Source organism: Orcinus orca, chromosome 15, assembly GCF_937001465.1.
Source record: "Orcinus orca chromosome 15, mOrcOrc1.1, whole genome shotgun sequence".
In the NCBI taxonomy this organism is placed as follows: Eukaryota; Metazoa; Chordata; class Mammalia; order Artiodactyla; family Delphinidae; genus Orcinus; species Orcinus orca.
Genome location: NC_064573.1, coordinates 40681852 through 40753940, shown reverse-complemented (window position 1 = coordinate 40753940; position 72089 = coordinate 40681852).

Below are 72089 nucleotides of genomic sequence, written 5' to 3'. Positions count from 1 at the left end.
TAGGCTGAGAAGTCTGAGATCAAGGTGCCAGCAAGGTCACACACTCCTTCGGGTCCATAGCCAGCACCTTCTCACTGTGTCCTCACATGACGGAAGAGGCTGAGGATCTTTCTGAGGCAACTTTTATAAAACAGTAATTTCACTCACGAAGGTTTCACTCACAAGACAAACACTTCCCAAAGGTCCCAGCTACTAATCTCATTACATTGGCCATTAGGATTTCAAGGTTGCCATGAACTAGTTTGTAGTTTTGTAATATTTATGTTCTAGATTAATGACTGGGTTAAAATGTAGTTAAAACAAGCCTTTTAATTGGTCTTCATATTTATATACACTAGAAACAATGGAAACATAGATACACTAATCCTACAATTTCAGATTATTTTCTAGACCAGTGTTTGTTGTGATCCCAGGGATAGCAGGGTCAGCCTCACCTGGAAACTTGTTAGAAATACAGATCCTTAAACCCCACCCCAGACCTACTGAATCAGAAACTCAAGAGGCTGGAGCCAGACTCTTCATTTTAACAAGCCCTCCAGGTGCTTCTCATGCTATCTCAGGTTTGAAAATCACTGATCAACACCAAATTATATTTGCACTTGTAAGTGGAATATAGTTATAATTTTCTAATTGAATTGTCTGTTAGCTTTGTACCTGTTGTAAAAAAAAAAGTTACTCAATTAGTCACTATTAATGATTCTATTACTCTGGAGATTATCTCAAGCAGTTGCAAAATGAGTTCCTAGAATCATACAAGGTTTGAATGTGTGGAAATAGACTGTCAAATTTACAAATTTTATGTCTTCTTGTGATTGGAAGGGAAGATTCCATTTTATAAGAAAAAAAAAAAAATATATATATATATATTTTTTATTTTTTATTTTTTTTTTGCAATACGCGGGCCTCTTACCGCTGTGGCCTCTCCCGTTGCGGAGCACAGGATCTGGACGTGCAGGCCCAGTGGCCATGGCTCATGGGGCCCAGCCGCTCCGTGGCATGTGGGATCCTCCCGGACCAGGGCACGAACCCGTGTCCCCTGCATCGGCAGGCGGACTCTCAACCACTGTGCCACCAGGGAAGCCCAAGAAAAAATATTTTTGATTAAAATATTTTAATTTTAAGCTTTTCATTTCAAAATAATTTTATACTTGTAAAAATAATACAAAGAGTTTCAATATACCCTTCATCCAACTACTGCAACAGTTAACACTTTACATAACCATAGTGCAAAGATTCATATCTGAGAAATTGAAAATATTATTAAATAATCTGCAAACCTTAGTCAGATTTCACCAGTTGTCCCATTAATATCCTTTTACAAATCCAAGCTCTAACTAGGATTGTACATTGCATTTAGTTGTCATGTCTCCTTAATCTCCTCTAATGTTGGACAGTTTTTTGTTTCTTTGTTTTTCAGGACCTTGAAACTTTTGAAGCATGTAGGTCAGCCAGTTATTTTGTCTATAACCTTCAATTTAGGCTTGTCTGATATTTTCTTGTGACTAAATTCAAGGTATTCATTTCTGACAAGAATACCATTAAAATGATACTATGCCCTTCTCAGTGCTTTGTAACAAGATGTTGTTACTGGTGTATTATCTTTGATCGTTTGGTTAAGGTGACGTCTACCAGGTTTATTCATGTAGTTACTACTTTTTCCCTTTATAATTAATAAGTATCGTATGGAGAGGACTTCCCTGGTGGTACAGTGGTTAAGAATCCGCCTGATAATGCAGGGGACATCGTTTCGAGCCCTGGTCCAGGAAGATGCCGCAGAGCAACTAAGCCCGTGCGCCACAACTACTGAGCCTGTGCTCTAGAGCCCGCAAGCCACAACTACTGAAGCCCACGTGCCTAGAGCCTGTGCTCTGCAACAAGAGAAGCCATCTCAATGAGAAGCCCACGCACCGCAACGAAGAGTAGCCCCCGCTCACCGCAACTAGAGAAAGCCCATGCACAGCAGTGAAGACCCAATGCAGCCATAAATAAATAAATAAATAATAAGTATTGTATTGGGGGGAAATACTTTGAAATTATGAAAATATTCTGTTTCTCATAATTTTCCCATTAATTTTAGGACTCACTGACGATTCTTTTTTTTTTTTTTTTTTTTGCGGTATGCGGGCCTCTCACTGTTGTGGCCCCTCCCGTTGCACAGCACAGGCTCCGGATGTGCAGGCCCAGCGTCCATGCCTCACGGGCCCAGCCGCTCCGCGGCACGTGGGATCCTCCCAGACCGGGGCACAAACCCATGTCCCCTGCATCGGCAGGCGGACTCTCAACCACTGCGCCACCAGGGAAGCCCACAATGACAATTCTTGCCTACAGTAATTATTACTGTGTTATTCACCAAATGGGAAATTTTTTAAAAACTCCATCATTTCTTCTTTATTTGTTAATTGGAGTTCTACTGTAATGAAGTGCTATCCCTTACCTCCTTTCCTTTTTGTATTCAATTATATATTTATATCAGTATAGCTCATAAAAATTTACTTTATTCTGTGGATTATTCTCCATTGCTATCTCTATTTCATTTGTTGCTCAAGTTGACCCAGATGCAGCCACTGGGAACTACCAGTTGGCTGTAGTATCCTTTCAACATGCTGTCATTGTCTTTTGAGCACTTGAATACTCTCTGACATCACACATTATTTCACGCTCATTTTGTACTTCCCCCAGCCCAGCCCTGGATTCAGTATTTCTCTAAAAGCACTAGTTCATTAAAGGATTGACATTTAGAAATGAAGATCTGAATATAAGTTGTGCTCATTCCTACTAAGTTATCTTTGCTTCTAGGTACTCTCAATGGAGGGAGTATATACACTTAAATGCATCTATGTCTATTTCTCTATCTACATATCAAATCATATTTAATACTGATTCCCACACTTCCAAATCTAATACCACATGCTTCATTCTAACTATACTGCCTTCCTAATTTATAACTACTTTCCATGAAAAAAAAAAAAGAAATTTGGCTTTCATTATTCAAAATATACTTATTTTCTTAGTCCCAGAATACACATAAAATAATTTCAGTATTGCTAACACATACCTCTGTGGAAAATAATTTATAGTCTAGAGTATTTGTGTTCAGTACATTTTAGAAGAACATATTGTAAAGACCTTAACGTTTCACACCTAGGAAGTTCTATACTTCCAAAATTTTGTACTGCTATTTAACATAGTTGAACATCTTCAGCCCAATAAGGATCAAACCAGGTCTAAAATTTTTGACTTTTTATAAACAACAAGTTCCTACTGTATAGCAAAGGGAACTATATTCAATATCCTGGGATAAACCATAATGGAAAAGAATATAAAAGAGAATGTATATATGTGTATAACTGAGTTACTTTGCTGTACAGCAGAAATTAACACAACATTGTAAATGAACTGTAATTCAATGAATAAATAAAAATTTCCACTTTTAGCACCTAATGAGTTTCAATTATATAAAATATGTATCCTACACTTCTCATATTATTAAAGATTTTTAAATTTTTCTATTTTTTCCCTCATTTTTATTTAGAAAAGAGAACAAATTTTAATAGCATATAAGCTCCACAAGGACAATGATTTTATTTTGGGGTTTTTTTAATTTTCTTTTTCTACTGTAGTTCTAATGCCTGGAAAATAATTAGACATCTACTAGCCATTCAACAAAAATTGGTTGACTAGAGTGTTCAAATAATTATACAAGCAGGTGTATAACAATGGCAGTTCTGCCAAAACTAAGCTATTGGTGAGCAAGCAATCACCACTAGGTGACAGTATAAAACATTCATACCTTAACTAATGCACCAATTTTCTAAATGGGCCCATGAAAGGAAAGTTAGGGACATCACTATGTGATGCGTATAGCTTGCCTTAGAAAAATCTAGTGGTACCTGTATAAGGAAAGCAGTAATTCAAAGGTACAAGCCTACTAAGTGCTCATCTGTGATAATAGGATGAACATTTTAGGAATAGCAGTGCTGTTAGAAAAAAGTAAATTTGGCCTCAGAGAGCTTTGACTTTATTGGAGGACATGAAATGTATAATAAGAAAAGCAGAGAATGAAGTGGAAGCTGCTTAAGCCACAGGGACAGTATGAAGATATGCATTAACCAAGGATAACTCAAGGACTCTGATATTCAGTGGAGTGGTAAGTCATTGCCAAGTTGAACAGTGAAGTAATATGTAGGGAATATTGGTACTATTTTGTCTGTTTTTAAGAAATAAGGATATTTAAATGAGTGCTTATCTAATGTCACACAGCTATTCTGATTCCAGAATTGCTGATTTCTCTCACTACTTAAACAACCTGTTGCTCCTAATTCTTTTTTTTTTTAACATCTTTATTGGAGCATAATTGCTTTACAATGTTATGTTAGTTTCTGCTGTATAACTAAGTGAATCAACTATATGTATACATATATCCACATATCCCCTCCCTCTTGCACCTCCCTCCCACCCTCCCTATCCCACCCCTCTAGGTGGTCACAAAGCACCGAGTTCATCTCCCTGTGCTATGCAGCTGCTTCCCACTAGCCATCTATTTTACATTTGGTAGTGTATATATGTCAATGCTACTCTCTCACTTCATCCCAACTTACCCTTCCCCCTCGAACCTAATGAAACTTAAAAGCTATGGCGCAGCAAAGGAAACCATAAACAAGATGAAAGGACAGCCCTCAGAATGGGAGAAAATATTTGTAAATGAAGCAACTGACAAAGGATTAACCTCCAAAATTTACAAGCAGCTCATGCAGCTCAATATCAAAAAAGCAAACAACCTAATCCAAAAATGAGTGGAAGACCTAAATAGACATTTCTCTAAAGAGACATATAGATTGCCAACAAACACATGAAAGGATGCTCAACATCACTAATCATTAGAGAAATGAAAATCAAAACCACAATGAGGTATCACCTCACACAGGTCAGAAAGGCCATCATCAAAAAAACTACATCCAAAGAGACCTTCAAGATGACAGAGGAGTAAGAAGTGGAGATCACCTTCCTCCCCACAAATACATCAGAAATACACCTACATGTGGAACACCTCCTACAGAACACCTACTGAATGCTGGCAGAAGACCTCAGACTTCCCAAAAGGCAAGAAACTCCCCACGTACCTGTGTAGGGCAAAAGAAAAAAGAAAAAACAGAGACAAAACAATAGGGAAAGGACCTACACCTCTGGGAGGGATCTGTGAAGAAGGAAAAGCTTCCACACACTAGGAAGCCCCTTCACTGGTGGAGACGGGGGTGGAGGGGGGGGAAGCTTCGGAGCCACGGAGGAGAGCACAGCAACAGGGGTGCAGAGGGCAAAGCAGAGAGATTCTGGCACAGAGGATTGGTGCCGACCAGCACTCACCAGCCCGAGAGGCTTGTCTGCTCACCTGCCAGGACGTGTGGGGGCTGGGAGCTGAGGCTCGAGCCTCGGAGGTCAGATCCCAGGGAGAGGACTGGGGTCGGCTGTGCAGCCTGAACGGGGCTAGTGTGCCACAGCTAGCTGGGAAGGAGTCCAGGAAAAAGTCTGGAACTGCCTAAGACACAAGAGACCATTGTTTCGGGCTGCGCAAGGAGAGGGGATTCAGAGCACCGCCTAAACAAGCTCCAGAGATGGGCGCAAGCCGCGGCTATCAGCGCGGACCCCAGAGATGGGCATGAGATGCTAAGGCTGCTGCTGCCGCCACCAAGAAGCCTGTGTGCGAGCACAGGTCACTCTCCACACCTCCCCTCCCGGGAGCCTGTGCAGCCCGCCACTGCCAGGGTCCTGTGATCCAGGGGCAACTTCCCTGGGAGAACAAGCGGCACGCCTCAGGCTATTGCAATGTCGTGCTGACCTCTGCTGCTGCAGGCTAACCCCGCATCCGTACCCCTCCCTCCCCATGGCCTGAGTGAGCCACAACCCCCAAATCAGCTGCTACTTTTTAACCCCGTCTTGTCTGAGCGAAGAACAGACACCCTCAGGCGACCTACACACAATAGCGGGGCCAAACCAAAACCTGAACCCCGAGAGCTGTGCGAACAAAGAAGAGAAAGGGAAATCTCTCCCAGCAGCCTCAGGAGCAGTGGATTAAATGTCCACAATCAACTTGATGTACCCTATATCAGTGGAATACCTGAATAGAAAATGAATCATCCCAAAATAAGGTGGTGGACTTTGGGAGCAACTGTAGACTTGGGGTTTGCTTTCTGCATCAAATTTGTTGCTGGTTTTATGATTATCTTAGTTTAGTATTTACAGTATATTATCATTGTTAGATTTGTTTATTGATTTGGTTGCTCTCTTCCTTTTTTTCTTTTATATATAGATATATATATTTATTTCCTTTTTCTCTTTTTGTGAGTGTATGTGAATGCTTCTTTGTGTGATTTTGTCTGTATATCTTTGCTTTTCCCATCTGTCCTAGGGTTCAGTCCATTTTTTTTGCGTGTATTTTTGGTATAGTTTTTAGCACATGTTGTCATTGGTGGATTTGTTTATTGGTCAGTTGCTGTCTTCTTTGTTATTTCTATGACTTTTTACTTTTCCATTTTTAATATTTTTCTCCCTTCCTTCCTTCCTTCCTTCCTTCCTTCCTTCCTTTCTTTCTTTCTTTCTTTCTTTCTTTCTTTCTTTCTTTCTTTCTTTCTTTCTTTCTTTTCTTTCTTTCTTTCTTTCTTTCTTTTCCCTTTTCTTCTGAGCCATGTGGCTGACAGGGTCTTGGTGCTCCAGGCGGGTGTTAGGCCTGTGCCTCTGCCTCTGAAGTGGGAGAACTGACTTCAGGACATTGGTCCACCAGAGATCTCCCAGCTCCATGTAATATCAAACAGCTAAAGCTCTCCCAGAGATCTCAATCTCAACGCTTAGACCCAGCTCCACTGAAGGACGAGCAAGCTACACTACTGGACACCCTATGCCAAACAACTAGGAAGACAGGAACACAGCCCCACTCATTAGCAAAGAAGCTGTCTAAAATAATAACAAGGTCACAGACCCCCCAAAACACACCACCAGATGTGGTTCTGCCCACCAGAAAGAAAAGATCGAGCCTCATCTACCAGAACACAGGCACAAGTCACCTCCACCAGGAAGCCTACACAACCCACTGAACCAACCTTACCCACTGGAGGCAGACACCAAAAACAATGGGAACTGCGAACCTGCATCCTCTGAAAAGGAGACACCAAACACAGTAAGTTAAGCAAAATGAGAAGACAGAGAAACACACATCAGATGAAGGAGCAAGGTTAAAATGCACCAGACCAAACAAATGAGGAAATAGTCAGTCTATCTGAAAAATAATTCAGAGTAATGATAGTAAAGATGATCCAAAATTTTGGAAAAACAATGGAGAATATACAAGAAGCATTTAACAAGGACCTAGAAGAACTAAAGAGCAAACAAACAGTGATGAACAACACAATAAATGAAATTGAAAATTCTCTAGAAGGAATCAAGAGCAGAATAATGGAGGCAGAAGAACGGATAAGTGACCTGGAAGATAAAATAGTGGAAATAACTACTGCAGAGCAGAATAAAGAAAAAAGAATGAAAAGAACTGAGGACAGTCTCAGACATCTGGGACAACATTAAATGCACCAACATTTTAATTATAGGGGTCCCAGAAGAAGAAGAGAAAAAGAAAGTGACTGAGAAAATATTTGAAGAGATTATAGTTGAAAACTTCCCTAATATGCGAAAGAAAATAGTCAATCAAGTCCAGGAAGTGCAGAGAGTCCCATACAGGATAAATCCAAGGAGAAACACGCCAAGACACAGATTAATCAAACTATCAAAAATTAAATACAGAGAAAAAATATTACAAACAGCTAGGGAAACACAACAAATAACATACAAGGGAATCCCCATGAGGATAACACCTGATCTTTCGGCAGAAACTGCAAGCCAGAATGGAGAGGCAGGACATATTTACAGTGATGAAGGGGAAGAACCTACAACCAAGATTACTCTACCCAGCAAGGATCTCATTCCAATTCGACAGAGAAAGTAAAAGCTTTAAAGACAAGCAAAAGCTAAGAGAGTTCAGCACCACCAAACCAGGTTTACAATAAATGCTAAAGGAATGTCTCTAGGCAGGAAACACAAGAGAAGGAAAAGACTTACAATAACAAACCCAAAACAATTAAGAAAATGGTAATAGGAACCTACATATCGATAACTACCTTAAATATAAATGGATTAAATGCTCCAACCAAAAGACATAGACTGGCTGAATGGATACAAAAACAAGACTGTATATATGCTGTCTACAAGAGACCCACTTCAGACCTAGGGACACATACAGACTGAAAGTGAGGGGGATGGAAAAACATATTCCATGCAAATGGAAATCAAAAGAAAGCTGGAGTAGCAATTCTCATATCAGACAAAATAGACTTTAAAATAAAGACTATTACAAGAGACAAAGAAGGACACTACATTATGATCAAGGGATCAATCCAAGAAGAAGATATAACAATTGTAAATATTTATGCACCCCACATAGAAGTACCTCAATACATAAGGCAAATGCTAACAGCCATAAAAGGGGAAATCAACAGTAACACAATCATAGTAGGGGACTTTAACACCCCACTTTCACCAATGGACAGCTCATCCAAAATGAAAATAAATAAGGAAACACAAGCTTTAAATGATACATTAAACAAGATGGACTTAATTGATATTTATAGGACACTCCATCCAAAAACAACAAAAAACATTTTCATCTCAAATGCTCATGGAACATTCTCCAGGATAGATCATACCTTGAGTCACAAATCTAGCCTTGATAAATTTAATAAAATTGAAATCATATCAAGTACCTTTTCCAACCACAACGCTATGAGACTAGATATCAATTACAGGAAAAAAAAACAGTAAAAAATACAAACAAATGGAGGCTAAACAATACACTACTGAACAACCAAGAGATCAGTGAAGAAATCAAAGAGGAAATCAAAAAACACCTAGAAACAAACAACAATGAAAACACGACAACACAAAACCTATGGGATACAGCAAAAGCAGTTCTAAGAGGGAAGTTTACAGCAATACAAGAAACAAGAAACATCTCAAATAAACAACCTAAACTTACAGCTAAATCAATTAGAGAAAGAAGAACAAAAAACCCCAAAAATTAGCATAAGTAAAGAAATCAGAAAGATGAGATCAGAAATAAATGACAAAGAAATGAAGGAAACAATAGCTAAGATCAATAAAACTAAAAGCTGGTTCTTTGAGAAGATAAATAAAATTGATAAACCATTAGCCAGACTCATCAAGAAAAGAAGGGAGAGGACTCAGATCAATAGAATTAGAAATGAAAAAGGAGAAGAAATATTCACATTGCAGAAATAGAAAGTATTATGAGAGATTACTGCAAGCAACTCTATGCCAATAAAATGGACAACCTGGAAGAAATGGACAAATTCTTAGAAATGTAAACCTTCCCAGACTAACCAGGACGAAATAGAAAATATAAACTGACCAATCACAAGCACTGAAATTGAAACTGTGATTAAAAATCTTCCAACAAACAAAAGCCCAGGACCAGATGGCTTCACAGGCAAATTCTATCAGACATTTAGAGAAGAGCTAACACCTATCCTTCTCAAACTCTTCCAAAATATAGCAGAGGGAGGAACACTCCAAAACTCATTCTACAAGGCCACCATAACCCTGATACCAAAAACAAAGATGTCACAAAGAAAGAAAACTACAGGCCAATAACACTGATGAACATAGATGCAAAAATCCTCAACAAAATACTAGCAAACAGAATCCAACAGCACATTAAAAGGATCACACACCATGATCAAGTGGGGTTTATTCCAGGAATGCAAGGATTCTTCAATATACACAAATCACTCAAAGTGATACACCATATTAACAAATTGAAGGAGAAAAACCACATGATCATCTCAATAGATGCAGAAAAAGTTTTCGACAAAATTCAACACCCATTTATGATAAAACAACCGTCCAGAAATTAGGCATAGAGGGAACTTACCTCAACATAACAAAGGCCATATATGACAAACCCACAGCCAACATCGTCTCAGTGGTAAAAAACTGAAAACATTTCCTCTACGATCAGGAAGAAGACAAGGTTGTCCACTCTCACCACTATTATTCAACTTAGTTTTGGAAGTTTTAGCCACAGAAAACAGAGAAGTAAAAAAATAAAAGGAATGCAAATCAGAAAAGAGGAAGTAGAGCTGTCACTGTTTGCAGATGACATGAAAATATACCTAGAGAATCCTAAAGATGCTATCAGAAAACTACTAATCAATGAACTTGGTAAAGTAGCAGGATACAAAATTAATGCACAGAAGTCTCTTACATTCCTGTATCGTAATGATGAAAAATCTGACAGAGAAATTAAGGAAACACTCCCATTTACCACTGCAACAAAAATAATAGAATACCTAGGAATAAACCTACCTAAGGAGACAAAAGACCTGTATACAGAAAACTATAAGACACTGATGAAAGAAACTAAAGATGACACAAACAGATGGGAGATATTCCATGTTCTTGGATTGGAAGAATCAACATTGTGAAAATGACTCTACTACCCAAAACAATCTACAGATTTATTGCAATGCCTATCAAACTGCCAATGGTATCTTTCACAGACTACAACAAAAAATTTCTCAATTTGTATGGAAACACAAAAGTTCCCAAATAACAAAAACAATCTTGAGAAAGAAAAACGGAGCTGGAGGAATCAGGCTCCCGGACTTCAGACTACACTACAAATCTACAGTAATCAAGGCAGTATGGTACTGCCATGATAACAGATATATAGATCAATGGCACAGGATAGAAAGCCCAGAGATAAACCCACACACATATGGTCACTTTTTTTTTTTTTTTTGCGGTACTCAGGCCTCTTAGAGTTATGGCCTCCCCCGTTGTGGAGCACAGGCTCCAGACGCACAGGCTCAGTGGCCATGGCTCACAGGCCCAGCTGCTCTGCGGCATGTGGGATCTTCCCAGACCGAGGCACAAACCCGTGTCCCCTGCATCGGCAGGCGGACTCTCAACCACTGTGCCACCAGGGAAGCCCTGGTCACCTTATTCTTGATAAAGGAGGCAAGAATATACAATGGAGAAGAGACAGCCTCTTCAATAAATGGTGCTGGGAAAACTTGACAGGTACATGTAGAAGAATTAAATTAGAACACTCCCTAACACCATACACAAAAATAAACTCAAAATGGCTTAAAGACCTAAAACTAAGGCCAGACACTATAAAACTCTTAGAGGAAAACAGAGGCAGAACACTCTATGACATAAATCACAGCAAAATCCTTTTTGACCCACCTCCTACAAAACGGAAATAAAAACAAAAATAAACAAATAGGACCTAATGAAACATAAAAGCTTTTGGGCAACAAAGGAAACCATAAACAAGAAAAAAAGACAACCCTCCAAATGGGAGAAAATATTTGCAAATGAAGCAACTGACAAAGGATTAATCTCCAAAATATACAAGCAGCTCATGCAGCTCAATATTGAAAAAACAAACAACCCAATCCATAAATGGGAAGAAGACCTAAATAGACATTTCTCCAAGGAAGATATACAGATTGCCAACAAACACATGAAAGGATGCTCAACATCACTAATCATTAGACAAATGCAAATCAAAACTATAATGAGGTATCAGCTCATACCTGTCAGAATGGCCGTCATTAAAAAGTCTAAAAGCGGGCTTCCCTGGTGGCGCAGTGGTTGAGAGTCTGCCTGCCGATGAAGGGGACATGGGTTCGTGCCCCGGTCCAGGAAGATCCCACGTGCTGCGGAGCGGCTGGGCCCGTGAGCCATGGCCGCTGAGCCTGCGCGTCCGGAGCCTGTGCTCCACAACGGGAGAGGCCACAACACTGAGAGGCCCGCGTACTGCAAAAGAAAAAAAAAAAAAAAAAAAAAAAGTCTACAAGCAATAAATACTGGAGAGGTGTGGAGGAAAGGGAACCCTCTTGCATTGTTGGTGGGAATGTAAATTGATACAGCTATTATGGAGAACAGTACGGAGGTTCCTTAGAAAACTAAAAATAGAACTACCATATGACCCAGCAATCCCATTACCGGGCATATACCCTGAGAAAACCATAATTCAAAAGGAGTCATGTTCCACAATATTCATTACAGCTCTATTTACGATAGCCAGGACATGGAATCAACCTAAATGTCCATTGACAGATGAATGGATACAGAAGATGTGGCACATATATACAATGGAATATTACTCAGCCATTAAAAGAAACAAAATTGAGTTATTTGTAGTGAGGTGGATGGACCTAGACTCTGCCATACAAAGCAAAGTAAGTCAGAAAGAGAAAAACAAATATCATATGCTAACTCATATATATGGAATCTAAAAAAAATGGTTCTGAAGAACCTAGGGGCATGACAGGAATAAAGATGCAGATGTAGAGAATGGACTCGAGGACACGGGGAGGGGACAAATTGAGAGAGTGGCATTGACATATATACACTACCAAATGTATAATAGATGGCTAGTGGGAAGCAGCTGCATAGCACAGGGAGATAAGCTCGGTGCTTTGTGACCATCTAGAGGGGTGGGATAGGGAGGGTGGGAGGGAGAAACAAGAGGGAGTGTATACGGGGATATATTTATACATATAGCTTATTCTCTTTGTTATACAGCAGAAACTAACACAGCAATGTAAAGCAATTATACTCCAATAAGGATGTTTAAAAAAAAAAGGAAATAAACCTCAGCAAAGCCACCCCTGGAATATTAGTATTAGAGAATGGTAAGGTCTAGGTATCAAAGTAAGAAATCAGAGCAAGTCAAAATTTCTAAAGCTGGAAATTCGAATTCTTATATATGAAATTATTCAATCACTTGTCACGGTTTCATTTTATTACACCAACATTTTTCCAAAAGTGCCTATTAAAAACAAAAAACTAAACAAAAGCAAAATATTACCTCATGAAAGAGTCCATAGGCTTTACCAGAGTACCAGAGGGGTTCATGGTACAAAAAAGTTACAAATTCTGGTGTAATTTAAATATTAAGTTAAAGAGTTTTAGGGCTGTTATCTTCTTCTTTACCTGGAAGGCTAAGACATTTGAGCATTTTTTATTGTTCATTTTAAGACTTGCTAGATAGATGGAAAGCAGGATAGATAAAGTAATAGAAACAAATGGACAAATGAATGAATAGACAATTGGATAATGCATATCTACAAAATGTTGATCTATTGACTTGCAAACACATTGACTGTATATATTAGATCTATAATTACCAATACATCTTAAGTTTATCTACTTTAATAATTCTAAATTTTTCATTCCAATGTCTCTACTGTCTCAGATATTTTCACTATGGCTTTCCCTTAGCAGTATCTTTCCCTGTTTTAGGCAATAAACTTACTGAATCTGGTCATTGATATAGTAGAATTTTCCAATATCTATATAAACTTTCCTTTTAATTAATGGAAATCTATCATATGCTCATCAGGACTTTCAGTGGAAGATGTCAGATTTAATGCAAACAACTCTGTCCACTTTTTCTTCATGTGTGTGTGTGTATATATATATATATATATATATATATAAATGAAAATCACAATGTTTAGAAATTAAAAAAGAAATTGAGCCTTCAGTATACTAGAAAGCTTGAGGGAATCCTAGCTAATAAACAGAATCAGACTGAAGGGTAAAACAAGATGGAGAAACCTCAGCCCTAAACACTAAATGAAATTTCTGTCCCCAAGATAACCAAGGATTATCTCCAAATTCCAACTCAACAAAGATAAAAAGCAGGAATGGATCACTTAATTAAAATGCTTTATAATGTTTTAATTAAATAAGTCAACTCAGAGCAAAATAACTTTATAAAAGAGGGAGTTGATCTGCCTAGGATAGAAACCTACTATTCCTATGGGAGCCCAAGAGAGAGGCTAAGAGAAAGGATTTCAATAGACACTGAAGATGCTGAGGAAAGAAAGAGAAGGGGAAAAGCAGCTCTAAAGAGAGATATGCACTGAAGAGTTTTAATCTGGAATAAGGCCCTCTTTTTTTTTTTGTTTGGTTTTTTGGGGTTTTTTTTTTGCGGTACGCGGGCCTCTCACTGTTGTGGCCTCTCCCGCTGCGGAGCACGGGCTCCGGACGCGCAGGCTCAGCGGCCATGGCTCACGGGCCCAGCCGCTCCGCGGCATGTGGGATCCTCCCGGACCGGGGCACGAACCCGTGTCCCCTGCATCGGCAGGCGGACTCTCAACCACTGCACCACCAGGGAAGCCCAAAGCCCTGTTTACTTTGCCTAATTATGCAAGTCCCCAGTCAGCTATACAAGTCCATGCTTAGCAACCTACAGAGCAGTAGTAACTGACACTTCTTCTCTATGTAAATGGATCATTAATCATCCTAATCCTTTATTCCATAAATACAGATTTTTATCTAAGAATCACCACATACTGGAGGAAAACCAGTGACATCCATGGTAAAAATCGCAGTGAATAAACTAAAAAATTAACCCTATAGGAAACAAAAATAAGTTAGGAACCAAAAGGAAAGTTTAAAATATTCCAATTAGTTTCCTCAGAGAAGTTTAAGAGGATATTGCGTCCAGCAAACAAAGATAGACTCTTATTTAAAAAGGGAACCACTAGAGAATAAGAGTTAGTGGAATTAAAAAATTCGTGATCATGAAACAAATTAGTCAAGGCACTGAATAAAAGAATAATCAAGTAAGACCAAGGTTAATATTGGAAAAATTATGTTTAAGAAATTTCTCACACTGTAGAATATATATATATATATATATACACACATATATAATTATGTTATATATAAATAAACATTTTATTTATATATAATATAAATATATGTAAATATTGTTTCTTTATAACATGGAGGTTCAATTCCAGGATGCCAATGTTCATCTAATAGGCATTCCAGGAGGAGTTAATGATTAATGAAGGTAGGGAAATAATCAAACAAATAATGGAAATATTTTCAACTGAAGGACCTATCATGTATTGAGTTGGGTATACAGAGGAAACCCACATATCAATACATTTCTGTGAAATTTCAGGGCTTCAAGGATAAAGAGGAAATCAAGAAAACTTCCAGGGAAAAGATAATAATACAAAAGATATGTACAACAAATGAAATCAAGTTGATTTTACCAAAATTATAGGCTCAAAGACAGTGGAAAATGCTATCAAATTTGAGTGGGAAAATGATTTAAAATAATAATTCTACATATAGTTAGTCTATCAATCAAACTTGAGAAAAGAAATACATTTTTAAGATGAAAGGACTGAGAAGGTTTACAGATCATCCCTACTTACTATGAGTAAATAATGTTTTCAAAATAAAGAAATGCAAGAGAAAGAAAGGCATGAGCAAAGAAGGCATCAGCCTGAGTTTGAGCCAGAAGAATTGTCCTCAACCCTATGCAGACATTAGAATTTCATCTGGAGCTTTTAAAAATACTACTTTTCAAAGAGAAGGGCATCTGAAATGCTGGTAATGTTCTATGTTTTGGATTACTGGTATACAGATGTGTTCACTTTGTAATACTTAGTCACAAAAAATTCACACTCCTAATTCCTACCCCAGACTTATTAAATCAGAAAATCTAGGGGTTGGGTACAAGTGTGGGCATTTTTTAAAAGTACCTCGGGATATTATAATTTGCATCCTAACTTGAACCACTGCCCCCCAAAGAGGCTAAAGTGCAAACAAATTAATATTTTTGAATCCCTGGTGCAGGTTAAATTAATCATGCTCCTTAATTCATGGCACATTAAATACTCCCTTGTTTTATTCATTTATTAATTTATGTATTCCTTTATTGTCTTCCCATAGTCCCATTTTCCATTCTTCCCCAGATAACCATTCTACTGTTTTAATGTATATCCTTTTGTGTTTTTTATAAAATATGAATTATTTTATAAAATATGAATATGAATTATTGTGTATGCTTGTGTAACTTATTTAAAATATATTTGTCTTTGATAACTTATTCTTTTACTTTAGATAGGTACTGTCTAATATGATAAATCAAAAACTGGAACAATCATTTGAAATCTAGCAATATAAGGTTTAGCATCAAAATGAACTATACAAACTTAGAATATTTAATTTTAGAGAACAGAACTAGGCAAGGCAATAGAGATCTTTCATCTTATTAAACAATGATTATCAAGATGACTTCTTTCTCAGAAAGATTAAATCCTTTTACTTTTGAGGGCATATAGCACCATTATGGCACACTGTATGTAATTTAGCTATTCTTCTTCTTCTGAAGTTTTAATTTGAGTATTATAGGACTTTTAGGTTTATTAGTGTCATGTTTTGGACGAATTCTCATGTTTGTGCTTAGCACAGCATAGCATGCTTTCAAAATCCATGGAATGGTTGTAGGCTCCTATATTGAATGTGAAGACATTTTTCACAAGTGACAGTTTTCTCTGATTGCATTGCTTTGCTGAAAAACTTCAACTTGCAACCAAGAAATTTGTGATCTCTTGAAAATAGCATACTAAAAATGTGGATCTGTCACTGGACAAGTATCATAATTTGATTTTAAATAACAGCACCTATACTTGTGTGTACATATGCCAGTATAAACACACAGGAATGCATTCAATTTAACACATCTAAACAGTAAAGCATATGTAAAACCAGGCAAAAATAATAAAAGATGTAGAAAGACACAAACTCTTCAGGTATCTATAATATTCTGATCTCCCATGAACATATGTGGAATGATAAGATAAATTCTTCCATTCTGCAGATGCCAAAATATTAAGAAGATCTTCCAGCTGCCATTAGGAGAGACAGCTGCTACTTAGCCAAGGATGCCTTAGGAGTTGGCCAAGATGGTCAGGCAATGAACACCAAGAAGAACCCCCAACAAAAGGAAAAAGCAATTTTATATTGTCATTCCATTAGTGAGTTTCTTCTTGAAAAACCTATGTAACTGAAAAGTTAGAATGTCAAGACCATGCTGTGATATGATACGGAAGATTAAATAGAAGAAAAAATTTACAATATAGAACAGAAATGCACACAGGCATATACATATCTGAAAACATTGAACATTACATCAATGGAAATTGGTTTCTTAATTTTACCCATTTATTACTGAATATTTTTTTAAAGTTCTCATTGGTGAAGAAATGAAGATGGTGTGCATCTTTGGAAGCTGAATTACTCTTTCACTGGAAAAGAGAATTAGCTGAATCTGTATTCATAAGATAGTTATAAGCTCACAAATGTACATACATAGACACAGAAGGCATGGTCCATTTAACTTGCGGCAAGATTGAATCTGATGACCCTATTACCAACCTATTGTGTATATATTATTACAGAGGAAAAAGAAGAAGTCTTACACTAATTTGAAAAGGTATATGCACCCGAATGTTCATAGAAGCATTATTTACAATTGCCAAGATATGGAAGCAACCTAGGCATTCATCAAGAGATGAATGGATAAAGAAAATGTGATATATATATATACACAAACAATGGAATAGTACTCAGCCATAAAAAACACAAATTTTGCCATTTACAGTAACATGGATAGACTTGGAGAGCGTTAAGCTAAGTGAAATAAGTCAGAGAGAGAAAGACAAATACTGTATGATCTCACTTATATGTAGAATCCAAAAAATACAATCAAATAGTGAATACAAAAAAAAGAAGCAGACTCACAGATATAGAGGACAACCTAGTAGTTACCAGTGGGGAGAGGGAAGGGGGGAGGGGCAACATTGGGGTAGGGGAGTAACAGGTACAAACTATTAGGTTTAAAATAAGCTACAAGGATATATTAGACAATATAGCCAATATTTTATAATAACTATAAATGGAATATAACCTTTAAAAATTGTGAATTACTACATTGAACACCTGTAATTTATATAATGTTGTATAACATCTATACTTCAATTTAAAAATTAGCCACCAAGATACAGAAACAACCTTAGTGTCCATCAGCTAGTTAACAAGTACAGAAAATGTAGTATAGACACACACACACACACACACACACACACACACACACACACATAAAATGGTATATTATTCAGCCATAATAATAAAAAAGAAAAGAATGAAGATATATATATATATATATATATATCTCCATATATTGGGTGGGCCAAAAAGTGCCTTTGGTTTTTTAAGTAAAAATAAAAGACACATTTTTCATTTTCACTAAGAACTTTATTGAAAAATGTATTCACCCTTTTGTTCCACTACCTTCTGCCATTTTTCAGGCAACTTCATAATTCCATCTTCCCAAAACTTTTTATCTTCTTGAGCAAGGAACTGTTCCAGGTGCCTTTTACAGTCTTCCTGGGAATTGAAATTTTTTCCATTAAGAGAATTTTGTAAAGACCAAAATAAATGGAAATGGGAAGGTGCAATGTCTGGTAAACATGGCGGATGAATCAGAACTTCCCAGCCAACCTGTAACAGTTTTTGCCTGGTCATCAAAGAAACATGCAGTCTTGCTTTATACTGATGGAAGATTATAAGTTTTCTGTTGACCAATTCTGGACGCTTTTCACTGAGTGCTGCTTTCAGTTGGTCTAATTGGGAGCAGTACTTGCTGGAATTAATCGTTTGGTTTTCCGGAAGGAGCTCATAATAGAGGACTCCCTTCCAATCCCACCATATACACAACATCGCCTTCTTTGGATGAAGACCAGCCTTCATTGTGGTTGGTGGTGGTTCATTTCGCTTGTCCCATGATCTCTTCCATTCCACGTTATTGTACAATATCCACTTTACATTGCCCGTCACAATTTGTTTTAAAAATGGAATGTTTTCTTTACGTTTAAGTAGAGAATCACATGCGGAAATATGGTCAAGAAGGTTTTTTTCGCTTAACTTATGTGGAACCCAAACATCAAAACAATTCACATAACCAAGCTGGTGCAAATGATTTTCAGCGCTTGACTTGGATATTTGGGGTATGTCGGCTATCTCCCACGTGGTGTAACATTTATTGTTCTCAATTAATGTCTCGATTTGATCACAATCAACTTCAACTGGTCCATCCGACTGTGGAGCATCATGCAGCGAGAACTGTCCAGCATGAAACTTCGCAAACCACTTTTGACATGTTTGATCAGTCACAGCACCTTCTTCGTATACTGCACAAATCTTTTTTTTGCATTTCAGTTGTGTTTTTACCTTTCTTGAAATAATAAAGCATAATATGCCAAGAATGTTGCTTTTTTCTTCCACCTTCAATATTAAAATGGCTACACAAAAATTCACCAATTTTGATAGGTCTTTTTTTAAATGCACGCTGATATGACAGCTGTCACAAAAAATCTAACAAAATTGTTTCAAATGAAGTTAAACACAACTAAGTGCTACTAGAGCCATCTTATGGAAACCAAAGGAACATTTTGGCCCACTATATCTATCTATCTATCTATCTATCTATCTATCTATCTATCTATCTATATATATATATATATCTCCTTACACTACATTATTTTATTAGATCCATTCAATAACCCTGAAAGGTATATGCACCAATATTGAGTATTTCCACGTTATAGGTGAAGAAACTGAGTGAAGTAAATGACTTGCCCAAGGTCCCACAGCTAGAGACAGTGTAAGACACAGAGCCAGGTCATCAGAGTCAATGTGACTCTGCTATATGTTTTATCTTATGACTTCAAACAACCACAGGAAGCCACTGTTTTATGTACATTTACAAAGTAGTTGCTAGGTCTCTGGTTTTTTAGCAACATCATCCTCGATTACAACCTCATACTGCAGAATAATTGCCCCCAAAGATGTCCATGTCTTAATCATTAGAACTTGTGAATATGTTACGGTTACAGGACAAAGGGAATTTAAGGTTGCTATTCAGCTGACCTTAAAGTTCAGAGATCATCCTTAATCACTGAATGAGCCCAGTGAAATCACAAGAGTTCTTAAAAGTGAAAGAGGCAGGCAGAAAAAGACAATCATAGGGAGATGTAACTGTGGGAAAATGGTCAGAGAGATACAGTGTCATTGGTTTGAAGAGGGTGGGAGGGAACCACCAGCCAGGGAATGTGGGCAGCCTCTAGAATCTGGAAAAGGCAAGGAAACAGATTCTCCCCTAAAACCTCCAGAAATGGACACAGCTCTGCCAACACCTTGATTTTAGCCCAGTGAGACACATGTTGGACTTTACCTATAGAACTGTAAGATAAATTTGTGTTGTTTAGGCTGCTAAGTTTGTGGTAATTTGTTACAGCAGCAGCAGCAATCAAATACATATACCTTATTAGTTTACAATGGCACTTACTTCTTGTTCAAATACCTGAGGTCAGCAAGTCAGCTGTGGCTCTGATTGGTTCTGTTCAGTTCTTCTCCGTTAGCTTTCTCATTTTGGAACCAAGTTCAAAGAATTAACTACTGTCTGGGTCATGCTCTTTTCAAGTAAAGGGTGGGCATAAAAGATACAAAACCGACACTAAATAAGCATAGTTAAAGATGTGCTCAGATGTGGAATTCAGTCAGCCCTCGTATGGTGGATGCAGGTACTTGAGCATCCTTGGATTTTGATATCCAAGGGAGTCCTGGAACCAAACCCTGATGGATAGCAAGGAATGACTGTATATCATATCTGCTCACATTCTACTGGCCAAGGCACATCAAGCGACCAAACCGAAAGTAATAGAATGAGAAGGATATGGTTTACTCCACAGAAATGAAAGGGAAATGTAATTGGTGAATATATAATACAATGTGTCACAGATATAAAGAACAATGTATCTAGGGAATGAGATCTAAGCTAAATTTTCCTACTTACCTTTTCCTAAGCTAAAGAGGGTTAAAGTAATATGTGCTGGTGACTCTTTTCCATGATTCCTCAGAGACAGAGTGTGACTGTTCTTAAAGGAAAAATAGTACAGAAAGATTGCTAGCTACACATGCTTTTATAACTCTGGCTTCAGGATTAAAGTAAACCTACATGAAGATATTGTTTTACACTTAAACTTCCTTCCCCTCTACATAATTTTCACTCAACACATATTCACGTGCCAGGTACTGTTGTAAGCACAGGATAGAGTATTTTGCTGCAGAGAAGAATATAACAAGTTTTATATAGGGTGGGGTGGGGGGAACTTATGAGGTTGATCCAAGGCAATGTTGCAAAGTGAATTAAATGTGGTTTTGTCTTTGATACCAGCTTCATGGTTTGTATATTCATTTTCACGGCAGTGCCTCTTTCCCTACACTAACGTCAATGTCAGGAACTCATGCTACACCACGTCTGTCTGTTCAGGACCAGGACACTGCCCCGCCCTGCCCCGTCCTCTCTCGAGGACATCCTGTGCTCTTTTATATCTCATTCCTCTTTTGTGCTATCAAACTAACTTGTCCTTTGTCCAGGTTAGTAGGGAATTTTGAAAAATTGTGAATAATTCTTAGTTGGTCCTTTCTCCAGTCTCCTCTTCGCCACACTACACATTCATCAGGACCCATTACTGACATCATGGACTCCTACAGGTCCAGAACTATCTAATTGAAGATGCAAATGTGTTTCCTGGAAAGGATACTACTTCATTTCCACTAACAAGTTCACCCATAGGTGTTTATTAAGCTTGCATTTTATTTAAGGTTGTGTGAAATGAGCAGGGGATGCAAAGCCGAAGAAATGCAGGTCCTGATTCTGGGCAGCTCACATTCTTAGAGGAGAGACACCTATGTAAACAAGCATGAATGTGCTGTGTAGTGGTCCAGGGCTGGTTTGCCTTCTGATGCCTCAACCCTGCCCTGTTCTATTCACAAGTGGCCAAGACCTGCAGGTTGTGGTTCTCCGGATGCTCTGTCAGCTGGCTTTCTGCTAGATTCAGCCAAAGGTAGGTGCTGACTAGAGATTGGAGGGCATTAAAAAAGGATGAAATATTAAGTAATGAAAATGGAGGCGTGGAGAAATTAATAACTTGCTAAGAGAACTAATCAATAAAGAGACCTCTTTCCTGCTATCCTATATTTAACACAGTAATCTAATACTACCAATTGCCACTTTGCAGAGCTGTGAGGAAGTGAAACAGGGACAGATTGACAAATAAGTTCTAAAGAGATGTCCAGACATAGAGAAGATCTCAGAACATGAGAGAAGGAAGAGAGAAGTTACCTACATGAGATTTTCTGTGCAGTGTCTTAAAGTAGTCAAAGAATGAGATAGGGGAAGGGGATTCAGGTAGAGGCAGTGATGGAAAAGATGGGGTAAGTTAGAAGGAAGTGGAAAATAGAAGGTTCTTAGGGCTTATCCTAGGTGGAGGTAAGGAAGACTTAAGGAAGAGAAAAGAACAGAAGAGGAGCAGTGCACAAATACTCTCAAGGGTCCTCCTATGAGATGGGAGACTATCAGCTCCAGGTCCCAGGCAGAGGGCCTAGGAGCTCTTCCTTTCATGCCTGTATGCTCACCACCAACTCAGTCATGGGAATTGACTGCAGGACAGGCACTTTTCTCTGAGTTTATATATATTAACAGCCCTCGCTGCAAATGATGAGCCTACAAAAGAAAGCAAAGGCACCATGTGGGGTTACATAGAAACCAAAAAGAGACAACTAAGACTTTGTCTTTTTAGAGTTTAGGTATTAGTTGAAGAAGAAGAACAAACTAAACGTGGGTAGAATAATGAGTGCTTGTCTGTTTTAAAAATACTGACATTACTGTAGTACCCTTGTCTCTTCTCATAGCCTTGCTTCTATTTCCCTGGGCATTTACTCTCCACTCCACCTTTCTCCCTGACCAGATGTTAGAAATGGATATGACTATAGAAAATAAGTAGTATCTGAATGAATGGGACCTAATTAAACTTAAAACCTTTTGCACAGCAAAGAAAGCCATCGACAAAATGAAGACAACCTGCTGCATGGGAGAAAATGTTTGCAAATGATATGACTTTTAAGGGGTTAATATCCAAAATACATAAATACCACATATAACTCAATAACAACATCAAAAAATGATTAAAAAATGGGCAAAGAGCTAAGTAGATATTTCTCCAAAGAAGACATACAGAAGGCAAACGGGCACGTGAAAAGATGTTGAACATCACTAAACATCAAGGAAATGCAAATCAAAACCACACTGAGATATCACCTCATACCTATCAGAATGGCTATCATCAAAAAGACCACAAATAAAAAATGTTGGCAAGGATGTGGAGAAAGGGGACCTTAGTACACTGTTAGTGGGAATGTAAGTTGGTACAGCCACTATGGAAAACAGTATGGAGATTTCTCAAAAAACTAAAAATAGAACTACCATATGATCCAGCAGTTCCACTCCTGAGTATACATCTGAAGAAAATTAAAACACTAATTCAAAAAGAAACATGTACCCCAGTGTTCATAGCAGCATTATTTACAATAGCCAAGATATGGAAGCGACCTAAGTGTCCATCAACAGATGACTGGCTTAAGAAGATGTGGTACATATGCACCATGAATATTACTCAGACATAAAAAAGAATGAAATTCTGCCACTTGCAACAATGTGGATGGATCTAGCGAGTATTATGCTTAGTGAAATAAGTCAGATGGAGAAAGACTTACTTATGGATGTTATCACTTATATGTGGAATCTGAAAAATAAAACAAACAAAGGTATTGGGTTGGCCAAAAAGTTCGTTCGGGTTTTTCCATTATATCTTACGAACTTTTTGGCCAACCCAATATATAACAAAACAGAAACAGACTCACAAATATTGAGAACAAACTTGTGGGAACCAGTGGAGAGAGGAAATGGGGAGGGGCAAAGTAGGGGTACAGGATTGAGAGATACAAACTACTAGGTATAAAATAGATAAGCAACAAGGATATATCGTACAGCGCAAGGAAACGTAGCCAATATTTTGTAATAATTTTAAATGGATTCTAATCTATGAAAATAGTGAATCACAATGCTGTACACCTGAACTAATATTGTAAATCAACTATACTTCAATTAAAAAAGAAAACAGGTATCTGGATCAAGATAGTTCTGACTGATTAACGTGTAATGAAAACAGGAAAGAAAGGAAAACTGTACATACTTATGTGCCTACATCAAATACAGCCATTCGAGCTACTAGGCCCACATTTATTTGAAAACCATGTTCTCAAGCTAAGAGGAAGCCATCGGAGATACTACAAAATTCTACATATATACAATTCCATAAATATATGAATAAGTGAAACGTATCAAAAGATGCAGCTCTGGCCCTACACTGTACCTTCTTTGGGGGAGGAGGTTTGATGTGCACGAAACAAGCTAAAGCATTATGCTTAACCTCCTGGCTGGGCGCTCAGGCAAAGAAAGCCAAACGCTAAAGAACCTGTTTCCTCCCTCTCCTAGACATTGTTCCCATAGAGACTACAGGGAAAGCACAGGGGTGACTTGATACAGAGGGCTGTGCACCACCCATGCCTCTCCTGGCTGTTCAATCAGTAGCTGTAACAAGCAGTAAAAAACGACTCCAGAAAAACGTTCAATCATCCATGGATTTTCAGCACCTACTGTGTGCTACCTTACGTGCCAGGCTTCGGGGATATGATGGCAAGTTGTTAGGTACGCTCCTGGCTTTAGAGGCCAATGAGGAAACTGAAGTTTACAGAGATTACAGTTTGGAACTTGCCGGAAAACACACAGCTCATAAAAGTGGAGCCAAGATTCACACCAGCATCTGACCTTTGAAGCTCATTCCCTCCACCACTAGCCTAGACTATTTCTTTCCCTTTTTCACTCTGAAATTTTCTCTCCTGTCAATTTCAGGGCAACAGTCGATATGGGGCAGGTCATCCAGTACCTGATGAATGTTTCTTTAAATATGAATTTGAGAGCCCCTGGTATTGTATCCAGTTGCAGTTTTGTCTTAACTGATGAACAGTGCAGGGTCGAGTCTGCCAAGCCCTGGCTTGATGGAATGAATCAGCCCGAGGCTGTCTCAGGGAAGCCCGCAATTCTGCAGTAACTTTCCCCATACAGATGGCCCCTTAGCTCTCAGAATGCTGAGGGAGGTCTGGCTCGGCGTTTCAGCAGCAGCCTGAGTGGACCCAGAAGCCCAAGCAATTGTATTGAGTCTGTTTCCTGTCATTTCAACCCAGTGTCATTTATTATTCATCTCAGAGTGTATTTCGGAGATTCAATTTGTAGGGTATATGACACCTATAGTAAATTGGTACGTATTATCTCAGTTCATTTGCTGGAGGACAGGTGTTCACATCATAAGAACCAACAGCTCCATCGACAGTAATTGGTGCCTTGGCTGCCAGTCTGAGCCTAGAGGGCAAAGATTAAAAGTGCATGAAGAATGAACTAATAATAATTTCCACATGCGATATCGTGTGTTTTACTTGAGGCTCCCAGAGAACATTCTGGGCATTCATTCACCCTCACTACCACACTGCCTGGACTTGCTATTACTCCCCTGCCAAAGCTAGGAAAACAAAAGCAAAGAAGGGCAGACTCAAGTTCACAGAGGAAAACAATGGCAGGACGGGGATTACAAACTCAGGAGGCGTGAATCCTCGTTCTCTCTCCTTGGAATCTCACCACTTCCACTCTCCTCTCATTTATTATTGAATATCTTAGCCAGTGTATTAGTAGGAAGCCAGACTGGTAAATTCAACTGCTTTCAGGTTAATTAATTTCAAAACGTTTACTAGTCTTCAAGGTGCACTACATCACACTTAACACAAATGAAAACAAACAGCAACAATATACATATAGATCTCATAGTAGTTACCATATGTTTCAAATTTGTGTAGCATACAAACAATAATCACAACAAACCCACTGAATACACTTTCAGTAACAGGCAGGTTGTGTGGTTCCATATTCCTGTGTGAACAGAGGGCAGTGAGTCTGGGTAAAATGTAAAGATTTGTGCGAAGCAAAGAAACTCCAGAGCCTAGGTAAAATCTTAACTACATATCTCATGTCATTTCAGAGCACTTTGCATGCTAAATTCACTTAAAAATGTGAAATTAGAAAACCTTGTCCTTGTGGGTTTTGCTAATAATGAGCAGGCAGAAAAATGGAACTTTTGCCCTGGAGCTCCGGTGAAAAGACATAATTAAAAATACTGCACTGGAAAAAGTGATTTTTACTTCCCAGGTGGCGTTTGGTTTCTGCATACTTACAAATAGCCATCTATAACAAAACCAACACACTCAAGCTCCTTCCACTTATACCAAATGAAGTTTTCTTTATCACCAGTTGAGAAGTTCCAAAGGATAAACTGAATAAATGGAAAAACAGATGACTGCCATCTTCTCTATTCAAGGGTAAGGTATGCAAATAATCTGAGTTTTCTGACCTTTGGGAAATTAAATTTGACCAATAACATGAGGAAGACGTACAAAGTCAGTACCCACGATCAGTACCTGGTACAACTCCAGGGCACCTCAACATACCCAAGGCTCAGATTGGAGACCCTCGGTTTGAGCACGTAGTACATCCTGACTATCTTGAGAGGACAAAATGTCTTTTATATTAAATCCAATTTATCTAGTTAACTGATCCAGCATAAGTAGAGTATAAAATTCTCTAAAACTCTTCATAGAGGACGAGCAGTTGTTAGCTTTTGTTTGACACAGTTATTGATTTATAGTGAATGATCTCTACCATCACAATGCTTTCAATATGATTCTCAGTTTAATCCAAAATGAAAGTCAAAAGAAAGGAAAAGGGGGTCCTCAGAATAGCAACATAGTGTGGGGAGAAAAATGGCTCAACAAGAGAAGATCATTAGCGCAAATTGGTCATCAGAAAAAGCTAGAAAAGTATGACTCTAAGGACCATGATTTTCCAATTCCCTACAAGTTCTTGGATTTCATACCACTGAGAAGTGTGACCACCCTATTTAATGAGCTTCCCCCAAAGCTAGGTTCCATAGCTGAGTAGAGTGAAACTCTATTTGCCGAGTAAGCCACATCTGTAGCTCTGGGACCAAATTGTCGAGGGGAACAAAAACGGAGTCAAGCCAGGAACTCAGTGTCTCCCTAGCCTCATACTCTGCTCTAGTAACTAAGCCATCACTTTATTCTGGAGACATAGTTCGCATGTTGTATCCCATCTACAGTGACCACCTGCTGTATATTTTGATGTCTCAGTCCCTCCCTTGAAATTCAGCATGCCTACTTTTCTCATTGCCTTGCCCCAGTCCCCTGCCAGGACCTGCCTGGTTCCTGGACCACTGCCTCTCTTTTGTCACCATGATCTCTGGCTCCTTCCAGCCTATCAACAGCTGCAGTTGTCATCAGGGAAGCCAACTCCCCAACCCAAGAAAGTGGAGCAATCAAGAATATCAAAGCAAATAGCAGAAAGAATCTGTTTATAGTTACCATATTATCATTGATATTAATTTCTGACTTTTCTTCCATTTGGTCTTGCCTGCGTCCCACTTTTTGGCACCTGGAACAAAGGTGATCACTGAATTCATTTCCTGGCTACATGTGTCTTTTTGTTGGTCCCCTTCTCTTCCATCAATGAACACATTTATCTTCTACTCATTAAGTCAGCTGGCGTGAGTTTGCTAGCATATGTTCACTGGAAGAAATTTAAATGATTGTGACCTTAAACTCAAGAGAACAAAAACATTAGTCATTTAAAAAATTTTTTTTTAATTTTAACATAGTGTACTAAATGCCTATTATGTTATCTGAAGACCAGACATGCCTTTATTCATTTTAACACTAAGACATGTCAAATGGATTTTGATGATTTCTATTTTTCATTAAGAACAAAAGATTACCTCGTCCGTGCCTGTCACATCTAGAACAGTGCCTAGCACATAAAAGGCCCTCAATAAATACTTGCTGAATGAATAAATTAGGTAAATAAAATGTATTTGGATGGCAGATTTCTTCTCTCAATATTTTTTTTCCTCTTGCATTCACCACAATATGAACCAGAGCTTCCCATACAAAGGTGATGACTATCAAATGAATAAACTGATGAATGAGACCCAATAACATCAGTTATAAAATATCTGTATATGATCTCAAATATATCCAAACAATCATATGTAAGCATAAAAAATTTGTAGCGGGAAATGCAGCCCAATATGAAGAGTAGTTATATACCTGTGTTCTGTAATTATGTATCTTTTGTTTCAGTTTTTCTAAAATTAATAGGGATAACCTTAATTTATACTACAAAAGTGATTGTAGTCATAATAAAAATAATTTAACAAATATCAAATTTGTTTAAATATAAATTTTGTCTTCATCCCAAACCCTAATCTCCAAAGATAAATGTCATTAACACTTTGGTATGAAGTCACACGCACAAAAAATACATAAATATAAAATGGCTTGGTCATACTATACATACCATAGTGTAACTTGCTTTTTCATTCAATTATATGGTGTGTGTATATGTATATTTTTGAAACTTGTTGACTGTAATAAATGTACCATTTCATACTTGTTCAATTATTTTCTTATACAGCATTCCTATGAACACACTTGTAATTCAAGATCATATCTTTTTCCCCGAGCTTTACTGAGATATAATTCACATACAACACTGTATAAGTTTAAAGTGTACACTGTGTTTATTTGATACACCTATATATTGCAAAACAATTACCACTGTAGCAATAGCTAATACTTCCATCATTACAATCATGTCTTTATCATATGTCTGTGTGGAACCAGCCCAGTTCTTCTTTGGTGATAATGTTACTGCTAGTTGCTTTTCTCCCAAGAATATGCAATAATGGATGATCAAAACCATGCAAGAGGGCTTCCCTGCTGGTGCAGTGGTTGAGAGTCCGCCTGCCGATGCAGGGGACACGGGTTCGTGCCCCGGTCCGGGAAGATCCCACATGCCGCAGAGCGGCTGGGCCCGTGAGCCATGGCCGCTGAGCCTGCGCTTCCGGAGCCTGTGCTCCACAACGGTAGAGGCCACAGCAGTGAGAGGCCCGCATACCGAAAGAAAAAAAAAAAAAAACATGCAAGAACCAGACCTTCACTTCCACTTATAACTTACCGACAGGTAGTTTCTAGGTAGTGTTAATATGACATGGTTATGTTTGTTTTGCTTTTACTCAAATGTTTTTTGAACATTTGAGTATTCTTTTTTGGAAGGGTGGCATGATGCAAATCGGTTTTCCTTACTTATATGTGCTTACTTTTACAGGAACATTAGCCTATTTTTATTATTTTTAGTTGGAAGCTAGCAGGTGGCGATAGGAGCACACCCGAGCACTGTGAAGGCTGCAGGTAGGGCGCTGAGACCACACAGAGCCCCCGTGGGGGGAATGAGAGAGCCAGAAATTGCACCAGTGATAGGAGCAAGGTGAGTTGCGCACCAGGCAAGTCAGAGATCGCATAGTAGGCAAAGGTTCAGACAAACAGGTTGGTAAGAAGACAAAGGTCGTAGAAACCCAGACCCCAGGGATGGCAGTTCAGAGCCAGAGTTCATTCTTTGGAATTTGGAGTAAGTATCTAGACAACAAAATAAGGACTTGTGTACTAGAGTATAGTATATGAACCAGGAGAACCCAAATCAGTAACCTCCTCAATCAAACACAGTGAAACTCATTACACTAAGCTGTTCTCTAAGCAGAGCTTTAAGTACCTACTTGACAGTGATGAGCTCTAAAAGAGAAAGGTATTTGTGATCTTACTTCAGAGTAAAAGGTCATTAGCCTCAAAAGTTATTTTACGCTTGTTTTATGATTTATGCCTAGTTTTTGCCTCAGAAAATCAGAAAGTGAGAGCAAGAGCGTTTGAAATCTTCACTCTTACTGATCTATTTTCCTTCAGTATTATTTAATGGCAGTTTTGCTCATGAAGTCCTTTTACTTCTACAATTACTGCTTGGTTTTCAGTGGTATTTGCAGCATCTCCTAATTTAGAATCATCTACAAGTTTAATTAACACACTGGCCACTCCTATAATTAACATGGATGTTAAGTAAGACAGGCCATAATACCCATGTCATTAGCCATCACACCTTAACTTGACATTGCCATTTATTATTAACTTTGTTTTTTATCCTTCATCCAGATTTCAGTCCTTGAGATGGTGCTTGAATCTTATCCAATCTCAATAAATTTAGCAAATAGATTTAATAAAACATGATCCTGAATGTTACTCATATCATGGTTTAGTATATGTCTATTATTTCCGCTTCTGATAGAATCAGAATGACAGCTGCATTTTATAAATATGGTTTGTCCTTTAAAACAGTGGTGTTTGTAATTTTTAAACATTATTGCCAAGATTAATCATTAGGATCTGGTTATGTATATTGTTTTACTGTTTTTGTTTGTTTCGCGTTTTTAAGTTTCACCTACTGCACAAAAAGCTGTGTACTTATGGACTCTTTTATGAATTTATTTATTAAGATGCATTAAATATCTACCACATTGAGACCATGTCTCCTTTCCTTTTCAGTTATAAATATTTGATTTAAAAATATTACCAAAGTTCAAATCATGTCAAAATCCTTTATGAACATTTGCTAAAATACATGAGGAATTACAAAAGGCATACCATTTTCTTTAGAGAGATTTCTTCCTCATTTTTATTACCACTTTAAATACTTTAAATTGCCATGTTGAACTAGTTTTATTTTTTAATAGCAGTAATTCTTTTTATTATCAAATAACTTTAAACATTTTATACACACACACATTTCTCATGGCAATGAAATTCTGACATGAAGTACTAGTTCCAATGGAAAAAAAAAACAGTATGTTTAAGGAAACCAGAGAAGATGCATTAGGAACATTAAGATGAATTCTTATATTAAAAAGACAGGACCATAAAATGGAAAATGTCACAAAAAAGCTAAAGTAAAATCAAATATTTTTAAGAGCCTGTGAGAAGAGTTTCAAAAAGATAAAAGCTCAAGATGGCATGAAGCTTAGGGGGAAAGGGGTAAGAAAAATATACATGGCTTAAAAAAACCTTGAGATATACTTACATATGGTAAAGTGTAGGCAGATTAAGCACATGTTGATAGTTTTAGGGTGAAGAAAAAAAGGCAGAAGTAAATTTTGGTGGTTCAAGCTATTCTCTGAAAGTGACGCATGGCACTTGTGTTTGTATTTCATTGGCCAAAGCAAGTTCCATTGTCAAGCTTGATGTCCGTTGGGAGGAAGGAAATATTCCTTCCATGGAGAGGGACAATGAATGTTTTAACAAAAAGTACGATCAACTATAATAAGGTATAACTTTCTAGCAATTAGAGCTGAATAGCTGTGTACTGATCAATGAAAATATCTCAACAGAATCTGAAAAATCGGTACCATCATGATAAATACACCTACCATGTATAAAGTACATTATAAGACCCTAGACCCCTGCTGCCATTTAATCTTCATAAAACCTAAGCAATGGTGGAAACTGTGGCTCAGAGAGGCACTTTACCCAAGATTATACAGCAATTAGTGACAAAGCTGGGATTCCTATCCAGGTCTGCCTGAGTTCAAAGTCCAGGGTTTCCCAATGCAAAACACAATGAGAGCTATAAAATGTTTCACACAGCAAGCAAGAGAAATTGGATTGATACCCTCCTACACTGGCTTCACCAAGATTCTTTCCCTGATTGTGGACATTTTAAATTAGAGACTTTAAGGAACTCTTTATTAGGGCTAGGATTCAGTGGATGCAAATTGGAAAAATTATATCAATTGTTAAATATTTTAAAACATTTGTTCTGGTTGGTAAATAGCATTGTCTAAAGCCCCCCAAGGACCCCTTTTAGACATGGCCGAGGACCCCCAGGACTGCATTTTGATTCAGCAATGAATGTGTTAATTCTACCCCATTAGGGTTAATCTAGAGCCAGGACCATATCCTTGGCCATTGGTCAGTGCTTGTACTTTACTGGTTGTTAAATATTCTGAATATCACTCTCATTAGTAACTGTTGAGTCATAAATGGGCTAAGTAAAGATTAAAACATATTCTGAAAGGAATAATTAGTCAATTGGAAAGAAACTGTTCATCAAAAAATTAAGAGAAATTAACTATTAGTTGAGAAATATGAAAGGGTCATATGTTTCAAAAGGCTTAACCATGAAAATGCATAATTTAAGTTATTCAGTTGCAACGAATCAGATTGATAACTTAATAGACACATGGTTTCATTTGTTGAAGATAAAATGGGAGCTCTGTACAACTAGTCCGTGTTGTCTTTCTTACAGCCTATTTTGTGTGACTGTTTGTATCAAATACAGTGAAATTTAAATATTCTTCTATCAGTAATTGGTGTTATATAGAAATCAGTTTCATGAACTCAAAATATAGCCACACTGAAGGTTGAACATAGCACATGGGGAGACCATTTCAATGTCTCCCTATGTCAGTGCTTCTCAATCTTGGCTACACATTGGACTCACCTGGGGAACTTGTCCAGGCCACACCCCAGAACAATTAAATTAAAGTTCGCGGTGGTGGGACACAGGTAGTTTTTAAAGCTCCCCAGGTTATTCTAACGCACAGCCAAGGTTGAGAACCACCACCCTATATCCAAATGCTACCCATTTCTTCCTTTTTGAGATTATGCTCCTTAGCTAGGATCAACTGCATTTCCCTACTTCTCAGGTTTCTGATGTACATCTGCAAATAGCCCCTGGAAAAGGGGGGCAAATAAACCAGGAACTACTGTGATTAAGATCCTGGCTTGCCAGGGACTACTGGCTTCCCAGGGTGCAGGACTTCCAATATTAAAACACTACCCAGAAAAATTTCCTTTGCCCTTTCTCTGAAGGGGTAGCTTACTTAGGTCCGCTCTCTGGAGTCTGGGATCAAGAAATAAAAGTGACAAAATTGTAAAGGGAATTGTTATGTCCTTTTATGAGTTTACAGTCCATAAACAGTATAGAAAGGGTGACACCTGTGAAAACTCTAGAACAGCAGAATTTTTCCATCATCAGGGGTTTTATTTTGTTGAAGCCTAAAATATTAGCATATATAATAGCAGTCAGACTTTCATTTTTTTTCTTAAGCCCTCAGGCACTCGATTCACTGGCCTCTGCTAGGCTAGAATTTGGCAGGCTTTGCCAAAATAGGCCAATTTCATCAGCATTAAAAAAAAACTATTTAAGGGGCTAGGCTGGTTTGGGTGGGGAGGGGAGGAAGCGGCAAAATTGTTCTGTAACTTCATGGCTTTCTGTTTCTGTTTGTTTTGAACAAGTTACATCTAGCATTCTAATGTTTAGTCTCACACAACTTAGTAACATTTGCATGTAAAATCCTTTGCTTTTCCAGTTTGCATGGAGTGCAGAGAGAGGTGTTTGCCGGCAGTTGGGGGAAGTCTGGGATCGTGGTGTAGGACAGTTTATATGTAACACTTGATTACAGCTCTACTAACATCAGCACTTTACCCTATTAAGGTTATCTTTTCTCTGATAGTGAGAACGATAGTGAATGGGCCACAGACAGCTGTTGGGTTGCCTTAAGCATGACAGTGAATGTTGATGTGCTTTGAGACAATCAAAATAAAAGGAGTTTAGCTTGCCTTCTCTCTAAATGTTTTCTTTTGAGATATATGAAGCCATGTGCATACCTTCAGTGTTTCCTCAATCCTACTCTTTACTGTGGCACAATGATGCCCTGTGGAATCATAGAGGTAAGCACTGGGATGCCATTTGAACTTGACTCCCACTTTTTCCTTTCTTTCACTGCCACTATCTCGGTGCTATTCCTTCTACTCTATGGAAATTCGTTCCCCTCCTTTATCTTGACTTCTCTCTTCTTCCTATTTCTTCCATTCCTTGTATCTCCTGTATCTGCACACCAGCAACTTGGCTTTAAAATGAACCGTGTTTCCTTCCGGTCAGTGAACTGACCAGTTGCCTGATGTCAGACACAATCTTGGGAGCATCTTCATACTCTTCAACAGTGTTTTCCCAGGAGCTGTTCATTCCTGTCAGTGTCTGTTTTTCTGGTTTAGGCTTTCCACATGCTTTCAAGTTCCACAAAGATTTCTTTCTAGAATCATGAGGCATTTTTATGTTTTTGTATTTTTAAGCATTATGGAATCATGTTGTTCAATGAAGTGCTTACCTGAGTCAAGGACAAAGTTCTATATTTTGGGAGAAGATTCCAAAATTAAGTAATTATCCTCAAGTAAAAAAAATGATGGATGTAGTAAGGATAATTTGTAGATTATTACACTTAGGCTTTCTTTTATTCCATATGTATTCATTAAACACTGCTCTGTCAGGTACTGGGTTGGGTGTCGGCAACATAAAGCTGAACAGGTTATGGTTCAAATTCTCTGTGAAACCTCACATTCAACTGGGAGATAGACTTTAAGAACAACTAATATTTCATTTTCTTTTAAAGTTTCTATTTATTCATTTATGAAATTCATTTTTAAAGCTTTGATTTTAATATGTTTTCTAGAATATCTTTTCTAACAGTAAAAGTATGAGACTTCAAAAATACTCTACCAAAATTGACACTACACCTTTCATATATGGACATTAATTAGAGGATTACTTTTGAGGATTGCTTGGTATTTAAATAATTTAAATATAGGCTATTTGAAATTAATATTATTCATAAAATGAAATAAATAGACATTTGAGATCACTGAGAACATTGTAATCTTTTGATAGTGTTACTAAGTGGTAGGAAATGTATTACATTTGGGTAAAAAATTTGAATTTATTTTCATTGATGATTTTATACTGATTATAAAACAATCTGACTATGTCTAAAGGTACAAGGCATGGGAAATAAGTAATCTAATACCTGAGTGAATAGAAACTTTGTTATTCACAAAATATTGTGTACATATGTGCTTCTGTGTGTGTGTCTCTCTGTCTGGGAGAGAGAGGAGAAAAAACAGATATTTCAAAAATCTGACCTAAAGTTAAACTTAACAAACAAGTAAAAACATAGAGTATAAATCTTAGGTCTAAGCTACATTATCATTCTCTTTGGAACATAGATTAATATTTAGCAGATACCCTGAAAGGGCATAGCTTTTGATGTCTCATTATAAACATGTTAGAGGATTAAAATGTTTTAATAAATAGCTTTTGATATTTTGTTCTAAAACTGACATACTGGCATGAAGAAAGTGCTGAATCTTCCTCAAGTTTTCCATAAGATGACATATCTTTTTAAAAAAATTTTATTCAGGTATAGTTGATTTACAGTGTTGTGTTAATTTCTGCTGTACAGCAGTCACTCACTTATACACATATATACTCTTTTTCATATTCTTTTCCATTATGGTTTATCACAGGCTATTAAATTTAGTTCCCTGTGCTATAAAGCAGGACCTTGTTTTTATCCATCCTATGCATAATAGTTCACATCTGGTAATCCCAAACTCCCAATCCTTCCCTCCCTGACCCCCTTCCCCCTTGGCAACCACAAGTCTGTTCTCTATATCTGTGAGTCTGTTTTTGTTTTGTAGATATGTTCATTTGTGCTGTATTTTATTTTATTTTATTTATTTTTAAACATCTTTACTGGAGTATAATTGCTTTACAATGGTGTGTTAGTTTCTGCTTTATAACAAAGTGAATCAGTTATACATATATTCCCATATCTCTTCCCTCTTGTGTCTCCCTCCCTCCCACCCTCCCCATCCAACCCCTCTAGGTGGTAACAAAGCACCGAGCTGATCTCCCTATGCTATGCAGCTGCTTCCCACTAGCTATCAATTTTACGTTTGGTAGTGTATATATGTCTATTCCACTCTCTCATTTTGTCACAGCTTACCCTTCCCCCTCCCCATATCCTCAAGTCCATTCTCTAGTAGGTCTGCATCTTTATTCCCATCTTGCCCCTAGGTTCTTCAGGACCATTTTTTTTTTTTTTTTTTTTAGATTCCATATATATGTGTTAGCATACGGTATTTGTTTTTCTCTTTCTGACTTACTTCACTCTGTATGACAGTCTCTAGGTCCATCCACCTCACTACAAATAATTCAGTTTTGTTCCTTTTATGGCTGAGTAATATTCCATTGTATATATGTGCCACATCTTCTTTATCCATTCATCTGTTGATGGACACTTCGGTTGCTTCCATGTCCTGGCTATTGTAAATAGAGCTGCAGTGAACATTTTGGTACATGACTCTTTTTAAATTATGCTTTTCTCAGGGTACATGCCCAGTAGTGGGATTGCTGGTTCCACATATAAGTGATATCCTATGGTAGCTGTAGATGACATATCTTGAAGTCCACTGATACTGGATTCATCTGTGATTCTGCTAGCTTAATACATATCTGAGATAGGATCTTTCCACTCACCTTCCTTTTGGAGCTGTCTCTGTGGGGCTCATTTTGTGATATATTTTTTTACAATTGTATACTTTCAATCGGATCTTGAGTTATTCCATTTGACTTAAATTCTTGTAGAAGTTTTTCAGCATTCATTTTATCAACCATTTATAACACACTCTGGTATTCATCAGCTGAAAGATACTATTGAGGGGGAGCTTAATTGGATGAGATTGATTCCACCACACACATCATTACACAGGCTACAGATATGTGTACACAGCTAAAGGATAAACGGGGATATGCTTTTCTCTCTCTGACATACTATTTAAATAACACTATTAACTGATTAATCAGTACAGGAGCTACATGGAATGTATGGCTTTGGTTTTCTGAATTCTGATTGATACTGGAAATCAAGTGGTAGCTCTTTTGAATTGTTACTGACTGGTTTAGAACAGATGCAAATCCATCTAGAATGAAATAAAATCTTCCCGAATAATCAATTCAGCACAGTTATTTGTAGAGAATCAGGCTGTGTCTCTAAAACCAAGTAATCATATTGCAGCATGGGTAAACTGGTTATTTAAATTAGGATGGCTATACCATCTATATGATTATCAAATACCATACATTAATAAATTCTAAAACAGTCTGAATAGACTAAATAATTTTTCCTTTTCAAATGGATACACAGTTTCCAGTTACTACTAGGGATGGAAAATGAAGGGAAAGCAAAAGAATTTCATCTCACATATGCCTTCATAAAAGGTTCTACTTTATACACAGATGTCAGAGCCCAGCATTTGGGGAAGTGATAAGGGGACACAGTAAAGCCTTCCTGGGAGGAAAAGAAATCTAGGACAGAGGAGAAAAATAGAGCACACAGGGCAAAGCAAAACCCAGAGGAGTAGAATAAAATGCACAGCCAGAGCAGGAGTGTCTGAACACAGCTAACGATAAGCATAGATATACACATGAAAATACACGTCCACTCCCATGATCCAGAAAGGGGACACAAACAGAAAAAAAAGTTAAATTAGAGGACCTCTATTGTCTTAGCTCAAGACACTCCACGATGCTGAGCCTGAGATAAAACTTGCGTTCAGGTAGTTTATTTTGGAAACTGATCTCAAGGATCAAGACAGAAGGCAGACAAGGTTGATTTGGGGAAGGAAAAAAAGCAAGTCCAAGGGATTGTATTGAACTCGTTCCCACTGTGGGCCCCTGTTGGGGACCTTCTGAAGAACAATAGAATGAGACTCAGAATGGTCTGCTCAGGGAGGAGGGAAATGTTTATCCACTAGCTCCTGCACTGATGGCTCAAGACTGCCCATAGCACCTGCAGGTCTGTGTAAACATCAAAATGGCTGAGTATATTCCAAGACATCCAGGGAGCAGAGGAAGAGAACCCCATGGCAGAAAGCAAGGGATACTCAGTCCAGCTGAATGAAGGTGCAGTCAAATTACACTTGCACCTAAAATGTATTACAATACCAACCAGGAGAAAAAGATGGGTGGAAAGGATCTGAGGAGGGCCTGAGAGGTGTCTAGTAAAGGCAATCCTTGCCTTGCTGAGTCCCACTTGCTCCTTACACCGAGGCCAAGATGGTGGCCGCCTGTAATGTCTACAGAAGACTTAACATGCACTGACATGGAACAAGCTACAGCCCCGACAGCTGTGACTGATCCCAATGCCGTCATCAATATGCATCTTTCTCCTCCATCACCCATTTGGAGTTGTCCTTTAGACTGGATTGTTTGACTGATGTCAAAACTTGATTTTATTCCCCAAGGGTCAGAACCCTTAGTTGCTTGTGGGCCATGGTTGTTGACACTGTCCATTTACGTCTTTGTTTGTTTGAGAAAGTTTATTTTGTGACTGAAAGTTACATGCTGAAAATTAAATTTTTGAACTTCATAAGTCCTGCTGAAGTTGTATTTATATAAAATGTCACTGTATGTCACCACTGATCTTCATCCTTCATTTGCTTAATTCTTTCAGTTCTTCAGATACCTTTAAAATCCTTTTCTCCTAACCTCCATATCTATTTATTTATTTATTTTTGATTTCTTTTTTCTTTTTATATACAGCAGGTTCTTATCGGTTATCTATTTTATACATATTAGTGTATACATGTCAATCCCAATCTCCCAATTCATCCCACCACCACCACCTCGCACCTCTGCTTTCCCTCCTTGGTGCCCGTACATTTGTTCTCTACATCTGTGTCTCTGTTTCTGCCCTGAAAACCAGTTCACCTGTACCATTTTTCTAGGTTCCACATGTATGCATTAATATACGATATTTGTTTTTCTCTTTCTGACTTACTTCACTCTGTATGACAGTCTCTAGGTCCATCCAAGTCTCTAGCAATGACCCAAGTTCATTCGTTTTTATGGCTGAGTAATATTCCATTGTATATATGTACCACATCTTCTTTATCCGTTCACTGTTGATGGGCATTTAGGTTGCTTTCCATGACCTGGCTATTGTAAATAGTGCTGCAATGAACATTGGGGCACATGTGCCTTTTTGAATTACGGTTTCTCTGGGTATATGCCCAGTAGTGGGATTGCTGGATCATATGGTAATTCTACTTTTAGTTTTTTAAGGAACCTCCATACTGTTCTCCATAGTGGCTGTATCAATTTACATTCCCACCAACAGTGCAAGAGGGTTCCCTTTTCTCCACACTCTCTCCAGCATTTGTTGTTTGTAGATTTTCTGAGGATGCCCATTCTAACTGGTGTGAGGTGATATCTCATTGTAGTTTTGATTTGCATTTCTCTAATAATTAGTGCTGTTGAGCAGCTTTTCATGTGACTCTTGCCCATCTGTATGTCTTCTTTGGAGAAATATCTATTTAGGTATTCTGCCCATTTTTGGATTGGATTGTTTGTTTTTTTTAATATTGAGTGCATGATCTCTTTATATATTTTGGAATTTAATTTTGTCCATTGATTCATCTGCAAATATTTTCTCCCATTCAGGGCGTTGTCTTTTCTTCTTCTTTATAGTTTCCTTTGCTGTGCAAAAGCTTTCCTGTTTCATTAGGTTCCATTTGTTTATTTTTGTTTTTATTTCCATTACTCTAGGAGGTGGGTCAAAAAATATCTTGCTGTGATTTATGTCAAAGAGTGTTCTTCCTATGTTTTCCTCTAGGGATTTTATAGTGTCTGGTCTTACATTTAGGTCATTAATCAATTTTGAGTTTTTGTGTATGGTGTTAGGGAGTGTTCTAATTTCATTCTTTTACATGCAGCTGTCCAGTTCCAGTCCCCCTCAGCACCACTTATTGAAGAGACTGTGTTTTCTCCATTGTATACCCTTGGCTCCTTTATCATAGATTAGTTGATCATAGGTGTGTGGGTTTATCTCTGGGCTTTCTATCCTGTTCCATTGGTCTATATTTCTGTTTTTGTGCCAGTACCATACTGTCTTGATTACTCTAGCTTTGTAGTATAGTCTGAAGTCAGGGAGTCTGATTCCTCCAGCTCTCCTTTTCTTCCTCAGGATTGCTTTGGCTATTTGGGGTCTTTTGTGTCTCCATACAAATTTTAAGATTTTTGTTCTAGTTCTGTGAAAATTGCCACTGGTAATTTGATAGGGATTGCATTGAATCTGTAGATTGCTTTGGTTAGTATAGTCATTTTCACAGTATTGATTCTTCCAATCCAAGAACATGGTATATCTCTCCATCTGTTTGTGTCATCTTTGATTTCTTTCATTAGTGTGTTATAGTTTTCTGAGTACAGGTCTTTTACTTCCTTAGGTAGGTTCAGTCTTAGAAATTTTATTCTTTTTGTTGCAATGGTGAATGGGGTTGTTTCCTTAATTTCTCTTTCTGATCTTTCATTGTTAGTGTATAGGAATGCAAGAGATTTCTGTGCATTAATTTTATATCCTGTAACTTTACCAAAATCATTGATTACCTCTAGTAGTTTTCTGGTGGCATCTTTATTATCTATGCATACTATCATGTCATCTGCAAACAGGGACAGTTTTACTTCTTCTTTTCCAATTGGTATTCCTTTTATTTCATTTTCTTCTCTGATTGCCATGGCTAGAACTTCCAAAACAATGTTGAATAATAATGGCGAGAGCGGACATCCTTGTCTTGGTTCCTGATCTTAGTGGGAATGCTTTCAGTTTTTCACCATTGAGAATGATGTTTGCTGTGGGTCTGTCATATACGGCCTTTATTATGTTGAGGTAGGTTCCCTCTATGACCACTTTCTAGAGAGATTTTATCATAAATGGGTGTTGAATTTTGTCAAAGCTTTTTCTGCATCTATTGAGATGATCACATGGGTTTCAATTTGTTAATATGGTGTATCACATTGATTGATTTGCGTATGTTGAGGAATCCTTGCATCCCTGGGATAAATCCCACTTGATCATGGTATATGATCCTTTTCATGTGTTGTTGGATTCTATTTGCTAGTGATTTGTTGAGGACTTTTGTATCTTTATTCATCACTGATATTAGTCTGTAATTTTCTTTTTTTGTAGTATCTTTGTCTGGTTTTGGTATCATGGTGATGGTGGCCTCATAGAATAAGTTTGGGAGTGTTCCTCTGCAATTTTTTGGAAGAGTTAGAGAAGGATGGGTGTTAGCTCTTCTCTAAATGATAGAATTCACCGATGAAACTATCTGGTCCTGGACTTTTGTTTGTTGGAAGATTTTTAATCACAGTTTCAATTTCTTCACTTGTGATTGGTCTGTTCATGTGTTTTATTTCTTTCTGGTTTTGTCTTGGAAGGTTATACCTTTCTAAGAATTTGTCCATTTCTTTCAGGTTGTCCATTTTATTGGCATAGAGTTTCTTGTAGTAGTCTCTTATGATGCTTTGTATTTCTGTGGTGTCCATTGTAACTTCTTTTTCATTTCTAATTTTTTGATTTGAGTCCTCTCCCTCTTTTTCTTGATGAGTCTGTCTAAAGGTTTATCAATTTTGTTTATTTTCTCAAAGAACCAGCTTTTTGTTTTATTGATCTTTGGTACTGTTTTCTTTGTTTCTATTTCATTTATTTCTGCTCTGATCTTTATGATTTCTTTCCTTCTACTAACTTTGGGTTTTGTTTGTTCCTCATTTTCTAGTTCCTTTAGGTGTAAAGTTAGATTGTTTATTTACGATTTTTCTTGTTTACTGAGGTAGGCTTGTATTGCTATAAACTTCTCTTTTAGAACTGCTTTTGCTGCATCCATAGGTTTTGGATCATCGTGTTTTCATTGTCATTTGTCTCTAGGTATGTTTTGATTTCCTCTTTGATTTCTTCAGTGATCTCTTGGTTATTTAGCAATGTATTGTTTGGGCTCCATGTGTTTGTGTTTTTTACGTTTTTTTCCCCATAATTGATTTCTAATCTCATAGCATTGTGCTCAGAAAAGATGCTTTATATGATTTCAATTTTCTTCAATTTACTGAGGCTTGATTTGTGACCCAAGATGTGATCTATCCTGGAGAATGTTCCATGTGCACTTGAGAAGAAAGTGTAATCTGTTGTTTTCGGATGGAATGTCCTATAAATATCAATTAAATCTATCTGGTCTATTGTGTCGTTTAATGTTTGTGTTTCCTTATTAATTTTCTGCCTGGATAATATGTCCATTGGTGTAAGTGAGGTGTTAAAGTCCCCCACTATTATTGTGTTACTGTCGATTTCCTCTTTTATAGCTGTTAGCCGTTGCCTTATGTATTGAGGTGCTCCTATGTTTGGTGCATATATATTTATAATTGTTATATCTTTTTCTTGGATTGATCCCTTGATCATTATGTAGTGTCCTTCATTGTCTCTTGTAACATTCTTTATTTTAAAGTCCATTTTATCTGATATGAGTATTGCTACTCCAGCTTCCTTTTGATTTCCATCTGCATGTAATATTGTTTTTCATCCACTCACTTTCAGTCTGAAGTGGGTCTCTTGTAGACAGCATATATACGGGTCTTGTTTTTGTATCCATTCAGCAAGCCTGTGTCTTTTGTTTGGAGCATTTAATCCATTCACATTTAAGGTAATTATCAATATGTATGTTCTATTACCATTTTCTTAATTGTTTTGGGTTTGTTTTTGTAGATCCTTTTCTTCTTTTGTGTTTCCCATGTAAAGAAGTTCCTTTAGCATTTGTTGCAGAGCTGGTTTGGTGGTGCTGAATTCTCTTAGTTTCTGCTTGTCTGTAAAGCTTTTGATTTCTCCATCGAATCTGAATGAGATACTTTCTGGGTAGAGTAATCTTGGATGTTGGTTTTCCCCTTGTCACTTTAAATATATCATGCCACTCCCTTCTGGCTTGTAGAGCTTCTGGTAAGAAATGAGCTGTTAACCTTCTGGGAGTTTCCTTGTATGTTATTTGTTGTTGTTTAATAATTTTTTGTTGCTTTTAATAATTTTTTCCTTTTTGTTTTTAATAATTTTCCTTTAATAATTCCCTTGTGGCTTTTAATAATTTTTCTTTGTATTTAATTTTTGTCAGTTTGATTACTATGTGTCTTGGCATGTTTCTCCTTGGGTTTATCCTGCCTGGAACTCTGCGCTTCCTGGACTTGGATGGCTATTTCCTTTCCCATGTTAGGGAAGTTTTCGACTATAATCTCTTCAAATATTTTCTCAGGTCCTTTCTCTCTCTCTTCTCCTCCTGGGACCCCTATAATGCGAATGTTGATGCGTTTAATGTTGTCCCAGAGGTCTCTTAGGCTCTCTCCATTTCTTTTCATTCTTTTTTCTTTATTCTGTTCTGTGGCAGTGAATTCCACTATTTCGTCTTCCAGGTCACTTATCAGTTCTTCTGTTTCAGTTCTTCTGCTATTGATTCCTTCTAGTGTATTTTTCATTTCAGTTATTGTATTGTTCATCTCTATTTGTTTGTTCTTTAATTCTTCTATGTCTTTGTTAAACATTTCTTTCATCTTCTTGATCTTTGCCTCCATTCTTTTTCCGAGGTCCTGGATCATCTTCACTATCATTATTCTGAATTATTTTTCTGGAAGGTTGCTTATCTCCATTTCATTTAGCTGTTTTTCTTGGGTTTTATCTTGTTCCTTCATCTGGTACAGAGTCCTCTGTCTTTTCATTTTGTCTATCTTTCTGTGAATGTGGTTTTCGTTCTGCAGGCTGCAGGATTGCAGTTCTTTTTGCTTCTGCTATCTGCCCTCTGGTGGACAAGGCTATCTAAGAGGCTTGTGCAAGCTTCCTGGTGGGAGGGACTGGTGGTGGGTAGAGCTGTGTGTTGCTCTGTTGGAGTAAAACTTTAATCCTCTTGTCTGTTGATGGGTGGGGCTGGGTTCACCCCCTGTTGGTTGTTTGGCCTGAGGCCACCCAGCACTGGAGGCTACAGGCTCTTTGGTGGGGCTAATGGCAGACTCCAGGAGGGCTCATGTCATGGAGTACTTCCCAGAACTTCTGCTGCCAGTGTCCTTGTCCCTGTGGTGAGCCACAGCCACCCCCCCCCCTCTGCAGGAGCCCCTCCAACACTAGCAGGTAGGTCTGGTTCAGTCTCCTATGGGGTCACTGCTCCTTCCCCTGGGGTTTTGATGCTCACACTGCTTTGTGCGTGCCCTCCTAGAGTGGAGTCTCTGTTTCCCCCAGTCTTTTGAAGTCCTGCAATCAAATCCCGCCAGGCTTCAAAGTCTGATTCACTGGGAATTCCTCCTCCTGTTGCTGGAACCTCAGGTTGTGAAGCCTGACGTGGGGCTCAGAACCTTCACTCCAGTGGGTGGATTTCTGTGGTATAATTGTTCTGCAGTTTGTGAATCACCCACCAGCAGTTATGAGATTGATTTTATTGTGATTGTGCCCCTCCTACCATCTCATTGCAGCTTCTCCTTTGTCTTTGGATGTGGGGTATTTTTTTGGTGAGTTCCAGTGTCTTCCTGTTGATGACTGTTCAGCAGTTATTTGTGATTCTGGTGCTCTTGCAAGAGGGAGTTAGTGCACGTCTTTTTACTCTGCCATCTCGAACCAATCTCCTCTCCATTTACTTTTATGCCTGTGTGTAGAGTAGACGACACAAACTCCAGGCAGTTCTTTGGGTTTCAGAAATTGTCCTAGTAGGAACTGCCTAGTAGCAATCTTAACCCTCCATAGTAATCAGGTTCAATAACCCTCACCAACATGGCAATTCCTTTCTTCGCCTTAAGACCCACTAGCACGAGGAGCCAAAATCAAAAATGACCAAATGATAGTTACAGCTTTAGGTTCAGTAGAATCTTTATTGGGTCCCCTAATGGAAGCATCTCTCTCTGCCAAAGAAACAAGTTATCTTTTCCAACATGGCCTAGTACAGAAAGCACAAATTTCATAGGTGGGTAGCTGGGGAGATGAGAGAGGCCAATCCTCCTGCCACCCACTGGTTCTCAGATATGTGTGTTCTAGCTGTTAAGGACACAGTGCCTTAATATTATCTGGTGTATATGCCACATCCTTGAGGTTAGTGCTCCAGCCCTGCATTGTCCCCAAACTGGTACTTTTGTTGAGTCTTTTATAAATGATTGCATCACGCTTTTACACTGTGTACTTCAGGTAATGTAGTATATGTTAGGACCAGTGGATCTTATAGTTATGTATGCATTGTTACCCTCATTAATTGTGAAGTGTGTCCCTTTGTTTGAGATAATGTTATGTTGCATCCATGTTGTTAAATCAGACATGCAGTAAGCTCTCAGATAATGGTGCTGGTAGAGGCAAATCTATATTTTCAACTTAGAAAAGATAATCGTTGCTCCTTGAGAGTTGAAGGAGCTGATGTAATCAACTTGCTATCAAGGAAGGAATGGTGCCATATTGAGGGTTCAGAGTCAGTCTCTGCTTTTTGAAGCTTGGACAATCAGCATAGCTGCGACTAACTAGATCAGTCTTAGTGAGAGGGCCCAAACTTCGGGACCTGTGCATAACCTCCATTCCTGCCAATTGGGCTACTCCATCTGTCAAAGCATTAGGATAGTTAAGGGCAAAGACTGACTGATAATCACTGGACAAGTCACCCCGTCTCCCTGGCGGGTGAGTGCCCTTGCCACCACAGATGCTCTCTGGTTGACATCATCAGATGACGCAGAGGTCCTTATGCTTTGGACTCCCCTATGTCCATCCCTGAGGCGTAGTATGGTGACAGCCCATTTTCAGCTAGCACCAACATATATATCCAATCCATTTCCAAATCACCTTTAGGTTTTTCTCCTCTGTTAGTTGGTAATTAAGAAACTGCACACCACACCATGAGGCCATAGATGTAAATTTAGAGAGCGAAGGAAGTGGTACAACAGAAGTAAGTGACACAGGAATCTAACCTACTTGTTCATGTGGGTTAGATTATAGATCTACTGGGCCAACACCCAAATGCACTATTTCCATCATACGGTAAAATGTCTATTGCACCTGCTCAAACTTTTTACTTGGTGGGTGTGTTAACACTCATCTTATGCTGGGGAGCTCTGGCCATATAATAACCTAGTGTCCCATGATTAAGAACTCACCCTATACTAGGGCTCGGAAACATATCAGAAGCTGCTTTATCAAATGGCAAGTACTTCTCTGACCCATAAGGTATGGCTGCCTGATGTTGCTTAAGGATCCTAGGCATCTGTGCTATGATTCTCCTCTTTGGTCTAGACAGAGACAGTACATTGCATCACATCTGCTAGTCACATGGACCAAGAGGTTACAGAGTCCTCTCCTACTCTGGGCCCCACTCCAAAGCATATGCCTTCCAGTATACCCAATTAGTTAGTTACAACAGAAATCCCAAGCACAGAATATGCACGTTCTAAGATCTAAAAAAAAAAAAAATTTCATCAAGAGCTGTGTCCTTTTTGGTAGGGGCACATGGGCAACAACTCGTCCTTTGCCTCAGAGGGAATGGCAATATGGTCCAGACAATCAGAGTCCAAAATCTTCACTGATTTTGCAGGTCCCTGAATCTCCATGGTGTTATTCTCTCACTTTCTAGCCCACATGTATCTTACAAGGGAATACGCGGTACTTGCCACTTCCTGATCGCCAAGTCCAATTAGCATATTGTTATCAACATAGTCGATCAATGTGGTATTCTTCAGAATATCAAATTGATCAGGATTCCTGAGAATTGTACTGTGACAGAGAACAAGGGAGTTAATGAAGCTCAGACTAGGGAGGTTTTTGGTCTTCTTACATAACAGAATTGTTTCGGATCTTCTTTGCTAATGGAATTGGGGAAAAAAATGCCAATTCAATCGTCACATATGTAATTCCTGATACTGTTCTAGTAAAGAGTCCATATGCAGCACAACATCTGCAGTTAGGACCACCATTGGGTTAAGTTTATGGCAATCCTGCATCATGCACCACAACCCACAGAGGTTCTGTGGAGGCCTTACAGTTAAATGGAATGAGGACGTAATAGAAACCACCACTTCTGCATCCTTTTAAGTCTTTAATGTTGGCTCTAATTCCTTTGATTCCTCCTAGAGTGTGATTTACCATCTTAGCTGGGCTGGGAATTGGGAGGAGCAGTAGGTCAGTTTCTGGGGATTCCACTTGGCCTTTCCTACAATAATGGCTATTACTCCATAGATCAGGGAACCAATGTGAGAGCTCTTCCAGCTGCTAAGTAGATTCACACTAATTATGCATTCACGAAATGAGTAAATACCCCCAGAGTGGATCCATAAACCCAACAAACTCAATATTGAAGAGACTTGGGCCAGGACTTTATCTCCTGGTCTCTAATCACTTTAACCACTCTAAAAATTGTTGGGTTTCTGAGTGTCAGATCAGATCTGGTACCTAAAAACGTCCCGTTGGGAGAAGATTATGGGAATGATTATTGAATATATTTGCAGTAGCATTGCAGAGTTCTTCCTCAAGGGGGCTCTGCTTCTACCTCAATCATCAGTAAGTCTGCGTCTGAGAACTGGCTGAGATCTGTAAAGTGGTGGTGTCATGCCCTAACTTACCAAAATGTTCGTAGGAGGCTGAGTGTGATGGAAGAGGAAGCATTGGCTTTTGTAATAGCTAAGCTGCTTCAACAGCACGAGGACATTGATAAACGCAGGGACTGTGGAGTTGACTGGCTTGTATAAGTGCTTTGAGAGGCTTTGAAAATAGAAAATGGAAAGCTCGAGTCAAACAACTAAGTAAGTAGAGACACATAAAAAGAAGCCATAAATGAGATCTTCCTTATACTCATGCTATTGGTAGCTTGCTTATTTAGGGCTAAGCTTTTTAGCTGGCCTTCCATTAGCCCATAAACTTGTAATTTGTTGAGATTTCATGAATAAAACACTAGAGCAGAAATAATTGGTCAGTTCATAGCCCTTATTACCTTGTGTTCCTGATATGCACTGGTGGTTTTACGTGAATGGCTCTACCCCGGCCAGACTGCATGTTCCAGGTCACGTGTGCCATGGGAACTGCCTGTTTGCAGCTTACTCTGGCACATTGCTTAGTAATGGCTCAGGTGATCTCAGTGGAATAAAGAACATATGTATCAGCTGGTGAAAAGTCATGGTTTCATGTCTCAAAGCAAGGTTTAAGTAAATAGGTTTGGCGGTTGGATGAGCCTATTAGCGGAGCACCTGTTGGATCAGGTTTGCTCTAACTGACTGCCATTTGTGTGGCATATTGTATAAAACCACAGTGTGGGTGGGATCATTCCTGGGGTGAAGATGCTGCTTCCCAGTTTTGGATGATGTGATACACGGGAGCCGTGAACAGAAAACAATAATGGAGATTCGAGTGTTTTCTGTTAGTGTTTAGAGAGGTGTCTTATCTATTAAAAAATCAATCAATCATGGGCTTCCCTGGTGGCGCAGTGGTTGAGAGTCCGCCTGCCGATGCAGGGGACACGGGTTCGTGCCCCATTCCGGGAAGATCCCACATGCTGCGGAGCGGCTGGGCCCGTGAGCCATGGCTGCTGAGCCTGCGTGTCCGGAGCCTGTGGTCCACAACGAGAGAGGCCACAACAGTGAGAGGCCCACGTACCACCAAAAAAAAAAAAAAATCAATCAATCAATCTCACTGATCACTCAAAGAGATGTAGTCTTTGTCTCAGAGGAATAGGACAGAGAAAGAACAGAACAGGCACCAGGAGACCCATTCTCACACCAGCTCCGCCACTGCTTGGCTGAGTGGATTTTAGCCAAGTGTTTTCACCTTGCGAAGCCTCAGTTTGCACATCTGTGATTGAATGAGATGATATGAAAAGGTCCCTTCAGTCCAAAGGTCAGAGACACCAGGAACCCCCATCTCATGTTCACGTATCTCTATATTATACACATCCCCTGGAAATGTAGTTCTATAGCTGAACAAATGTGACTCAGGGCCCCCAACGCTTCCTTGTGATGGGAAGGCAGCAGCGACCCTGATCAGGTATTGGAAGAAAACCTGAGTCCTCTCTCCCGCTTGCACGGACCCGAACCTTCTCTTATCCCCATTCTCCCTGAATGTGCATTTCCCTCCCTTGCTCCCTGTTTATAATTCACCTCTAACCAAAAATCAACATCCAGTTAGGGAACATTTAATCCAGCCTGGACTTTCATGAATTGTCCACACTTTTGCTGATGGTCAGAGATTTTCAGTGACTCATTCTGCCCCCTGCCTTTGGGCTGGCGTCCTCACTGTAGAAGCCACCCCAGCATTTTTGTCCTTTGAATACCTTTTTGAAGTTTAATTGGCTCTGCTCTTCATGTTTGCTTACACAAAACTTCCCTGGCCCATCTTCTGGAAATGAAGTCTTCTGACCTCCATCAGAGGCCCCCTGACCTCCCTTCTACCCCCTGCTTCCACCCTACCTTCCAGCAAGGCCCTCAATGGGATCCTAATGTCCTATTCATTAGAGCCCCCTGTCCTCAAGCACGGGGTGTCACTCTCCAGCTCTGTCCTGATCAGCCAGGGTATTTTTCTGGCTGCACATGGAGTTAATCTTTAATACCAACGTACTTTGGGCTGTGCAGGGGACAAAGGTGTGGCTTTCAGAACCCAGCGGTGCCAAAATATTCAGCCTCTCTCTCTTTTCCCAATATATTGATTTTAACCAAAATATAGACTAAATGCTCCATGACTCAAAGCTACTTTAACAAGACCCATTGCAAAGCAAAGTGAATGTGGGAGGTGTCTGGTACTCTTTCTAATTAGCAGGTTCTCTGAGTTACTGATTAAGTAGCTGAGAGACGCACTTCTTACCCTGAAAGCTGGATCGGGCCGTGGCAGCTGCCACTGCAGCCTGGGCCTGTGGTACAATTGTGCTGGGGCTTCCCGAAGGCCGGTCAAAGCTGTATACAAAGACTGCCTTCTGAGAAGCAGAGACCCTTGTACAAATTAGCCATCCAAAGCTTGATAGCGTCTGACTTCAGATTTACATTTAGTGTTTTTGTTTTTAAGCAGGTGTACATGAAGGAAGGCAGGCAATGCTTTCTTTTTACTACATCGCCTTCACATGCCCAGACGAAAATCCACTCTTGATTCTAAATAAACAAATACACTGTATTCCAAGTCTGGAATTTTGCTTTCATCAAACCAGTACCTGAAACATAATAGTTTGGTTTTGGCTGAAAGAAAAAGGACTAAACTCGGTTTCAGAAATAAATATAAAAGCTCTGTTTTCGCAGAAGCCCACTGGAATAGAAATCATATACCAGAGAGAAAGACAACAGATCCTTACGGCTCTGTGTGTATAACGAACACAAATAGTCATAATTATCCCTGCTCCAGGGACTTAACCCCTTCCGGAAAAGGTCAGGCTTCCAGCCTCCTTATCAAACTAAAATCCTTTTGAAATAGATTTATCATGTCCTCCAGCTCTGTTTAGAAATATTTGTAGATAGATACTGTTTGTTGTTGCTTTTTTCTGCCTTCATTTTGTTTCCAGTGTTCAGGCTGTAATAAGGCATCTGTTGTAAACAAGTTCAGACAAAGGAAGCAATTTTTCTGGCAAGCAGGGGGCATGCGGAGATATGGAGGCCTGCGTTATAGAAAGCATAGATGAAAACAGAATAAACCCTTTTTACCTCCACAGCACTCCTTCAACCTTGGGGATCTTGGTGGCTAAAATTCTCAGCTGTGTAAGTTGTTTTGGGAAATGTTAGTCCTCAAAAATATTGTTCATTTCCAAAATGTGCATTGCTTTTACTCTTACGGGTTTAACCGCATCCATTCATAGATTTCCTAAGATCTGTCCATTCTGCGCTAAGAGCAACTAGGCCTCTGTCTCCATCAACAGAAATACATCCCGTCTGCAGTACATGTGCACACACGCACACACACACAGGCGCACAGACGTGCATGCACAGGCGCACAGATGTGCACAGAGAGACACAGTGCATGGATGTGTACACCTTTGCATACATACAAGAACACACGTACGACGAATCACACGTGCACAGGCACACGTGTGTATACCCACATACACCCACATGCCTGCACAGGCATGCAGAGGGACACACTTTTCACGCATACCCATGAATATATGCATGCACACACACACACACACACTCACTCTTCCTGGGCTGGTCCCTGAGAAGGGTCCTGTCTTCCCGCCCTGCCTGAGGCCTCTGGGCTTCTGAGCCTGTGCTCATTGTCATCTCTGCAAATTATCATTTTCAGCCCATCTCTCCTCAGTGCCTCAGGGGAGTTCATTCCTATTGCTGCTTCCACATCCCCTTCCCATATTAGGGCCCCGCAGCCAAATCTTTCCATTTCAAAGAAAAATCACTAGCTCCACACTGCTCAGCCTCTCTCCGTGGGCGGGTTTGAAGACCTGCTTTGCACATCTTTCCCTGAGATACAGGAAGGTGACCCAGAGCTCCCGAGCATTCCTCTGCAGGAGACAGCTGTGCGAGTCTCCTCCCTCGGCCTGACCCCCGGGAGCCCAGTGGAGCAGGTCCTGGAAAACTAAGCCATCTTCTCACTGCCCCCAGGCAGGGATGGTGTCTTATTCATCTTTGCATCCACAGTGCCTAGCCCAGTGCCTGTCACAGAATAGAATCCAGTAAAGATCTGCTGAAAGATGAAATTCCAGGATTTGATCCTTTCCCCTCAGTTTCTCAAATCTGGGTAGACATACTCACAGGAGTATATGCCTGGGTACCAGGGAGTATAAGTCACAGGCTAAACATAGCCCATTGTCCTAGAAAGTCCACTTTCTTTCTATCAAGTCATCTTTAAAAGATTATTTTTCTATGAAAGCTAACACTGGATAAAGAGAATCTAATACATGTCTTGTTGGTAGTTATGATAAAGATCTTGAAGACAGTTTTAAGAAAAAAGGTATGGACACCAAGAAGGGAAGGGGGCGGGTGGGATGAACTGGGAGAATGGGATTGACATATATACGCTACTATGTGTAAAATAGATAACTAATGAGAACCTACTGTATAGCACTGGGAATGCTCTACTCAGTGCTCCGTAGTGACCTAAATGGGAAGGAAATCCAAAAAGGAGGGGATATATGTGTACGTATAGCTGATTCACTTTGCTGTACAGCAGAAACTAACACACCATTGTAAAGCAACTATACTCCAATAAAAAGTCCATACATACCACTGATTAGTAACGCAACCTCTAGTAAGTTTTTAAAATGTCTCCAAACATTTGTATTCTCAGTTGCAAAATCTAGGTAATAATAACTGTCTCACAGAGATTCTGAAATTCAAATAAGAGAATGTGTTGTAATGGAAGTTAATTTCATAGTGATATGGCAGGCAGTCACCACACAGTGACTACTACAGCCCCAGGGCAGTAATCCTGATAGGAGCCACAGCAATGTTTGTATTTGCAGGGGAAATGTTAACAGCCACAGAAATAAACAGCAGAAGGAGGGAGGAAGAAAGTGATTGAATAAACAAAGTAAGACCAGTTAACTTAAGTGTCATGGCCAGCTTTTAGGTCAGAAGCCACTAGTGGGAATCCCTTTATCCCACCACTTTGTACAGACAAGGAATCCGAGGCTTAGAGAACTTAACAAAGTGACTCACCCAACTTCATCACAATGACTGACACTGTCAAGTCTACACTCCATTCCCAATTCCAGGTCTAGAGCTTCTAAACTACACTATAATCTCTCATCTCTGAATATGATCATTATTCTCATGTGGTGGGAAAAAGATATGTACCTGCAGTGAAGTGGCTTATTGATGGTCACACAGCAAAAGGAACCTGGCCTGTGGAGTCCTGAGATCAAATTATACCTCTGCCCTTTCGTAGATTTCTGGCTGTGGACAAGTTACTTAATCTTTCTGAAAACTGTTATCCAAACGTGGAGTGGAGAGGATAATATCTACCTTGATGAGTAAATTACAGAAAATGTTTCCGAGCGCCTGGTGGCATATGGCAACAGTCACAAAATGATAGCTTTTATGTATTTATCCGTTTTCATTATCCTATTACTAATTTTTAATAATCCCTATAAATACACTTACCAATCCAGTACGAAAAATAATTATCATGTTCATAATGTATTCTGAACGTGTCAGAAATTAAGGTGATAGAATAGATTAAAAATCCAGGGACTTTGTGGCTTCATCCCGACAGTCACTGGAATATCAATTACCATAATGATGATATCTGGCTCTTCTGTGCCTAAATTTCTTCACCACTATTGAGTATGTAGCATGCGTTAGGGTAGGAGGTTGTAACATAATTTGAAAATTTAAAAGGCAATGAACTTTCTTAAGAACAATAGTGAATAATAACTAAAGAGCAGACTAAGCACTTGAAATAGTTGGACTAAACTATTTTCACTTTTGATGTGGTTTTATTTTTTCTTCTTTTAAAGGATCTCTCAGATGCTCTATGTCTTGCTTAGATCCTGACCTGGAAATCGAAAGACCTCTATTGTATTCATGGCTAAAAAAATGAATTCTGGAATTACCATACAAGTCATTTTGCTGCACTTCAGCTAGTTCATCTCTCACCACTAGCAAAAAGAGAAAAAGAAAAAGAAAAAGTAGGCAGTATCATCTCATAATAATGGAATCATTTAAATATGAATTTTTAGTGTTATTAAAAACTTACGAATTTTTCTTATTTTCATTATTTTCTCTCAGCCTGGTGAAAGCCCCGCCATGAAGCAGCTCTGTTGATCGGCATAAGCTGGAGGCCGGGACCAGAAGCCAGAAGGCGTTGGCCAGAGCCAGATGGGCCACCCTCTGTGTGACCCTGAGTTGTTTCTGACCCCATCTCTCACGGTCTCCCATAGATTGGCCTGCATGTTTAATAACTTTTCCAGCTCTCTTACAGCCTCTGACTCAGCCCAGGAAGGTGCAGAAGGGCTAAAATCGTAACTCTCCATAACCCTCCCTAAGGCGGAGCACACTGGTGAGATCCCCCCAGCCTTGCCATGTGCTGATATCAGAACAGTGGCAAAGGAGTGGAGTTATGAGAAAGCAAATATTCTGAGACAACCCCTGGTGTATACACACCTTTTCCCCAGATATTCAGTCAAACACTAATCTAGGTGCTGCTGTGAAAATATTTTGCAGATGTAATGAAGAACCCATATCGGGACACCCCTGGTAGTCCAGTGGTTAAGACTCCGCACTTCCACTGCAGGGGGCATAGGTTCGATCCCTGGTCGGGAAACTAAGATCCTGCATGCTGTGTGGCGTGGCCAACAAATAAAAACTAATAAGAATTAATAAATAAAGAAAAAATAATTTTTAAAAAGAACCCATATCATTCAATCTCAAGAAAGGGAACTATTTGGGTGAGCGTGACCTAATCAATCGCCTAAACCTTTAAAAGTGGGGAAGTTTTTTTCCGTCTGGCTGGTCTTAGAGGAAGAAGCCAGAAAGTCATGTTCTGTCTGGCCTGGAAGAAACAAACACCATGTTGTGAATTGCCCATGGAAGCCACATGCAAGGAGCTGTGAGTGGCCTCTAGGAGCTATGAGTGGCCCTGTCTGACTGGTAACCAGAAAATGTGGATCTCAGTCCTACAACCACAAGGAAATGAGTTCTGCCAACAACCACTGAGTTTGGATGCAGATTTTTCCTCCAGAGCCTCCAGAAGAGAACTCAGTCCTGTCGGCATCTCGATTTCAACCTTGTAATACTCTGAGCACAGGACCCAGTCATGCCATGCCCAGACTTCTGACCTACAGAAGTGTGAACCAATAGGTGGGTGTCTTTAAGCCACTCGGCTCATGGAAATTTGTTACACAGCAATAGAAATCTAATGCACTTCCACAACTAGGGAAAATAACAAATAAATTAATAGCCTTTTCTCTTATCAACAATCACTCCTTGAGCAAACAGCCATGCTGTGAACTGCCTACGAAGAGGGCCACATGGCAGGGAACTGCAGGCAGCCTCGAGCCCACAGACAGCAAAAAAGTCAGGACCTCAGTCCTCCAACTGCAAGGAAATGAATTTTGCCAACAACCCAAATGAGCTTGGAAGCAGACTCATCCCCAGTCGAGCCTCTATGATGCAGGCTGGTGGACACCTTGATAACAGCCTTGTGAGTTGAGGACCTGAGCACAGGCTCCAGTGAAGATGGGCCTGGACTCCTGACAGGCGGAAACTTTGAGATAATTGATAGCTGTCTTTTATACAACAAGAAAGAATCAGAAAACACCACAGGAAATGTATTGTTTTTAGCCTGTGTGTTTGTGGTAATTTGTTTTGCAGGGATAGTAAATTAAAACACTGAAACTGAATGATCTCCAAGACACTGGCATCCTGTTTCACTTTGAATTAAATTTTTAAAAAAATCTCACGCTAAAAAGAAAAAAATACTTCTTGCATAGTCAACTTATAATTTCCTCTTCATATAGCTCAGCCGAAATGTTATTCAGCCGCCTATGAATTATCGATTGAAAGCAGAAATCACCGGGCCAGCCTGGCTTCAAGTGTGCTGAATTAGGTCTTCTACCTTAAGGCAACTTTCTCTCAGGAGGACCCAGGCTCCGCGCAGGCAAAAGACACTGCTATTCCATAGCTTTCCCTACTTTAGGACTATGGGCTTTCTGAAGATTTGGAGTTTAAATTGGAATGATTGCATCCCAGGACTCCATCCATCAGACCTTGTTTCTCTTTATCACATAAGTACATCTTTCTGCAGGTTGGTCAGAATGAGTGATCAAGCTATTGGTCAGGAAGCTGGGGTGTGCTAGAAATTCCCCAGTGACTCATTTGGGAGAGGATGACAGGGATTGTGAATGGGCAAAGAGAGCAGTCGCAAGAAAGGATGAGGATTATCTTCAAACCAGCCTCTGAATGTTCAGAATCAGGCAGTTTCCGCTAGGTCTCCACCTTTGGGTCCTGGAGGCTGCAGCTACATGAGCCGAAGTCAAGGGCACCTGCAGGCCTCTTAAACAGGAGAACGATACAGGGATGAGGTAGAGAAAACACTGAAGAGAACATTTTTTGTTTTCCTAAGACCATCCAAAGCTGAGGAGTGGATGCTTTGGGTTGTTTTAAACTTCATGTTTTGTCAACCCTTTTCCTAAAAAGCACCAGCGATTTCACTAAAGGCACAACCAGAGCGCCACCATGTGGTGGAGCCTTTATGGACCGACACGGGCTTGCAGTGGGTTTGCAGGCAGTACTGCAAGACGAGAAAACTTGTAAGAATGGGTTGACACATTGTGACAAAGGCCAGAAAACTTAATGCTAAAGATCATGCGTGTTTTCCAAAGCTTGGTAACAGGCTTGTTTTTTTAAAGATCATATTCCTACAAGGTTTTATAGTTAGCACCACAAACTTATCATTGATGTGATTTGTAAAGTGAAGTTATTTCAAAGACTTGATTATTTTCAAAAAGAAAGAACACGACTAGCCCTAGCATTCATCATGGTACAGAACAGCATCTGCTCTGGTTCAGGGATCATCACATTTATGCAAATTCCTCATGGCTGTCAGCTAACACTTTGAGTGTTTTTGATGATGGTGGTATTGGTGGATTGGGGGCTTTTTGTTTGGTTGTGGGGTTATGATTGTTGTTGGTTTTGAGCAGATTAAAAAAAAAAAGTCAACCTACTCCTCAACTGGAATGATTAGTTCCAATTATTTTGTGTTCTTACATCACTCTGCTCTGGGTTTAAATTCTGGAAAAGAATGCTTGATTAGCTTTGCTTAATCTCCTCATCAAATTTTATCCAGGGATCTTGACTTATAGTCTGATCAAGACAACACACAAAGAAGTGGTAGCCAAAAGGAAAACAAGGGGACAGGCAAAAACACAACAGATGACAAGTATACTTCATGCCATTTCAAGGACCCGTCCATCACTGTTCACTGCGCCAGACCAAAAGTGTGGCATATGTACCATAACGTCCTGTGTCTACCTACTGATCTCATGATCAATGAGATCCTTCTAATCTGTCTGAAGTCTTCTGGCTCATGGGCATTCTGCCAGCATGGGCTCGTCAAGTACAGCTTCATCATGTGCTCACCTGCCATTTGATTATAAGACTCCCAGAGAAGACATGTCTGAGGGCCACTTCAGACCTGAAGACACTCATGCTTTGTTTTCAATGCTGCATGTTGACCTAAGTCTCAGTTTTCTCTTACTTCGATGGGAAACACCAGGGAAATACCCCCCAGAAGGACCTGAGACCCTCTTGACACCTTTTCACAAGGAGATTTTTCCTTTTGCAAGGAGATGAAGGCATTGGTAATACTGTCACTACTGCTTTTGTGTAAAGTGTCTAATGTCTTTGTCCCTTCCAAGAAAGAACTTGCTTGGGATGAAAGAGACTCATGTATTGATAGTATCTGAGGATCCCTTATGAAAAATTTTGCTTTGATATTTATACTGTGTTTAAATATTCTTTACCAAGAAACCTCCCTTTCTTTGAGGACTATGTGTTTTTAGATATTGTATAGTCTCTGTATAGATGAGGGAGAACTCTTGTGATCAGTATACCAAATCAAGGAAGAGCAGGTTGTTATAAAACGTCACTGTGGTCCCTTAATTTATTACCTAGATGTGATTACGACGGGAATCAGACCATTCCTGCCTTCCCATCTCTCTGCTTCCCCAGCAGTCGGCCGGTTGTACCTGAACAGGTGTGTTCACAGGCCTCCAGCCCTCCCTGATGCTTCAACCTCCATAGCAGTTTCTCGACATTTCATGATTCCTATTTCATTGCAATCGAGGAATCAGTACATTCTGCCCTCAGAGAGATGGCCCGACTTGCGGGCCCTCAGACAGCACTAGGCTTCCAGGCTTCGGACTCTGCCCACAGCTCTTTCCACGGACACTGCTTCTCCATAGCCCTGATCATTTCTCTTACTGATGTCTTCATGGCATTACTTTTATGTTAGAAAATTGTCAAAATAAGTATTAGTAAAATCATGGAAACAAAAATTATTAAAATTAAAATTATATAAAAATAATTATTAACAATATTAAAGGCTAAATTATTAAAATAATAAATATTTAAATGTTGAGATTATATTAATAATTTCATATTTCAATGATTAAAGTTAAATATTTAAATATAAAATATATATACATATATTTTAAAGGGATGATTAAATATATACACTATCAATTAGCTTTAAAACCTCTTACAAACTGTTTTTAAGTTCAGCCAATTTCTCAGCAGAAAAAGATTCCAAGATTCTTTTAGTATTACAGATTTTAAATAGTCGATATCAGAGATCTTCCTTTTCTTGGAGAATTCTTTTCCTAACTATATTTAAGACAAACTGTCATATTATAAAATCTACTAAGCTACAGGGCAATTTTTCATCTCTGTAGCTGACTTATTTTAGCATTTCATCTAAATACTGCGCTCTCCAGTAGCTTTTTAAAAACTTTCTATAGAAAAGTCATTAGAGGCAGTAATTTTCTCCAAAACGTCCCATTATTTCTAGGCAAACAGCAAAAACAAGTTGTTGGTTGAAGACAGAACAGGCTGAAGGGTTGTTTCATTGATATATGTGTGTACTGCCTTTGTCAGGTTCTTGGTAATTGCTGTGTAGGAAAAATAGTACACAACTGAAGAAAAAAGATTGTAATGTGTCCAATAATCTAGCCACAGCTAATGATTACAAATGTTAAAGAGAAGAATTTGTATTCACCTTGTGTTTTCTTCGAGTAGACTTTCTATTTGACTTTTGAAGGTGAACACGTTGATTTATACCAGTTTTACAAGACAAAAGCTCATTTTGTGACTCCCCACACAGGGTAAAATCCAACCCTTTAAATTGACCTATGAGGCATTTCACAGCATAGCCTTAGTCACTCTTATTCAGCTCATTCCCAGCACTTTCTGTTCTGGCTATCTTCATGTTCCTATTACCCAGGGATACATAGGCTCTCTCTCTGGATCTTTTATCATGTTGTTCCCTGTACCTGAAATACCTTTACCTTACTTATCCCTCATCACTTAGTTCAAGGGTCAGTAAACTATGGCTCATGTCTGTTCTGCTGCTTTGTCTGCTTTTGTAGAATAAAGTTTTATTGAAACACAGCCATTTACCTATGGTTTCTGACTGCCTTCACACCTACATTTGCCAAATTGAGTAGTTAGAACAAAGACAGTCTGGCCACAAAGCTTAAAATATTTACTGTCTGGGCCTTTACAGAAAAACTTGCTGACCTCTGACCTATATCAATACCACTTTTCTTGTGAAGTAATCATTCCATCTTAGTCTCCTAATTGACAGATCATTTCTGTAATCCCAGAGCATTCATGACCAGACACTGAAAAGAGTAACTACCACTGTTTGCAGATTTTCTTATGTGTCTATCCTTCCCAAAGCAACTGTTTGTAGACAGGGACTATTTTATTTATTGCTATATGACCAGTTCCTAGTGCAGCACTTGAAATAGAGAAAAGTGCTTAGGCAATGTTGGTGACATAGTGAGTACAGTATTTGAGGAACAAATTAAAACCCATAAAGCAGAAAATGAGAAGGAAAGTTAAATGTTTTCCACTTTATTTCTTTGAGTATGTTACTCATTATAGCTTTATGAGGATTATAGATTTCATTGAGGAGCCATTGTTCTCTAGCTTAGATGGTTTCCATAAAGTAAAATCAACTGATGCTATATTTAACAAAGGCCCAAGACTACAGTACTTCCAGGCAGCTCAACATAACAAGGGTGGCTATACAATATCATGGCTGATTTTTTAAAACACCCTAAAAAAAAATCAACTAAATGAGCATAATCCCTTTTAAAGAATTCCTGGTAGGAGACCATATAGTTCTAGAAATTCCACAATTAATTGAAATTTGCTCAAATGACCTGTTTGAGAAACTCCTTCCCAGTCTGTGCCACGTGCATTTAGCAATCTCCAATAGTGGTAAATCCTCAGCCTGGGGTGAAGGGACGCTTATTTTTTTAAACGTTCCATGGTCATCTGGTGACATGCAGGTTAGGCACAAAAAAAGGTGATAAAAGTTGGGAAATGCTCTGTTGACTAATAAGAAGTATTCTTATGAAACAACAAGATTGACGTTCTTGTACATGTTTGTAATGGACTCATCCAACAAACACCAACTGAGTTCTTATTATATAAGGCACTGTGTTCAGAAAGCAATCCAAACGGGGTGTTTCAAATATGTTCTGAGAATAACAGCATCATAAGAATACGTGTGAAGCCCTCCAAGGATATGAAACTGAGCAGGACCCTGTGGGGTCTTCCTGGGACAGACCCCTCCCCCATCCTCTGCTGGAGCTCCTCTCTGAAGTACTCAGATAATAGTATCCGATGACTATTTCCTGAGTTTTTCAGATGCTGAAAAACCACTACATGGAAGAAATTAACTACTTGATGATCATGAGAACTAGTCCCCCGACCTTCTGGCACCTAAGGATCGATAATGTTAACTGCCCCATTATCTCAGCATTAACCAATCAGAGAATTGTGCATGAGCTAATCACATACCCTGGGATGTCCCTTCCTCACCTGGCCTTTAAAAATGCTTTGCTAAATCTCTCTGGGGAGTTCAGGGTTTTTTGAGCACAAGCCACCTATTCTCCTTGCTTGGTCCTTCAATAAACCTTTCTCTGCTCCAAACTTGAAGTTTCAGTTTGTTTGGCATTGCTGTGCATCAGGCACATGAACTTGTGTTTGTTAATAAATATAATAAACATTTTACAAAAGAAACCTAACCACACAGACTCAGATACAACTGGAGGACTGATGCAAACTCTTACTTAGACCATCAGACCAATATTGGACAAGAAAGCATCCACCCTTACCATTGGACGGGGGTGGGGGTGAGAGTGGAGGGATCCTCCTCCTTTTCAGGGATCAGTCACAGGAGCATAGGCAACACTGGGTTGGTATAGAGGAGCCAAAAACAGAACAGGTAGGATCACAGGGTAAGAGCAGATTTGGGGGACAATTTGGAAACACTGAATCTAGAATTAGATCTCAGGGCCAAGTATTAGGCTTTAGGCAGGCAAGTCATAGGTCAGGAGCTGAATGAACACAGAAGCAAGACAGGGGACAAGAGTGAGAATAAAGAAAGATGGACCCAAACTTTGGGGCTCCTAGAGTTGCCTTTTATTGGATGTGGAGGAGGTGGAGGGTATATGGATCAGCATGGGCTAAAGGCCCAGGGTCAGAGCAGAAAGGAGAATCTGTGTCCAGATTGGAGGACACAAGTAATAGAGAACACCAAAACAATCATTCTTAATAGTAACCTGCTACTTCTAACTTTTCATGTTGAAAAACTAGTAGTAGAAATTTAGGCCACTTCCTGGGAAGTAGTCTTTAAAAACCAGTAAACATAAAATGCTTCCACAAGGAAACTTGTCTGATATTGTGTTTTCTCTGTCCTCCATTTTTCCGGCCCCTAGAAAAGCCCTATGGACCAGATACAGATGAGAAGTCTCTGTCAGGAGGCACTCCCTTTATGATCCATGTATTTATAGTCTCAAGCACTGGAAGACATATAACTCCTCCAATAATGCACAGAAGGATTTATAGTGAGCCCTCTCTCAAAAAGAAAATGCCTCACAGACACAAATCATTACCCTGCCTTTATTTTGTGTGTGAGGGTGGAGGTTATATTCACCTGCCAGTGGAGTACAAAGAACACTGCAATTCAGAACCAAAGATTGGTACTTACTAGTTACTTTTTGTACTGACAAGGAGCTTCATACAAATAGAACTTCAATCATATTTATTTTCCAGGAAGTCAAAATTGTAACGCTCTTACTGATATTCAACTGTCTGTAGCATTCTTGGAGTTAAAAGAGAAAATAACGACTAAGCAACCTACAAAGTGAGAAAAGCATTCAAGATTTTATATAAAAGAGGATGCTGGAAGTATCTGTTTTTTAAGCACCCTGGGCCATCTTAAACCCAGACTGATTTATAGGGTAAAGAGGGATCTGCCCAGTGGGGTCGCTGTTGGACGATATGCCCAGTTTATAAACTGGAAACATTTGCTATTGCTCCCCTTCCAGTCGCTCGCTCAGAAACAACCACCTCCATTCCCAAACTAAACTAATTAATCTTTAAAATAATCGGGAGGCAGGAAACTCACGAGGACATCTGGAGATAGATTTCCAAGCTGGGCTAATTACCAGACTCTGCTGGGAGTTCTCAAAGAGGACAAAAAGAAAGGGAACAAATCTTTGGGCTCCACCCCCAGAGAACACATAAACTTGGGGTGTGGCTAACCTTTTTGCATAGCAAAGGACCCCCAGGTGATTCTGAAGATCAGCCAGGTTTAGGTACCCCTGGTCCATCCCATTCTCTCCACACCAGGAGAGGCCACCTCTAAACTATCCCCTAGGAAACAAACAATCCTTTTTCAAAGAAGGAAATTCCCTAGAGTCTCAGTACACAATATATTTATACTTTAAAGTTCACCTAGAAATAACTGTACATATCTAGATTCTATTTAAATAGTTACATTTAGATTAGCTTTCACTTCACAAAGTAATTCACTAGGAAAATTACACACATGCTCTCTCTTTTACTGTTATTTTTACTGTTATGTATTTTGAAAAGCATAAATAAAATATAACAAAGTACAAAGGTAAGAACCCATTGTCCCAAAACAGAATATGTTGATTTTTAAAAATATGTGCCTTAGGTCTTTTTTGTTATTGTAGTTTAAGAAATAAAACTTGAAGGAAACACTGTTTCCTCTATTTCTCTCACCGGTTCTGTTCCACACACCATCTCTCTTTCCCTCCAACAAGATAAACACAGTCACAGATTTTCTATATAAAGTCTACAAGGTATACGTTCACCTCACATCTGTATCCATTAACAATATACACATATTGATTTTTTAAAAACATAAATGATGTCATGCTGTATTGAACATTCTGAAACTTGCTTTTTTCTTTCAATCTTATATTTTCAAATCTATCCATGTTTATTCATATAGAATGGATTCATTCATTTAAAATACTGTATGAACATCCTGTGAAATAAATATGCCACCAGAACATACTCTTCATGCCCTTACTGATAGATATTCGAACATTTAAAAAATACTTTCACAGGGCTTCCCTGGTGGCGCAGTGGTTGAGAGTCCGCCTGCAGATGCAGGGGACGCGGGTTCATGCCCCGGTTCAGGAGGATCCCACATGCCGCGGAGCGGCTGGGCCCGTGAGCCATGGCTGCTGAGCCTGCGCATCCGGAGCCTGTGCTCCGCAACGGGAGAGGCCACAACAGTGAGAGGCCTGCGTACCGCAAAAAAATAAAAAAAAATACTGTCACAAACAATGCTGCTGGAGCATCCTTATATTTTCCTCTAAATGCATGTGTTTAAGAATTTCTCTAATTATTTGAGTTTAACTGCAAAGCTATTAGTGTCAAATGGCTATCCAAGGGCTTCCCTGGTGGCGCAGTGGTTGAAGAGTCCGCCTGCCGATGCAGGGGACGCGCGTTCGTGCCCTGGTCCGGGAAGATCCCACATGCCGCGGAGCAGCTGGGCCCGTGAGCCATGGCCACTGAGACTGCACATCCGGAGCCTGTGCTCCGCAACGGGAGAGGACACAACAGTGAGAGGCCCGCGTACCGAATAAAAAAAAAAAAAAAAAATGTCTGTCCAAAGTACTGACTAAAACTAATCAGTACTGGATGGTAATGTCCAGTTTCCCATATTTTTGCCAACATTGACATTATCAGCTCTTTACAAATTGTGTGAATCTGATCATATCTCAGTGTCATTTTAATGGGTACCTCACCAATTACTTGGGACACTGAGCATATTTTTATACGCGTATTGTGCATTTAACATTCCTTAAACACACTTATCTTCTGAGCAAAACATTCCCCTAGAGAAATGTCTCGACTTGACATTTCTCTGCTTCTCTTCCCATTTTTACTACCCATTCACCCAATTGTTTGCATTTATTATCAACAATAACGGGTCCATTCTGGGCAGGAACGTGTCACAATGAGAGGATTCTGTAACCAACTCCATGAAAAACCCAAATCACCTCAAAATATTCTACAAATATTTATTGAGCACCTGCTAAATGACAGCATAATATCATGGTCAAGTGTGACATCTTAGGAGCTGAACTTCATGCTTTCAAATCCTGGCTCCACCATTTCACAGCTAGGTAATCAAGGAAAATATCTTAACGTCTCTGAGCCACAGTTGCCGTATATATAAAATGGAGGCACTAATAGTACCTAACTCTTGAACATTATCTTAGATAATACACATGAAGGATTTAGTATAGTGTTCAGCACATAATAAATATTCAAATGTTTGTTACTATTATCATTGTTAAGATGTTATTATTGATGGGAGGATAGTGGTGGTGATTGTCCTGTGCTGCATTCCCCAGAAAGTAGACTCTAGATGGAGATTAGCACGCAGAAGTTTCATTAGGAAGTGCTCTTGGGATTAGCACGTGGAATGGAAGGGAAGAAAGAAGGACTGGCCAGATAGATGAAACGAGTATTCATGCACTTTTTGCTGTGATTCAATATTCGTGCTTACAACTTATCAGAAATATCAAAAGTATTGCCCATGAACCATATTAATTATAAAAAGAAGGGGGAGGAGAAAGGGGAAGACGAAGGGATAAAGAAAGCAGAAGAGACAGAAAAGTCTCTGGAACTATTCTAAACATTTAACACATTAACTAATGTCATCCTCACAAAATCTTTAGACAATGTTGGGTTAAGAAATGACAAAAATGAGAGAATTTAAATAGCCCACAGTCCCACAGCTAGGACAAGGTTTAGCTGGAATCTGAACCCAGGCAACATAGCTTCAGAAATCATGTTCTTAACCGCTGTCCATCCAGGACCACCAGGATGAATGTCAACATCACTATCAGGCTTTATTAGTTCATCCTTGTCACCCCACTATTGCTCTCTACCAGATATTTTGCTAGGTGTTTTACTTACATGATTTAATCTCATCCTTAGAGTAATGCATAGCGGGTTGCATTTTATCCCCATTTGGAGCTGAAGAAACTAGGAAACGTCAAGTTCCTTTCACAAAGTCATACAGTAGGAGAGCCAGGATTGTACTCCATGCTTGTTTGGCTCTGAAATTCAGTGTTCTTTCCCATTATAACATGGTTTTATTTTTGACAAAGGGCTTTCTTTTCCAGCAAACTGATGACTCTATCATACCTCTTATGTCGTCTTCCCTCAGATAAATAATATCAAGTTGTTAACTTCCTTATTGTTTACCTTGTCCTTTATTGGCATCCTTTGATTATTCTCCATGTATGTTGCCTTATTTAATTACAGAAGCAGAACTGAGCACGGAGAGATTTTGACAATTTTGAGTACTTAACGGGAAAGGTGCCAAGTGTTTCCTACATTTGGAATTCTCATTTAGCATTTCAAGGCCATAATTACCTTTTCAAGAATGGAATCGCTGTACTGACAGTTTAATGCACTTTCTGAAGTGACCAAGAGACCTCTTTCTATGGTGCTTAGTTCAGACTTCCTACATGTTCTATTTGTATAATTTGCTTCAAATGTATTCAAAGAATTTTTACTCCTTATCAAGTTTGTGCAGCTATTACCTACTCCTAATTATCCTATGTTTAAATTAAAACATTTTACTGATACATGATTAATAAAAAAATTTCAGAATCTTTCCTTACTGGATTTATCCAAGAGAAAAATTTATACAGATAAGATATAAAATAAGTGCTTCCCAGAACAATCCTAGGGCCTGGTCAGAATCCATGCTCTTTAGCTGGATTCCAGTGTGGGACCCTGGTCATAATCAGAAAGATGCAGCCATATGGGTACTTTGACCTTTGTACTCACTAGGCCTTATTTAGAATAAAATAGCTCCAGGGGAAAAAAGGAAATATATATATTCTAGCTAGCTTTTTTTAAGATTATTCAGGGCATAAGAATTTTATGGTCAAGGTAGATTTTTTAGAGAGATGTGCTATACACGTATAGCTATATGTACAGCTACATGAATGAAAATGCTTGATTAGCTAGAAGGGTGTCGGTGCCTAGGACTCTGAACAAAGGGTTTAAAGTGACCCAAGAGCTACCTGGCATTGTTTCCCTCCCGGTTTGGGGTGTGTCCATGGCTCTGGGAAGTAGAGGGCATCTTGAAGCCTCTCCTGCCAGGAGTCCCATCTGCCATCCAGGTCACTTAAATCCCAATACTACTGCTTTAGAAGCCTAGTTCAGTGCACTGTGAAAAGAGATGCTGAGAAAACTGGTGAAGGGGCTGGGCCTTGTCTCTGAGAACAGTAAGAAAGGGCATTGTGCACAAGGACGTGGGATCCACCGTCATCAGTGACCCTAAGCTAAATAAGCTGCTTTTATTTCACAGGGCAGTGATGTTCCACCAACCTCTGGGCTTTAGAGAGAGAAACTGGGAGAGGGAGAGAGAATGTGAGCGTGGAGGAGACAAATGTAAATAAATAGTTTCTGACCTTTCATCCCAAGGATTTCCCCACGGCAGTTGTTGCTTTCTTCACTTCTCACCCACACAATTTCCACTCTGGGAGTAACGAAAGCTCCCAGGAAGCTGTGTGGACATGAAGCCTCATTCTGCATCCAGAGAACAGTTAATTCCATGCTTCCCATGCCCACTGCAGCTTCAAATGCCAGTCCCTTAGGTCATTCCCCTCTTTCTACTCCGTTCTTCCTCCCAGCTGACTCATTCTTGATCTAAGCGACTTCTCACATCCCATTAAGTCATTCTGAACTTTTACAAAATACAGCTGACACCCACAATCTGTGAGAATTAGACTCCATTGGTTTGGGGAAGTGCCCAGACCTGGGTGATTTTTTAAAATTTTTCCTGTAGTATATATATATAATATATAATATATATATATATAATATATATATTTAAATTTTTATTGGAGTATAGTTGATTTACAACGTTGTGTTAGTTTCTGCTGTACAGCGAAGTGGATCAGTGATACATACATCTGCTCTTTTTAAAATTCTATTCCCATAGAGGTCATTACAGAATATTGGCAACTCCTCTCAGACCTGGGTGATTTTTAAAAGCCCTGGGGGCGATTCTAATGCAGTCAGGTGAGACTCATCAGCCTCCACCCTCTGAGCCTCCTAGTCTTCTCTTACACTTGGTTTCCCCCTCCAAACAGGGCTCTCCTGCAACCTCTTTCAAGTGCAGACTCTTTCTCAGAAATCTGAAATGCCTCAGGACAAGGGGTTGTTGTTACTGACTCGGGTCCTTGGACTCTAGAAGCAATAGAAATTGACAAGAGGCCAGATAAGGAATTCAGACAAGGCTTTACTGGGACTCGGTGCTGCAGCACAAGGGAGAAAGAACAAGTAACAGATGCCCTTACTCATGGGTCGGTTCCTTAAATGGCCTGAGGGCAGGGGCAGATTAGGGGGTTGGGCTAAAGGTGTGGCTTAGTCTTCCCACCCCCTTGGTGGTGCTGTGTGCAGGGATCATGTGCAGTGCCTTGCTTTTGCTCCCGGCACCTCAAAAGTGTCAATTGTTTCTGGCCTTTCTGTATCTTGTTCATACTTTCCCCCAACTGCGCACGTGTGCAGTGATTTTTATCCCTTGTAGCTTCTTTGTATTCTGTTGCTTGCAGACACGCTTGTCCGGGTACAAGCACTGCAGTAAAGGGTCCCAGGTCCCAGGTCCCAAGTCGCAGCCTCTCTGTGTCACTTGTCTTCTAGCTACTAAATATTGACTGAATTTCCTGCAATAACCCCTCTTCCATGGAGATCTGAGTTGCCTGGCTAGTACACCCTTTACCCTTCCTCACTGATATTAGTTTTCCACCTCCTGCTCATTTTCCAAGCCATCTTCTGCCATCATTTTGGGGACATCTGTGAATATGTAAATCACCCATCTGTCACCTTGGCTTCATGGTTATTTGACCTTCCAATATTAATTCATTCCAATTATCCCCTTCTCCCCTTCTTTTCAGCATGACCACAACTTGGACTTTGTCATTATTCACAACTGTTCCACCTTTGAAAAGCATATGCCCCTGTATTCAGCCTGCTCAGCATAATCTCCTGTCTTTCCAGCTCTCACCTCCCATACCTCCAATCTCCACCTAGCGTTTGATCCAGTCTCTGAACTTCTCTGATTTCTCCTGTATCTCACCTTGTGAAGGGCTTCACTTCCATCCATATTCAGCCTAGTCCACTAGGCTGAATATGCACATTTTGTTAATCACTTCCTCACCATCCTTCTCCATCCCTTTCTGCGTATTTGGACGCACCTGCCCTGCAAACTCCCAAACATTAATCAAGCCAACCCTTCTGACAGCTCTGCTCTCACCTTCTGTGATACATACATTCATAGCATCTGATTTGGTTTTGCACTCACAAAGGGAATAAATATATTCCTAATACTTGCCAAGAGTACGTTCCATGAGCCACAAAAAGTAAATATAATGTAATAAAAGCTTACGTTTAAGGCAAGCTGTCACTTAATCTTCACACCAAACTTAAGAGGCAGTTGCAGGTATCATTCCCATTTCACAGATGAGGAAAATGAACCTTAGAAAGGTGAATAACTTACTTAAGGTCACACAAGTGTTAAGTGGTGAAGCCTATATTCAAACCATTAACCATTGTGCTTCTTGAGGCTGAGTTCTTGAGCTGCTATATAATAGTGCCTCTCTCTATGCTATACATTATTCTCAAAGGAGTCCAAATAATGAGGTTGATATTTACATTTTGTTTCTCTAGTCAACCATTTGTTTGAAAATATGATTTGGTTAGATGTTATATTGCAAAATTACTCATAAGCTAATCAACATTTTCTGTTTAAATGAAGTCTACAATGTTTGTAAAGTTTATGTATTCTCTTATTCTCTTTTAGTCTCGTGTCTTTCCCTATCTTATTGGTCTCTGTGTGTAGGATATACATCATCTACCAGAAGATCACTCACTCAAATACTTGTTTTCTTTAGAACTAGGTGACAGTGTTGTAAACTCAAAAGAAACCAACCTCTCATGTCAAAACCATACAGGAAGTGAATTCAGGTACAACTAAGGAACTGAAAATGGCCTACATGTTTCAGACACTAGTTCACCTACCACTACTTTGGCTTTTCCTGAGAGAACAGGAATGGACGACTCCCCTATTTTGTGCTCCATCCATTTCTCAACAAGCTTCCCTATCATCTATCCCTATTCTTATGTCCATAGTCACTCTGTTCTGTACCTTCTGAAGTGGCATATGTGCCAGAAATCACTCAGAATGTGAGAACCTAGGAAATGATCACAGACAAGCTATCAAAGAAGTGTAAATGTAACTAGCCACCAAAAGCATGGACACAGGTGGAAAGAATCTGGATTCTGGGTCCCATCCTGTCACCTGTGGGACTTTTAGCTCTCTGAACTTCAGTAGTTTTAACTCTCTGAACTTCAGTAGTTTCACCTCTTCAAAATGGGAATAGAATACTTTGCCTGTAGGACTTGTGTCAGACTTTTTCCTTGAAATACCTTTAAGAGATAGGATAAGGTATAAATAACAGAATATCATCCAGACTTAAGAATGAAGCCAATAAAATCTTTAGCACCCACAACAAATCAGTACCATTTATTTCCTTATAGCCTAAGTACCACCTCACCCAAGTTGATCTATCTTATGCATTTTCTGAAAACTGAACTGGATTCAAATTTTCCAACTCACTCTCACCATATCCATTGAATTCTTTCTGCTTTCACCTCATTTTGAAATATTTTCCAAGGCAATGAAAGATATATGATGGTAACTTCTTTGGAGTTTAAATAATTGGTAAGAAAAATACCAGAGGACCTCAAACAAAATCTCCAACCTTCAAGTGGAGTGTTCTTAATAGTTATGCAAGCTTGATTGTGCAGATTTACCCCATAGATTTTACATGTTATCAGGACCAGCAACATATGGGCAGTGGATGATTTCTGCTCACACTTCGTGAGCAGCTTCCCTCATAAATCCCCAAAGCTAATCATGACAAAAAGCAGCCTTGTCTATTCCTTTTAACAGCCAGAAGCAATTTGTTCAGCAAGCACACTGCTAATGTAGAGATAAAGGAAAGGAGCACTGAGGGCAACAAAAAAAGATCAAAATGTGGAAGAATGCGTACAGAATTAAAATGACCATGGGAGGGAGTGACTGCTCATAGATCATTTTATCTTCTTAGTCTGGAAATAGATTGCTAGTTATAAAGGAAAATTATGAATTGAGATTTTAGAGAAACACATCTTGATTCATTCCACTGTGTTGAGTAATTTCTGACTCTAAATTCCCAGTTCATTATTCATTCAATAATTGCAAAATGAATGAATGTAAGTCTATATTCAGCAAACTGTACACTTAATAAATGGTGAAAAAAAGTAAAAAACAAAACAAAACAAAACTAACGACAAAGCAGAAGGCACAAGCATCATCTTCACAAGAGCAAGCTGCATTCAAATTAAAAAGGAAGAAAGAGGTCAGGGGTCAGGGATTCCTGCATTCCAGACATACTCCTTATCCTCATTATGCAGCAGGAACAAATTTCCCCTTAATAATCAGGAAAATTTACCCCATCCAATACAGTAATCCCCTTCCTTTTCTGTTGGGTCAATGTCATGAGATGCCCAAAGTGGTCAGATAACAGTCTCAATTTCCAATTCAATGGAATTATCTCACCTAGTGGAAGCATTCCTCCCTTTAGAATTACAAACTCTAGCAAGCAGAGCCCAAAGTTCAGTCCCATGATTTCTGGACCCATGAATCTTGGCTATGGGAGAAACAACAGTACCAAATACTGGATGCTGATTTAGGGCATATGCCACATCCTGAAAGACACTGTCCTAGCCCCACAGATATTATACTCAAGCCAGTGCCACAACTGAATCCTTCAAAGGCCATTCCATCAACCTGTCACATCAGTTGTTTCAGGGCAACTTGGTACTATTAGTGAAGTCCATGAGCTTGAGCCCATTGCTGTGAAGAGATTTCCTTGGTCATGAGCAACGCTATGACCATGTGGACGGAGAAGGCACTCTGTAAGCCCATAGATGGTGTTAATGTTTGGGCAGAAGAATTGCCAGCAGAGAAGGCAAATTAGAAGGCAGTTGGGTACTCAGCAATGACTCTGGCCAGGCTGGCCCAGGGGAGTGAAAGTTCATGTTGATGAGCCCATGCATAACCTCCCATTCTGCCACCATAGCCTCTTTTTCCTGAGCTCAATCGGTAGGTGGCAGGAGTAGATAGGGAAGAAGGCTCATTGACATTCACAAAACATGGTATCCTATCTATCTTATTACTAAAATCCCCTTCTGCTGGGGTCAACCTTTGGTGAGCATTCACATGGGACACAAATATCTTCATGTTGGGTGCCCAATCAGATAAGTCTATCCACTTCTTTTCCCCACACATCCTGTCATCAATCTGCTAATTATATTCTTTCCACATCCCTGACTATCCAGCCAACCCTTTAGCCCAGTCCAGAACTATATATACCCCTAACTCTGATGATCTCTGCTTTTAAGAAACATAAGCAGTTTGAAGTTTTGTCCTTTATCACCATCTTTCAGGGTCATGATGCTGCCACTCGCCTTTGTATATTTTGCAGAACTATTGGTAAAGCCAGGCCCAATCTCTTTCTTCCGTAGTCAATTGGTCATAGAAAATTCCCTATGAGACCACAGGTTGAGAAGGTTGGGAGAAAGAAGGCAATGTAGTAGAGGTAAAGGCCATGGAGATTTGGACCATTCATGCAACTTACTGTGCCTTCAGGAACCACTTGAGCCTAATCTGGTATATACCCCTCCCACTTGATAATATATGATGCTGCTTGTCCCCAGATTTACAGCTTGGTGAGTCAAACAACATCAGCTTGTGATGGGCAGCTCAGGTTACATGGTAACTTGGTGGTTGGTCGTCGTGTTCTGTCTCTGCTAAAACTTGATAGCAAACCAAAAGATGTTTCTCAATAGGAGAGAAGATGTTTCTGTCATAGAAAATGGCAAAGCTTTGTTCCAACGTTATAATAATCTTCTCTGTGATTCACCGATGGGATCCTGGCAAAGATTCCAGACAGCAGCCCACCTACCACTGACATTTCAAGTTGCATCCAATCTGCTAGAGGACCTGTTGAGTTGGAAGATTCCCTTCTAAGACTCACTCACAGGGCTCCTGGCTGAACACTTCAGTTCTTTGCCAATTGGGTCTCTCCACAGGGCTGCTTGAGTGTCTTCCCCAGAGCAAATAAGATCAGAGATCCAGCAAGGATGAAACAGTGATGCATTTTATAACCTAGTCACACACCATCACTTCCACCACGTTCTACTCAGAAGCGAGTCACTGAGTCCTGCCCTCACTCAATAGGCTTCACATTTTGGAGGGAGGGGTTAAAACATTTGTGGACTTATTTTAAAAACACCACCATACCTTATTTATATTACTGAAAAATAAAAAATCAGCAGCCTTATACAAAAATCCTCAACACATTTCTCATAATTTGCTTAGACAAAAGTCCTAGAAATTAACTATGGGATCTAAGCACACTCACTGCAAAACAATCCTATAATGAATCTTTGCTAAGTTGGCTTTGTCCCCAAGCAATGG